Source organism: Haemaphysalis longicornis, unplaced genomic scaffold (assembly GCF_048455015.1).
Source record: "Haemaphysalis longicornis isolate Haplotype H1 unplaced genomic scaffold, Haemaphysalis longicornis Haplotype H1 scaffold_10, whole genome shotgun sequence".
Taxonomy (NCBI): Eukaryota; Metazoa; Arthropoda; class Arachnida; order Ixodida; family Ixodidae; genus Haemaphysalis; species Haemaphysalis longicornis.
The window spans coordinates 23,726,481-23,798,569 of NW_027526204.1; positions in this window are offsets into that span (position 1 = coordinate 23,726,481).

The following is a 72,089-nucleotide window of genomic DNA, read 5'->3' on the forward strand; positions in this document are numbered from 1 at the left end:
GAAATCTACCGACTCTCGCGACCGCCCGTGCCAGGTGTTTCCAAGGTGGAAGAGCGAGGCTGTTCTCGTAAGTGAACCCAACTTTACTGGGGCGAGGTCTTTACGCACGTCTCTAGACGTATCTTGACTTTGCCTTACACGCGTCAAGACGCACAATTCAATGTAACGGATCGAAGGAAATACGCCAGTAGGCATTTACATAAGACGTCTGCTTCTCTTTGGGGGGCACTTCATTTTCTCATTGCAAACTTTAGGCGAAAGGACCGCATGCAGACAACGCAATTGTGCCGTAAGTGGTAAACAAGCTTGAAAGCAGTGTAGCGAGTTCCAGCGTGTCACCGTGGGGTCACTACTATACCCATGCAATTGCACACAACTGCTCGATCAAGTGTGCGGGCAAATAATTATCACCCCTAACACCTCGTCATCACGCTTTATTAAGAACAGAAAGTGGACAAGCCTGTATTTCTGTTTGGCTTATATTAAGCATATTTGTCAAAACAACGAACGAGTCAGTACTTGTCGGGCGCCGTTTGGAGTCTGACAAAGCCAAAGTAAAGTATGTTTGAGCAGGCGTTAAGGGCTATAGATCCGCGCAGGCGTGCAGCTAAAATGCATCGGTGGACGCGCGTTTTCAGAAAAAAAAAAGAAAACTTGGAGGGTAACTAGGAAATACGTGTTGATAGCTCGAAGACGATGATTTCCTTTCAAAGCTAGAGGAGGGTTGTATAAGAACGGACAGGTTGGTAGGACAGTGACATCAAACTGACATGGCACGCATTGTGCTCGAAAATTCAATGTACCCATTCCACACATTTTTTTTTAGAATGTGGTAGCGTTCATCAAAACCTAAATAAGTGATACGTCCACCTTACTGAAGCTCTAGCTTTCAAATGTAATACGTACGAGAAAAACTAAGGCGCCTTGGAGGGGACGAAAACAAATTCGAAATGCTGGTGGAGGAAAAGAAGGAAGAATAATATAGGTGGAATACGTACAACCTATTATAGCAAAATTTAATAAACTTGAATCAACTCACCCGCTGAAAGAGGAATGATATTAACTGTAGGAACTAGTTACTGGGGTGATAGAACATATGTCAAACCGATAGGGGGGATAGCAGAACCACCACCATCTCAATCATAATCGCCATTACCACGGTCATTATGTTTGCAACAATCGTCATTATTACTCAATCACGGAAGGGCGGAATAATTGATTGGTTGACTGTGAGGTTTAACGCGCCGACGCTACCCAGGCCATGAGGCGCGCCGTAGTGGAGGGCTCCGGAATTAGTTTTGTCCACCTGGGGATCCTTAACGCACGCTGAAATCTCAAACACACGGGCGTTTTCGCTTTTCCCTTCCATCAGAAAAGCGGCCGCCGCGGGCGGGGGAGAGGTAGTATGCGGGTTTTCTTATTGACACATAAGGCTTGTAGACCGTGTTAAAAATCAATATTATTAAAGAACTCTTAGCACTACCACGTGTCCTTCTCACTTAGCTGTACAACCACCAAACTTTCTCTTTGTACTCGCAAAGTGGCTTAATAATGGCGAAAAAAATGACAAGAAAGTAAGTACAATGATCTGCGTCGGCTTTCATTATCAGATGTCTTTGCACGTCCTTAAAGTTTGCCCCGGTGCTGTGGAAACTTGAATTACCCTGTCAGGTATACGGTATAACTCATTGCGACGGCGTGGTTCTGGGTCGCACGACGGCGTAATGATCTTAAATGACGAGTTCATATGATAATGAAGGCGGTGATACGTGAACTGAAGTTCAATGTCATGCTTTAGCATAGCACGTTGACGCTGGTGGTATAAAAAAACCCTCCTGATTAATTTAGTTCCTTTCGGGCGGTATCTTTCAAGAATGCATAACAGGCTGTTTCAATCCCTGCCCATGCTGAGTAGTTTCACTTTCTTGTTCTTACGAAAACATCACCTTGATCCTGTCTCTCTTCGTTAACTTAGGAATGCATGGGTGGGAAGGAGGGGAGAGCAATACTTATTCCTCTCTTATTCAGAGACGATGAAAACTATTATTCCACGTCTCTCCTGCCTCCCAAATGACACACTAACAGCTCCCGTTCCTTGTCATCATGATATCACGTAGCGAAGGACGACTCAGGTTCCTTCAGAGAGCAAAAGTTTATTGAAGCGAACGTGTGTTCCGCTAAGACGTCGAAGAAAACACAAGCGCAGACAGAGCAGTGAACAACATGACGTGCGCAGGCGGGTGTCGGCGTATCGAATGTTGCGGCGTTTACCTTGCGGCCATTATCCTTCGGCGTTGATCCTTCCAGGACCATGGAATCAGATCTAGAACATTGGCAATCAAAGACAAACATTCACTTCTAGTAGCGACAGGTGATATACTCTTTCTATAAAATTAAATAGGCGGCGCAGGGTACAAAAGAAAGAGACGGAAACTCGCCCTTCACTTGTTAGATAAGACAGTTGGGCGCGGCCAGATGCTGGCAACAGAAGACACAAATAAAACAAACCAAAATGTATATAGTTCGCGGCCATATTCTGTGCCCTTACCTTGGAGCTCCTTCTCAGGAGAAATTAATTGGGAACTCGTCAACTGCCATTATGCCAGGGAGCTAATCTGAACCCCCATGGTGCGTTTTGCAGGGCCTTTACAACTGGGCGAAGAAGTCACTCGCTGCTCCTGCTCTTGCCTTGGTGACTGCCGCCATCTATGAGGTGGACGAGTCGCATGGGGGAAATTGCGTGACTGACAGAAACGTTGGGGAATCAGCAAAGGTAAGGGATTGGACTTTTACTCAACAGAATAGAAGAAAACACTGTTGTAATAACGTAACAAAAGGCGCCCATGGACAGTTGTTTGTTCAAACAGCTGACTATACTCCAATTCATTAGGGTATACTGCTCTGTAGAAAATAAATGGTTCCGTCATTACACAAAAGCCAATTATTTCCTGAGCAATTTTTGTTGACGTGTGTGTACAGTCGGTAAAACGCTTGTCTATAGCAGCGATTTCAACTTCAACCAGCTACATCCGAAAATTGCCGAAACATACTCGTTCCAAACATGTCGGAGGCAAAAGCGAAGGGCTAAGACTTCAGAATTCTGCAGTAGTTTTATTCAAATTCCGCTCCTGCAGGGCAGGACAGGGCTGAGAGTACGAAAGCTATGTTATAGACAAGCCTTTTACCAGCTGTACGTTGGCTGTTCTAAAGAGTATGTGTAGAAAAGTCTGCGTGGCTTGAAAGTAGAGCAAAATAAAAAAAATATGCGCCCTCCGTTAAACGGCGACGATGGTTGAAGGCGCAGCTTTGTCGTAACGGATATTTTATTTGTCGTCTAAGTTTCCCAAACCGCTTCGACCATGTCAAAATGGGGCAATCTTATAGACGCCGGCTTCATAAAGCAAAGGGCCCAGGTTTGTTTCCGGCCGCCTGAAGCGGGTTTTTTTCACTACACCCCTTTCGCGTTGCAGACGCCATCAGTGAAATCACGAAAGCTTCGCTTTAAAAATTCGCCCTAATGACAATTCTCTGGAAACTTGGTCCTCTTGTTATTGTGCTGGTTCTTGTTCTTGTAGTTGAACATGAGATTTGCGGAAATAGCAAATAGACGACGTCCGAAAAATTTGAGGCCTGTTAAGTGTTACGTTGATAGTTATATTGCTTCAAGAAGTTGAAAATTTCTTTCGTTTTGGAGGCGAAGAAAAACACAGGGTGGGAATAAATAACAGGCTAACAGACGTTCTTATTGCTACCTTGAATTTGCAGCGACTTTGTTTGAGCCAGCGAATAAGGTGGTGGTGGTACAAACTTTTATTGTGCCCGTGATGGGATCAAAAAGTAAAGGGACGAATGAGAAGGCCGTGTCTTCTACTGATCTTCATCCCCTCTTTCTCAGTGGTCAGTCAGAAGACCTTGGATTATGGCGGCGGCCTCGGCCATTCGGATGACCTGATGTTGCACTTCCAGGTCGGGGCTGAGCAAAGCGCTCTGCAATTGCTTGATGGTCGTTACAGTAAACGAGTCGCTCCTAGCATTTGCTTCACCATTTTGATTCTGTCTTGCAGGACACGACCATAAGAAGTGGTAGAAATCCGTCCGACACGCCTATAGCTTAAAATCTCCCGAGTATAATTCCGGATAGCAGCGACTGAGCGCAACCGGGTTTCGAAACGTGTTCTTCTGTAACTGCCTCCAACATACCGAGTGCCGTTTAGTGAGGCTGTGGTGCGCGGCGGGATATTTTCGTCTGGCCAATTTGTAATGATCTATGATTTCTCTGTATGACACCATGCGATCTCTTTCCGATCAGACGAGGTGGGGTTGACGTCTACCTTGTCGATTAAACATCAGCGTCGCCATGGGCCCTCTTGTTTCCTTTAAGACCCGAGTGTGCTGGTATCCACGTTATTTGAAATTTGCTTACTTCGATTTGGCCAGAATGCTCGTGGTTCGAGGCGATACCCTACCTTTTGTGAAATTTCTGACGGCTGATTTCGAATCGCTAAGAATTATTTGTGCGCAGGTGTTGGATATGGCCACCACCTCACCTTTGTTTCCCGCAAAAGCAACCTCATTCGTGCATTGAGTGTCATTTTAAAGAGCGGTTAGAAGCGGTCGCTGGAGCTACCCGCACCACATCCCGGCTGGCGCTGCCGTCATGTTGTTGTTGTAAACTTTATTAGAAAGGAAGGCCAAAGGCCAGGTGGGGGGTGGGAAGGGAAGGGAGGACGGAGCACTGTTCTTATGATGCCGGCTTCAAGGGTTCTCTTGAGAAGTCGTGCAGACCACTGCTAAATTGCCCGTACTAGGCCGCTTTTTGTGGCATAAATGGCGATTTCGAAGAGTGTGTCGTGTGAGAGGGATGTTGGGTCGATGTAGGTTGAGGTGTCGTGGTGTGGGGGAGTGCATGTACGAAATCGAGAAAACTTGGGGCAGTGCCAGATGAGGTGGTGGAGATCGGCTGCGATGGAGTAGTGGCAGCAGGGACATCGGGGGCGTGCTTGGGATAATACCATTGTCGAATGGTCTCTGGTGCCGTACAGGTGTTGGTCAGGAACTTGTTCAAGAAGATCTCTTGTGCTCGAGTCAGGGTGGGGAAGGAGGTGAGGCGGCCTGAAGGCGTGAGTGACTTCAGGCGTTGTTGTTTCAGCTGCTTGAATCTACTGAGCCTGATTGCGGAAGCGAGAGTGGGGTCATCATCAGGGCAGTTGGGCCAGGGGTGGTCCGAGAAGGGCGGCGCCGGGGGTCCATCGGAGGCTATTGTGAGAAGGGCCTCCTGTGCAGCCACGTGAGCTGCATGTTGCCACCGCCAGCCGCATTGCCGCGCCTCGCGCACCGTGTAGGTGATTCCGCGGCAGCGTGAGCAAGCGTGTGCCGTATGCGGCACGTTTTTGCTGGCAAAAAACAAAAAGAAAACAACAACAACAACAACAGAAAAACGCTCCATGCGGTTCACGCTTTAGAAACTATATAATAAATCTTGTTGACTCTGATTTTGCACCGCAGCTAAAAGGAGCGTTTGCGTGGCTATTTAAACTATCGTGTGCTTGCGTGCTTGTGTTCTCTTGTGTGCGGGTCTATGTGTTCTCCCAAACGTGTTTGTGTAAACGCCAAATTAAGTGCTTGAAAGTGGGTGTGTGTTAAGAGTGTTTTACAGCTGCTCCGGAAATCAAGAAAAACAACAGCAGTTTGTTCGCGTTTTTGGGAGGGAAATAAACGCTAAGACGATGCACGGGAGCTCGTGAAAAACATTTCGTGTTACAAAAGCTTCTTGCGTCTTCTCTTTGCAGCTTGACTGTGATGAGCGGACTGAAGAACCCGTGTTTACCACCACTGATAATAAAACCTACGCCACTGAGAGCAGACGAACGTTGGCTGAAATGGTAAACAGAGTGCGCAATAGGACCTTTATTGAGTAGAAGGGCATAAGGACCTCTTAAATTTCCCCAAATACTATTGTAGAATGCTCTAAAACTGATTGCATAACCATCGCATGAGAAGCGTGCGTTGGCGAAATACTGCGGATTTCTTGTTCCTTTTAAACATCGCTCCTTTGGTGCCGTTTTTAAATAAAAATTGCAGGTCGCACGCAGCATATAGTTGCAGAAAGCTACCCAGCAAATAATAGTGCGCCAGGAAAACACTGTTCAAGCGGAAAAGAGCTACTAGGCACATTTTAGAACAACCCTATGCTTCAGTAGAGGTGTATTAGAGATGTGTTTACGAGATTTTATGGACGTAGCGATGAATTTGAAGAGCCAGATCTCTTTAAGAGGTCATAAACTAACAGCTATTTACTTCAGAATGCTTTCGCACTGCGTGGAAAGTGTTTTCAAGAGCCAGCTCATTTCAGAGACAAGGCTGTGATCTTTGACTAAGAGTGGCGCGCCTATAACGACAAAGTTGGCTTTGACAAGGCCTTGTTCGAGAGATGCAGGTCTCACTCTACTTCAGCTACTGTATAGAACCTTACATAATGGCTTCGAGTGAGAAATATTCAGGTGGCATAGAGAATGACAGCGTTTAGTTACAAAGGAAGGAAGAGCGCACATTTTGACGAAGGACGGACAGAAACAGACACCACAAGCGCTGACCGTCAACTGACCTCTTTATTACAAGGTGCCGAAAATAAATAGCCCATTTACAAGAAAAGATACAAGATCGTACAGAAGGGAGAGGAGAAGATTATCTAGCCTGTCAAACCATTATAACATCGCTACATTATCGCCATATCCACTTCCCCTGGCCTCCAAGAATACGATTTCATTTTGGGTGATAGCTATCGAAGGCACGTTGACACAGTTATCACCAGCTCCTTCAATTCCTGCAGCTTCAACAAGTTCCCTCGTGGTTTGGGTTCCACTTTTAAAGATTACTGTTGTTTTTCTTCAAACTCCAGAATGCGACCAGAACAGAGCAGGCAGTCACATACGTGCTGCCCCACGTAGCCTTGTGATAGCCTAGGGACGTTATAGTCATGTCATTTAACCATTGGTTTAAGCATAGGCCTACCTGGCCCATGTATTCTCTAACACAGACCATTATGATCCGGTACACAACGCGGTTTGCACATTCATTGAAGCTTTTCTGCTCCTTAGTAGTGCGCTTGGTGTTTCCTCTGCGGACAGGGTTGCTTCTTTTGCTTAGCTTGGATAATTTGTTTCGTGCCGAAATGACGACGTCTACGTCAACACGCTGACCAATCTTCTGAAGATTGTGGGAGAACCTATGGAAGTATGGGAGTACCGCTATCTTTTTCCTGGGTTTAGTTGTGCCTACTACCTCATCGTGGCGGACCGTGCTGCGATTTTTTTTAATTTTACTAATCAGGACTTCAGCCCCTGACACACGCAGCGGCCGGTGGTACCCAGCGTTGCCAAGCCGGTCAATTTGCGAATAGAAACTATCTTGGGTTATGTGTTCCCACGATTTCGTAAATGCATTTTTGAGGCATGACTGCGCTCTGCTTCTTTGTACAAGTTTTGAAGTGGTTGAAATAAATGGTAACAAAGGCTTTTTTGCACGAAGCTCATACAGCCAGCCCACGTGATCATTGTGCAAATGGATGCGCAAGTTTAAAAAAAGGAAGGCTAATATTCTCCGGTTCTTCGTGGGCTAAGATCAAGGGCTTAAAACAATCTATAGAAGTCACTAAATTAAGATCAGCATATGCATACCTTTGTACAGTACATTCAGGAATATTAAAAAAAATCATAAACAAATCTAAAAGTCTTACGACTACTTGATCCTTCTAAAAGATCTACCAGAATCTTGTCTCGAGCTCCAAGAAATAAATCGATAAGAATAGGGGCAATGCACGATCCAGTGCATACTCCTCGTTTTTGCACGTAGGTATCTGCATCGAACGTAACATACGTCGACTTAAGGTATACTTGAAGCAGTTCCAGAAGCTCTACTACGTTCATGTCAACTTCGTTTTGAAGCGCAATGACGCCGTGTCTGTCAATAGCCTCCTCAACAGCAGACAAAATCCCACTGTGTGGTAATGAATAAAAGAAGTCTTTGATGTCGACAGAGAAGGCTTTTTTAGACACGTATTCTCATGACTGAGCAAAAATTCGATTACTTCATCAGAGCTTCTGATATGAAAGGGATCATCGTTGTACAACATGATCTTTTTTTCTTGCAGGAACAATTCTAAGGACTTCTGCCAAGTACCTTTTCCAGAAACTATAACTCGAAGTGGCCGATCTAGTAGACTTTGTGGGTCTTAACCGAAAAGAGCATGTCCAGGATCAATTTCTTGTTATTTTCAAGGGACTTCACTAGGCTGGCTAGTTGTAATTCTCTGCGATGATTCCTAGCTTCAGATTTAACCTTCTGCAACGATGCATTGTCGCGGCGATCGAAGCAGGACCGAACTGGATCACAGGCTTTCTTCCTAAACACATCGTGAGGTAGCACTGCCAATCTACACTCCTTATCTGCAGGTACAACAAAAAACTTTTCTCTGCCAGAAAATTGACCACGTGCTTGAGAAGCACAACCTTCCCGGACGCTGTAAAACTCTGGAGAATGTCCACTCCCTGTGACACGCAACTCGCACTTTCATCTTCAGGGGCTAGTTTCGCCACCTTTTTAACGAGTCTCAGCAGCTCTGGCGCCTTTCTGGCTGGCTCCAGTTCGCACTTCGGCCCAAACCCGAGAACACGTTGCACGTAAACCGGAAAGGCAATACCTCCTATGGTGTGTACATGGTTGATGGCTTTCACCTGCTTGCGAGGTAGACTGGCTCGAAGGTAGGCCTGTTTTTCCATGTGCAGCGGAGTGACAGCCTGTCAACCGCTTGAAAAAAACTGACGTTAATGGTGCCAACTGCTCGACCGGATGACGGAGGGCATCTGGCAGCTGACCCTGGCCAGCATTCGAGCCAGTCTACCTCCCAGACAAACGCGGCGTCATTGCGTTTCAGAATGAAATGGGCATTAACTTAGCAACGTTTCTGGAACTGCTTCAAGTATGCCTTAAGTCGACGTATTTAACATTCGACGCAGATACTACCCGAAATGGGGGAGAGAGAGAGAAAACGTTTATTGTCAGAGAAATGTATGCAATGGTTCGTGCATCGCCGTTATTCTCAGCGCTTTAACTCCTGGAGCTTGAGGCAATTGATTCTGGCAGATCTTTCAGAAAGCTCTAGCAGAAATCTCTAGCTGTAGATTAAGATTTCTAGTTTTGTTGATAATATTTTTAATCATTTCTGAATGTACTGGACAAAGTCATGCATGCATTGAACCCATTTTAGCGACTTTTAATGTTATTTTAAGCCCTTGAACCGGATAATAATAGCATCCTTATTTGCAGACTTGCGCATCCATGTTCACAATAATCACGTGGGCTGGCTGTATGAAACTCGTGCAAAAAACAGCCTCTGTTACCGTTTAATTCAGCCCATTCAAAACTTGTAAAAAAGCATAGTGCACTCATGCCCCACAAATGCGCTTACGAAATCATGTGAACATATGACCCAGGAAAGTTTCCGTTCACAAATTGACCGGCTCATCAAAGCTGGGCACCAGCGGCCACTGCTTGTGTCAGTGGCTGAAGGCCATGATTAGTAAAATAAAAAAAACGCAGAACAAGCCGCTACGATGAGTTTGCAGTCAACACTAAACCATGGAAAAAGATAGCGGCAATAGCCCACTTCGATAAGCTCTCCAACTATCTTTCCAAGATTGGCCAGCGTGATGACGTCAGCGTCGTATCTTCGGCACCAAAAAATTATCCCAGCTAAGCAAAAGAAGCAACCCTATTCGCAGAGGATACACCAAGTGCACTACAAAGCACAAAAAAAAAACTTCGCTGAATGTGAAAACGGTGTTGTGTACCGGACCCCATGGCCTGTGGGAAGAAATATATAGGCCAGACAGTTCGATGCCTAAATGAATGGTAAAATGGCCGAGGAGGCTGCTTTTCTTATGGAGGTAAAAAGTAAAAATGCCCGTTTGTACTGGATTTCAGCGCCCGTTAAAGATTTCTAGGTGGTCAAACTTACTCCGGAGCCGTCCACTACTACGTGCCTCATCTCCCGCGTTGAGTCGGTTCGTTAAACCCTACAATCAATCAATGAACGGTTACAAGACCATGACGATAATATCCGTAGGCTATCACAAAACCCCGTGGGGCAGGACGCACGTGACTGCCTGCTGTGTGATTTTCGTATTGACGAGTTTGAGAGAACAACAGTTCTCTTCAAGAGCAGAAACTAAACCCCGAAGGAAGTTGTGGAAGCTGCAAGGATCGAAAGAGCTGGCGATAACTGTGTCAGCGTGTCTTCGATAGCTGTCAAGCCAAAGAAAATCACATTTTTGGTGTCTAGGGGAAAGGGGATATGGCGATAATTTAGTGACGTCGTAATGGCTTGGCAGGTTAGGCAATCTTTTCCTATCTCTTCTGTACAGGCTTGTGGTATCTTCCCATGTAAGTAGGCTAATTATTTTCTGCACCTTGTAATAAAGTGATCACTTGAAAGTCAGCGCTTGTGGTGTGTGTTTCAATCCGTCCTTCGTCAAAATGTGCGCTGTTCCTTCCTTTGTACCTCTCCACTAACTAGCCGCACATGGTGCCATTTGGCATCGAAAAACCTGCTGCATTAGGAATGAGTCTAGGCGCAGTTTGAAAACTGTTTAGAAGGTTCGCCAAATTGGGCTTGAATAAATGTATTCAGTCTAATGATCCTTCTGAAAAACAATGATTTACAAAGTCAAAATAAATGCCGCGTTCCCTTGACAGCCTTGCCTTGCTTCCGTTACGAATTCTTGAGAGAACCTTTGAAGCACTAAAATGAAATTCGATTTTACCAATATCTACGTTCAGGGAAGGACAGGCACTCGTAAAAATGGAAAAGTAGTACAAGTCGGAGAACTATAACAAAAACATGGAAAATGCATGCGTAGATACACACGCACACGCACAACACAGAGGTACTGAAGAGAGGTAGGTCTATGTAGGAAACGCGAATGAATTATTCCGTTCATTGTTTTTGCAGCGGAAAGCTTACCGGAAGGCTGACGTGCGGATGATTTTCATCGATCATTTGGAGCATCTCGACGTCCCAAATAAGTGCGTCAACCGGAACTTATCAGACTACAGCCCCTGAACCAACCTTCACTTCTTCGGCTTACTTTTTTACCGCTGTTTGAATTGTGAACATATCTACTGCTTTTTCTAAACAAATTTTATTTGCCTCCAATTACTTATTGTGCGTTGCCAAGCAAAGATTTGCTAGGCGGCTGAATTTTTTATAGCTTCGGTTCACCCGATGATGCGCCCGCGCAATAAAAAGAAAAATAAAGAATGGTATAAAACTTTTTTCAAATAATTCAACATTTTTTATAAGGGTTTTTTGTATCTATTGCAACACTTCGGATTTTTTCATCTTTGCACTGCCAACTCGTATACATGTATGTTAGACGAATGAACAACGCCCACACATCTTGTCCTGGGTAGTTAAAATGTATTAGATACGTGCTCTGCAAACGTCCGTGGATCGGCTTTGCCCAAAGCACCCGAATAACCAATCGCACCGTCTGCGGGAACTAAAGATATATTTGACGCAAACTTGTAATTGGCAATGTGGCATCGCGCAATGGAAATCGTCATTCTTGCACGCGTGATGTGCGTGCACGTTAACGACCGATAAACGAGTAATATTACAACGTAGGTATTATAACGGTGTTTTAATTGCTGATGGCCAGCCTGTTATATAGTCACACGTTGGATCACGAACCCTATTCTCTCATCATTCCTACAGTTACAATGCATTGACTTGCATAGAGAGTTCTCCTTCGCCAGCATGCTTGTTCGGGCATGGGGCCAGGCGAACATTTTCGGCAACTGTCCCTGCTTGGTGAGCGCGGTACACATGTGAGGGTTCATGATTCATTTCGGGCACCAGAATGCATTGCTGTCATGTCGTAATTGGAAACGACATACGGCTGGCAGTGAAAGCAAAAGAACCCCGCTTCCGTGCGCCGTCAGCAGCTTTTAGGAGCTTGAAGCCGCTCTTCACTTCGATGGCTCACTTTTCGCAGCTTTGACCATGGCCTGGAAATATTTTTCTACGATGGCATGCTAACCTAGCTTGTTAAGCACATAATAGCAGCATCAGTATTCTGCACTGTAAGAAGAGACGTGCAAGTTTCACACTCGCTATAACTAGACGAACTATGGTCCTGGGTCTCCATGAGCTTCTCTACCGTGAAACGAAGAATGAAGCAAATAGTAGCGGGAAACCCTCCACGCGACAGCCCCTGTTTTCAAGAATTTTGAAGCCAACGCAGACAACGTTCTCTGGCTCCAGATGTTCGACCTTACGAGGACGAGGGTGCGAATCCCGGCCGCGGTGGCCGCTTTTCTGATAGCGGCAAAAAGCAAAAACGCCCGTGTGTACGAGATTTCGGCACAGCGCTAAAGCGGCAACCACATAAAGTGTTTTCTCGCGTCTGGCGTCCATCGGCGTCTCCTAGCGGCGACGTGGTTGGAGCAGACCAAACTGAAAACAAAGAAAGAGCCAATATGAACAATTAGGCAGTTTTTAGCTATCAAAGCAACCTGGCAGATGTTGGTGCGGTAAATTGTGCTCTCCAACGTTTTTCGCGTCGCCGCTAGAAGCCAAACGCTCCATGTAATTGCGTTTTAAGATACCCAGTTGGAAAAAATTCATCCGGAGCCCTCCCGTACGGCGCGCCTCTTCGTCTGCGTTGCGTCGGTGCGTTATAAGCCCTACAACCCATCAAGATCTTTAACCTCGCCGATCACGACTGGCTCCTCAGTCGTAAGGCTAAAAAAAAAATTCCCCCGCATCTCCCCGAGGGGGATTGTGAGGATGCAGAAATGCATTGGGTGCACCGATGAATGTGATGCGAATAATGGCGAAGAGAGAGGCGAGAGTGTGAGCGGAATCATTTATTTTTTCTTTTCCCACACCCGTCATTTCCGCTTCGTTATAGAGAAGCGTCTTCGAGACCGCGTTGAGCGCAACCGCCAACTGCAGAGGGTCGTTCACGTCAAAGTCGTCGGGAATCGTTTCGAACTCACCGTCAGCATCATCGACGTCGTCTTCCTGCGGTTCCTCTCGTTCGCCGCCGTCATCGAAGTGATCGAGCCGACTCCAATCGACCCGAACGTTGATGGCGCGATACAGCGGGGTGTGTTCCATATGCTTGAGCCAAGCCAGGATGTTGCCGCGCTTCACCAACCCGTGCTTGTACATTGCCGGACTCATCAGCCTCCGCTTGATGTGAATGTCGAACGCAACGTCCTCGGGTACCATGCGAGGAAGGCACCGCACAACCTTCGATACGTCAATGGGCAGGTTCACCGCCTGTCCCTTGATTCCAAACTGCCCGTTGCCTCGAGTAAGCCGCCTGATGCTCATGAAGGGGAGTCGAGGCGCGATGAGCCGCTCTTCGACCGCGTTCAGATCGGGAAGATAAGCCGGTCGAGGAGGATAACGGTAGCCAAAACTCACGCAGCCCTCCTCTTCGCAGCTTTGTCTTCTTCTCCTTCTTCTTCTTCAGCGGTTCCCCTACGGGAAGATGACGATGGTGGTTGAACGCGAAGCTATCTCGTGATGGATTGTTTGGTTGGCCAATCCCTAGGGGCACCAAGCCACAATCATCATCAGATGCGCTGCGGACGCCGGCCAAGGGACGCACGACAACCCCCGACTATAATGCATTTCTGCATAAAACGAATTTTCAGGGACCATCAGCGGTTCTCCGCCCCAGACTCCCAACCTAAAGGCTTACCTTTCCTTACGTCTTGTTATTCACCTGAGTGCAGAAACAGACCAATACTTTGAATTTCCCGCCAACAAGACGGACTAAGCTCAATTTTCTTTATGCACTGACCGAACCGAACAAAAAAATGTGCATCGAAATTTGGTAAGCTGTAAACGTGGGGCAGCAAGTAAACAATTTTATTACCCACTCAACGTTGCTACTAGAAGATTGCCATAAATAGATAATATCTAGAATAGGGAAGTGTGTTCACTAAGCACTGCATGTACAAAAGTGAATCCACGTATTTCTACATTGGCTGCCGGCACTGATTGACTTGAAAGATTTGATTGATTGTGGGTGTAACGCGCCGACGCAACGCAGGCGATGAGGCGCGCCGTAGTGGAGGGCTCCGGATTAATTTTGACCACCTGGGGATCTTTAACGTGCGCCGAAATCTCGTACACACGGACGTTTTTACTTTTCGGCTCCATCAGAAAGGCGGCCGCCGCGTTCGGGAATCGAACCCGCGACCTTGTGCTCAGCAGCGCAACGCCTTAGCCACTGAGCCACCGCGGCGAAGGTACACTTAAACGATATTAGCAGTACGGCAACCCGAAGTCTCCATGGTACCGGTAGGTGTTAGGACCCAGCCGTCTCACCATAACAGAAGAGAACCCTTTGATTGCTCGAAGCAATTCTCCAAACCTTTTCCACTGGAAAGAGCGACGCAACTGTACAGCGAAAAAATCCAAGCACAGAAAAAAAAATGGGCCCATCTCGCCGCGAGGGGGACTCGAGTAAATGCGTCGCATAGGGGGTGGGTGTATTGCGTTAACGTTTAGTGTTTGGGGGGTTGGTGCTATCACGTGTACACCACGCAGCTATCACGCCGCTAGCACGCCGCTGAGTCGCCAACGCAAGCCTATGACGACGTAGTTTTTATGAGTCAAGGATATAAGGCGCGTTCGTAGCCTTTGATTCTGTGTCGGTTTTGTGGCGCAGTGGGTAGAGCACCATGTACCTTGCGTTCCGCCCGCAGGGCCGTGGGATCGAAGCCAGGCGCGGTAACTGTTATTTCTTTTTATAGTGTAGGGGGAGGCTGGCTGCTGCGGACGCCGACGCACGGGTGATATCGTGAGTTATACAAATGCTCTGCATTTAAAAAGAAACCTAGTTCCATCCAGAGTGACATCTGCTGAATTAGCGGAGCTTTAGTTCCGGTTGCGGCTGGAGCGTCAACGGGCGCTCGCCCAAGAACGGCAGCGCCGCCTCCGTGTAAATTCTACGGTTCGAGCGAAGGAATAGACCGGTAAACGTCAGCGGCGGAAGGCTCCCTCTTGTAGCGGGCGGGAAGGGAACTCGCGTCTGCGAGGCCACTGCGCCCTCTGTCGTTGGGTCAAATCGGTTTTCGCGAGGCCACAACTTTCAGCAGAGCGACGAAAAGACTCTACCCACAAAGGCCGTGTCAAGAGTGCCGTCCGACGGTGTTATAAGCACTCGACTATATCGACGTCCATTGGCGTTTTGTGGCAAATTTGCCGGGTCTGGCAGTCCATCGCTGTAGATAACGTAAAGCTAGGCAACCTAACCTCAACATAACGTAAGATAACCTAACGCACACAAAGATATCATTTAAAGGACCAAAACTAACCTAAGGCACAAAAATACACCTCAATTAAATAATGAAAAAAGAAGCAACCGAGGCAAGAGCAGGCCTCGAACCACCAAATTTGGGATCAAGAAGCTAAGACGGATCCTCTACACCACCACGACAGACTCTTCGGCTAGTGCTAGCCTAGTATTAAATATTCGAATGTCGTCGGACGGCACTCTAGCCATGCCTGCAACGATCAGCTAGAGTGCCGTCGGACGGCACTCTAGACACTGCGACCTACAAAAGCTCCGCTGTTAAGAACACGGAGATGATAGTCAAAGTTTGTAGTGAATATGACAAAAAGCTTGTGTGCGGGACGTATGCACCCAAAAAGGTACCCTAAAATCGTGCTCAGGTGACTTAAAAAGGCAACTAAGAAAATGGTAGTTAGGCAATCCATCCAGTAATACGTAACTTCCTCGGATATAAGTCAAGACAAGTCTAAGCCACGTGAAAGAAAACCGAGGCCAACATGCAGGGAGCCTCCACACGGGGTAAAGCCGATTGTTACTACTCGGTAAACGAATAGTTTGTTTTAAATACTGATATCTACTTGGAGAACAGCGGGCAGAGAAAGCGACAACGATTCTTAATTCACAGTTGGAAGGGCATCCGTTGGTGAAACTATTATGCTGACACCATCATGTGAAACTATACAGAGGACTGACATTTTTTATTTCTACGTTTCCCCAAGTGGCCGGACGATTGCCGATGCTGCAATCACTCCATGGAGTCGCTAGTGGCCGTGAGGCATCTTGCGAATGCTGCTTCAGATCGCAGCGGTCCCATGGTACCGTGCAGGTGGGCGCGTATAATATGGAACAAATCTCTCAGAATGTGCTTCATCGGGATACTGTAAGTAGCGGACTGGACAAGCAGCTGACTGTTCATCCTGAAGCAAAAGGTAATGTCGCTGCCAATGGAAACTGCTGGTGGCTTCGTCACTAGCCAATTCCCTTTATTGGATAGGTGAGAATTGTTGGCAAGTACGCGTCCCAGTCAAAGTAAAATCTGTAAATGGCGGACATCCCGTTCTCAAATAGGTGCAAACCCAGCACTTACTGTATGCACCCAAAGCTATTTACTAGTTAAGTTGGCAAACTCTTTCTCTTCTTTTTAAGAAGTGCTAAAACAACTTTGCGGTTCAGCTTCATTATCGTACAAATAGAATCGCGGTTCTTGAGCGGGAGTCCTGGGTCCGAGATGGAGCAACGGTGAATGTTTTCCCAAGACCCGTGATTTTAATTTTTCAACGCGTAGCATTCTTTGTCGAATTAGAACACAGTTACAAGTCGAACTGCAGACTTTTAACTGTGTCTAACACTGCAACACCACCCGCACCGGACGAAGGGTAACCCCATGCCTCACGAGGTGCATTAAAGTCCCCACCGACTAGCACTGGGCATCCGGGGTACCTATGGTGAAGGTGAGCAAGCCAGCCCATTCGCAGTCACGGTGCACTGCCACTATACGGACGCAGGTAGCGCGACGCCAAGATCAAGTCTGTGCGGGGTAGGGGAACCAACAGGGCAATAATTTCCTGCCACGCATGGCACCAAGACACCAACGGAACTTGCGTCTGGGGGTAACAGGTAGCTACGTACACCATCACTTTACCAGGTGGACCAGATGCATTGCTGCAACAGCTGTCCTGAATGGTAGGTGAGGAGTACGCAGCGAATCCCTTAATGCGTGGCATTGAGTTGGTCTCCTGCAAGAGCAGAGCCCACGCTTGAAGTCGGCCCATGCGGAGACGAGGCTGGCGCTCTATAACCTTGGCAGCAAGACCTCTGCAGTTCCACTGAAGCACACACTTGTGTCGTAGTGGGCTCGCACCTTGAGGGGCCACTGAAGTCATCATAGAAGTAGGTGCCCCACGAGAACCGTCGCCAGATGTTGCAGTTGTTCCGCCACCAAAAGGAGAATTTCGGCGGCCGTAAGGTAAGAAAAATCAGGATGTACTTGCCGAAGTGGCACTGAAGTGGCAGGTGGAGGAGCAGGTGCATCGTGGTGTTGTGCGCGCCGTTGCTCAAAGGTCGCGCGACGTTGCACTGATGTGGCAGGCGTTGAAATAAGTGTTTCCTGAGGCTTCACCCGTTGCGCTAAGGTTGCACGACGTTGCCGGATACGCTTGATTTGTTCTTCTAGCTCCGCCAAACCGTGGTCCAAAGCAGCCACGCTATCCGCGCGATCCGTTGTTGAAGGCAGTGGTTCCTTGTGGGTATTACCTGGCGGCAGTGGTTCCTTGTGGGTATTACCTGGCGGTTGTGGGTATTACCTGGCTTCACCACAGTAGCGGAGGTGTGATTGCCGAGTGGTTGACTCCCATCTGGCTCCGTAGATTCGTCACATTCCTGTTCTTCCGCTAACACTTCATACCTGTTCGACAGTGCTAACATAGTACCAGTGCCTGCGGTAGCTTTGTTTTGGCGCGTGTGTCAATGGTTTTCCCGCAGTTTCTCTGTAGCGCGGCACTTTGCTGGGTACTTCATAGACGTTATGTCGTGGGCGTTGCTGCAACACAATGAGCAGCGATATTCTGGTGTTGTCGGGGCTTCCATGTCTTCGTCCTTTGGAGAAGTCGGACAAGAGTCCTTCTTATGTTCAGGACGTAAACACTGGTAGCAGAATACCGCGGCCGGCCGGTACGGGCGAACCCGAAGGATGCACCCAAAGTAATAGAGGCAGGATGGTGGTTCTGACGGTCCACTTAAGGTGACCAGGCATGTACGGATGCGTCCAAGGTGTCGTGCCAACACTACCTTATGATTGGGACAGGTGAAGCCCGCACTTGGAGTCGCGTGGTCCTGCCCGACATCTACTCCACTCACTACTTACCATTTGAGGTCGGTTCCGGAGGTGAGGCAGGCTTGGACTGGGAGGGTAAATGGTTCTGTGACCGGTATCGATTGGAGAGTCTGGAGTTTGGTGGTGGCTTCCAGGGTAGGCACCCACACAGAGATCGTGTTGGTCGGACGGTGGTAAGTGTAGCCACTAAACCCTGTGGTGCCGAGACAAGCATCAAGAGTGCGTAGATTGGGCAGTTTGGGCATATCGTAGGCGCAGCGTGGCTTGATAACCACATTGTACGACCTTGCATATGTCGATGTCAGGAGACCCATTGATGGGAGAGTCGGGCACTGGCGCTTGACTCGGCAATCTTGGGAGGTCAGATCGGAAGCTGTGGTACCGACGAGCGTTGCATCGCCCTTTTTGGAGACGGCATAGTTCCAGGAAACGTTGGGGTACCTCGGAGCTGGCCGGAATTCAATGAGACACGTTCCATTGCTGTCAAGAACTCCTGGGCCAAGCCCGGCGTCGATGAGTCACGGTCGATAGGCGAACCGTGTTCCGCAGGTGGAGGAGTCAACAAACGCGCCGCAAGCCTATTCGCGCCCGCCAGCGTGCCAAAGCAGCCAGCTCGAGGAGAACTGGTAGCACGTGCAGCAGCGGCAGATATCGGCCGGCGTTCGCGGATCTTGAAGCGGCGAGTTAGGCCTAGCCGCCGAGTGACCGGAAAGGCATTCGTTGCAGAAAGCGCTGGGCGCCGGAGCGCCCTCCGAAGTACTGGTTTTGATGCCAGGAGCACTCAGAATGTTGAGTGTCCGTTATCGTACACAAGGAGTCGTATGGGCATAGGAACCTCGATGTAAACTGGAGCTGCACAGAGACACGTCCACACGATAACAGCTCCCTCGCCTACCTTCTTAATGTGATGTATTTGTCTACTGACATCTCCACAAAAGTGTGATTGGATGGTGGGTTGGAGGTAGAGTTGGAGGTAGGAGACCTTACATTCGGTGGTTTACCATGATTTCTATGCTGTTGGCTACTGTCGCACTCGGAGAAACTTAAGCAACCGTAATATTTACCGGTATGGCCAATGCCACTGGGTAGTTATGGGCCTACCTTCTTAACGATGGTATTTGTCTGCTGATATCTCCAGAAAAGTTTGCTTGGATGGTGGGTTGGAGTTAGGCTTCGTTACTTTCCGTGGTTTCCTTTGATTTCTGTGCTTTTGGGTAGTGTTGCACTCGGAGAAGCTAACGCAACAGTAATCTTTACCGGTATGGCAAGTCCATTTGGGTAGGTATGGTGCCTACCTTCTTAACGATGGTATTTGTCTTCTGACATCTCCAGAAAAATTTGCTTGGATGGTGGGTTGCAGTTAGGCGTCCTTACTTACCATGGTTTAATTTGATTTCTATGCTTTTGGGTACTGTTGCAGTTGGAGAAGCTCACTCAACCGTTATCTTTACTGGTATGGCCAGTCCCGCTGGGTAGGCATGGGCCTACCTTCCTAATATGACGTATTTGTCTGCTGACATCTCCACAAAAATTTTCTTGGACGGTGGGTTGGAGGTGGGGTTGGAGGTAAGCTTCCTTACTTACGGTTGTTTATCGCGATTTCTATGCTATTGGGTACTGTTGCACTCAAAGAAGCTAACGAAACCGTAATCTTTACCGGTATCGCCAGTCCCCCTTGGTAGGTGTGTTCCTGCCATCTTAATGAGTAATTGGTAGGATGTTACTGCCTTCCTAATGAGGATAATGATTTCTGCTGACATCGCCACGAACATTCGCATGGATGGTATAGGTATACTGCTTCGTAGTGATATAATGGACTCACTGAGCAATGCCCTGCCTTTGAGCAAAGGATTGTTGCGACTTCTGTCATGGTAACCGGCGAACCCACCGGAGTGGATGTATTGTTATTCGGTTGTTACGTACTGTCTCAGCGCGCACGAAGGAATAGGCAGCTGAGTCGAGCGATGGACCTGACAAATTTTTATCATACACAGAACCCACATACACGATCAAACTCAAAATCACACAGACATTGAAACTAATTACAAGCTAATAGCTAGTTAGAATACCCCATTACAATACCCCAACCTTAATACCTAAAGTTCAAATACATCTTAAAAAACAACACATACAAAGCCCTCACTAAACTGTTCTTAACGACTATGCATACAGACAGGGTTGTTGCTGCGGCGTTGTAAGAGTGGGACCATTCTGACGCGAGTTTAGCGTTAGGCGGGCTTGTCGGTATGCGGCATGGACGAACCATGACGTGTCTTCTTGCGGTCGGCGCTCACTGGCTACTTGCGCCGTAGCCGTCCGGTATCTGGTCCTGGTGGAGTCGACGTTGTGAGAACCTTCGTGCTGTGAGTCGCCTGTGCGCTAATGCTCCTCGCAGGCAGAAGAGCGCCGCTGCTGGGGCCACCCAGGGGACTGGAACCGTTGCGTGGTTGGTCCGTTCCCGTCCAGGATTGTGTTGAGACGTCGGTCTACTGCCAGCGCCACCCCTGGCAACGTCGTTCCGGTTGGTGGTGGTTGTGTTAGTGGCCCTCAGGCACATACCCACTCAGGATCATGGGCCAAGAAGATTTTTTTCTTCAAAAGGATTAGATAAGGCATAACAGTACAACAGAAGAAAGGATTTAGTGCCTAGATTCCAGAGAGCAAGGGAGAAAAGGAAGAGGAACGAGAAAGCAACATAAAAGTCAGCCTAATCTGGATAATCTTAGCACAGCAGACCAGCCGCCTCCGAAATGAAGGAATGGATGGCTTGACAAACATCACCAAGCGACAAAAGCACTGGCAGAGTAAATGGCAGTCCAAGACGTCGCAGGGGAGCCTCCAACAACATTCTCCGATGACTAGAGAGAGAGAGAGAGAATCAACTTTTATTGAGCCCAATGAGGTATTGGCTAGTGCACGCAGGCACCGGATGGGGTGGAACCCTCTTCTCGGGTCCCATATGCGTCTAGCAGCTCCTGGCCCCTGGCTGCCAGCGCGAGCTGGATCGTCAGGTAGGGGCTAGACAACAAGGTCTCCCATCGCTCTCGGGGGTCGGGTGTGGGAATAGGGGTGGGGGGCGGGCGGATCTTAAGAGACTCGCACTCGGCTAGGACGTGTGCCAGAGTGCCTTGTCTCTCCTTGCAGAACGGGCAAGTACTCTCGTACCTGACAGGGTACATCTTGTTTAGAAGTGTGGGATGCGCTAGCGACCCCGCCTGTATTCTTAGGATTACGGTCTGCTGTTTTCGGCTCAATTGTGGGTGAGGCCTGGAAAATCTGCACCTACGCTCTCTGTACATTTCAGTTATTTCTCTATAGCTCGTGACGGGGCGCAGCTGCGCCGGCTCGTCCTCGGCCCGGACGGATAACTCTCGGGCGTGGTGGTCGGCCAGTTCGTTTCCTTCCACCTTCGAGTGAGCCGGCACCCACACGAGCTCTAAGGCTCGCCTCGGGGGCCTTCGCTTGGACAATATCGCATGTGCCGCGGGGGACACCCTCCCTTTTCGGAAGCTGGCGTACGCCTTCTTAGAGTCCGTTACTATAGTGCCCAATTGGCGGAAAAAAGAAAGAAATGTTCATCCGATTCAAGTTCGTGGCAGAAATGGCACAAGGATGAGGTTGTCAGATCTGCCCGGCATAGGTACCGCATAACTGCGGGGACACCACAACGAAACGGAATCAGCGAAACTTCGCAGGAGCTAGTTTGGCAAACACTTCTTTACCAGCGCCACCTGAGATGTTTAAGTTCAAGAGAAGTGTGTAGCACGTGATCAGACATATCTTGGGCCAACAGGCATTGGCGAGAACGGGATAGCAAGACACAAGCGAACGGGGGAAGCACCTCTACTATCGGTTAAGCCAGTGCCATTTTTGCTAACCTAATGGCGGCTACATCAAAGGCCAAGCCACAGTGGCCAGGCGGCCAAAAAAGCCCAATTTCCACCACATGAGTGGGAATGCAGGAATAAAAAGTTTTAAGCATAGGACTGAGTTTCCCAGGAAAGGGCCATGCACACGGAAAGAGAATCTATGAGTACCATCACTGAAGATTGTGCCGAATCAAGTTTGAAAACAACAAGAAGAATAGCAAAAAATTCTGCGTAAAATATGGGGATAAAATCTGGTGAATGTAATGAAAAACCCCAATTCGATTCCGGAGAGACTATACCCACCCCAAATTTCTTATGTTTATCCGAGGCGTCGGTTGCAATAGCCACGAGCGATTGGTACTCTGACTGGTGATCGTGGAGAATATTTTTAATTAAGTTATTCGGGAGAACCTCAGCATTTTCGGGAAAATATTATCAAAAGAAATCTCTTCTACAGTGGGAACTGCAAGAGGGGAACTGAAAGGAGCGTGGAGTTTAATGGAATAAATATTAGTAGTACTATAATTGTTTATTGGCCATAAATAGTAAAGGAGAGGGGGGTGATCTCCTTCGTTGGCCTTGAGGGGATCGTCCCCTATGTTTAGCGTACCTAGTCCTGAATGCCATGGCCTGCCGCAGCACGGACAGCCCGGGTCACCCGGCCACGCTGGTTCTCCTGGACCGCGCTGGTCAGCAGCGCCTCCCACTGCTCCGGTGATGGCGTCAGGACCTCCGGAAGTTCCTTAACGCCCTTACGGCCCCACACCATGTGGTATAGGGTGTTGGGCGTTCCGCTGCCGAACTGGCATTTGAAGCTGTGTAATGTGAGGTATATCATAAGCAATTGCTTGCATGTGGAATGAATTTGTCTGAACTCTTCGTAGTTGCGCTTATTTTTCGTTTGTTAGCTTTGGAGGTGAGGTGGGTTTGTCCTTCTTGTAAGCCTGAGGTGTTCCAAGATATCTTTGCTTCGTTCGGCAATGGGATGGCTGTGTGGCATCCCGGTGAAGAGGAGTGTTCCCTACAAGGCAACTGCTCGGAGTGAGAGGTCTCGGGCTACGGCGTCAGCCATTACGTTACCGTCTGGGGATTCATGCCCCAGTGTCCCAACAATGCAGATGTCTGGTGGGTTTCGGCGGGCTGGGAATATCTTGGATAATTTTGGAAACGCCGTTTTAAAACTTCGTCCTTTTTGGTAATTCCTGCAGGCTGCTTGTGAGTCTGTGAGCACTGTCATATGCTCTTTGGTTTCCGGCGCTGTGGTGATGGCAAGCGTAACTGCTGCCTCCTCTGCCGAGTCGGTGCCTACCGTCTCGATTGTTGCCGATGATAGCTGGGAACCTTTGATAAGTCTGCAACGCTTATTTTATGAGGTTGTTGAATTATTTGTCTTGGATACACTGTCGCATCGACGTATCTTCAATTTTGATACATTTTGTAGGATCTGCTAAGTGCTTTCGCTCTGGCTTTGTGACGCTTCTTGCGGTAGATAGGGTGCATGTTTCGTGGGATGCTTGCCCCTACGATGTGTGGCCTTAAATTGAAGGCGATGGTTTGTTTCTCGATTTCAGTTTGCATTGGGCCCTGATAGTTTAGGTGGAACAAGGTAGCTCTGCCCGTTTTTGTAAGCTTGAGCCATTCCAGCGGGCTTGCCCGGTGTGCTTCTCTGAGTTCATCCCACGTGTTTTACACCCCTAGTTGCAGGAGTTTTTCGGTTGAGGTTTTCGCCGGCAATCCGAGCGCCAGCTTGTAAGTTGGTCGAATTAGAATGCTTAATTTTTCTCTTTCTGCTGTTTTCAGTGTTAGGTAAGACGTTCCGTACGTGATTCGACTTACGATTTGTGCCTGGATCATTCTGATCGTGTCTTCTTCCTTAAGGCCGTGTTTTTGGTTGGTCACTCTTTCATCAGGTGGGTTATCTGAGAGAGGATAGACTAATTTTTGGTGATTGGCTGATCCAGCGCTGTCCTTTTGGAAGACGAGTCCGAAGACTCTCAGCTTGTCCACATTTGGGATGACGACCCCGTGAAGCGCCACTTCGTTGTCAAGGGTCTCCGGCGGTGGCCGTTATCTTGTACGTTTCTTTAGTAGTAAAAGTGCTTGTTTTTCTAAAGCTAGAGAGAAGCCACAATTTCTGAGGCATTGTTCTGTGTGGTTTACTGCTTCGTGTAGTGTGTTCTGTTTTGGGGCCGGTTGACCCTGTCGTCGTCCAGAAGGCAATATCAGCCTAATAGATAGCGTGTTTTAGCCCTGGGATAGTTTCTTGTGATTCTGGTAGTTTCATCATGGTGTGGCTGAAAAATAGAGACGAAATCACTGAGCTTAGGGGGGCTCCTTGTGCTGCGCGAATTTTTCGCGGTGTAGGGTTCTGAGGCTAACTGTTGCGTCCATGAGGATAGAAAGTCATAATTATAGGCTTTCTCTACACTTTGAGTGTCCTGGAAATTTTCTAGTATGGCTGCATGTGACACATTGTCAAATGCTCCCCTGAGGTCTAGGGTAAGAATAGCTCTTTTTTGCGTGGTACTCTGATTGGAAATCACTTCATATTTAATTTGTAAAAGGATATTCGGGGCTGAAAAGGTGCGGCGAAAGCCATACGTGGTGTCCGGAAATCCTCCTATTTCTCCTGGTGGTTCTTCGATATGGCAGGTACGTCTATTGAGAACCATGTGCTCCATTACCCAACACGACATCCGTGATAATGGGTCTGAGGTTAGATATTTGGAAGGATTTGTTTGGTTTTAGAATCACTGTGACATCGGCCCGTTTCCATGTGGCCGGCAGCCTCCCTTGCTCCCATACATCGTTGATATTTTTTAGCATTTTGATCTACATATTTTATTTTGTATTGTGTAGTGGCTTGTTCGTCACTTTATCACTTCCCTGGGGGGGCGGGGGTGGTTTCTTGTGAGTTTGGCCAGAGTGGCTTCCAGGTCACACCCGGCGAATGGTATGTCTAGCTCGCAGTTGGGGGTCCCTCTGTAGTCCAGATAGCTAACAGGTGGTAGCGTGATTGTTGTGCTGTTCTTTTCAAGGAAGCTTTCTTTCGTCACTTGGAGGACATGCTTTTCTGTCCCTGGGAAATTGTGAATAAGGCGTGACACGTGCTCTCTGGTAGATGATTTGGATTCACTATTTTCAAGCGTGAGTGATCTTAGGATATTCCAAGTGCCCCTTGTACCCTGTCGCATAGCTGATTCCAGTTCTCTCGACCAATTGATGTGAGTGCTCTTCCGCTTGGTTCGTTAGATTTGGAATACGGAGTTTTAGCTTCCTATTGCACTTTTGTTTCTTTCACCTGCGGATGAAGCTGCCGCGGGCCTCGCAGATGTGCAGAAGGTGAGGGTCCACTACCGAATTATCTATTGTCAGTTGAACTTCTTTTGTGTATCTGTTGGCCCTTTCCACTGTGCTTTTGGCCCACTTTTCTAGGTCATCGAAAGGATTTTCCTCATCTTGTTATTCCTCTATAAAGGCCTTCTCGTCCGTGATTCGTGCCTTGCACACTCTGGTGAGTGTTCGGTTGTGGTGATGGTTGAGGCTCAGTAGGACGATGCGGTGGTCACTGCCCGATGTTTCCTCTAGCCTCTCCCATTGTACCTGTGGTAATCCCCTGGAGAAGGCGATGTCAGGGCTGGTGTCTTTTGACACGCTATTGCCAATACTGGTGGTGTATTGTGTGCCGTTCCACAGGGTGAGGCGATATTGTGGGCCCCTTTCTGTAGAGTTTGAGTATATACCCATACTACGTGGAGTGCATCGAAGTCCCCAACCATTATAAGTTTTTGGCATTTTGTCACTCTCAAGACAAAGCAAATTAGGTTGTTCAGGTCCCCTTGTTTGTCCAAGGGCGGACTGTATATTTTAAATATGAACAGGCTCTCCTGATTTTTCTTTGGAGGTAAAATTTCTACTACGGGGTTTTCAATACTATGTTGGACGGAATGATGCTGCGTTTTCACGTATTTCCAAGTTACGATGGGCATGCGGGTCCTGCTGTCTGCTGTGTGTGTATGGCATGGAAGCCCGGGTGGAAGCCGGCGTGGAAGTTCGGCACCTCGGTATGAAAGCCGTTGTGCCGAGGAATTCGGGTAGTGTTGTAAAGAAATCTGTCACAAAACGTACTGTCGTTTCCTCAATGTAAACCATAAAACGTAAGAGCTAATGTATAATCAAATGTTTTAATAATTAGCGTTCGTACAAGTTCATTGGAAAATTTTTCGAAATGGAAAAGGGCAAAAAGAAAAAAATAGATCGGTTCTTGGCATCGGTTCTCGCTTTACTTCGGCCATCCAGGGCTTGCCGCTGCAATCAATACACAATGTAAATTACGCTAACCTCCTGTATACCAAAACGAGGCAAAATGTTTGCGTCGTCTACAATGCCTTTATTTTGACAGCCTCCACCATTTTATTTGCAATTGTTCCTCATCTTTCTCTAGCTTCGCTCTAGTCTGAGTGGACATGCACCAGTGTTTTTGATACCTTCACCACCATCATCAATGAAAAATGCAAAGATGACAACCGCTTGGTGCGCGTGACGTCGCAGGGCGAGCAAAATCAGGCTCTAACATCTGAGACGCGGCCGCCCAGCCTCGGCGTCAACGTCGGGGCAGCTATGACCCCACGCACGGTCATGATGCTCCTCATGATGCAAGCGGTGTCGGCGAGCGCTGCCGGGACCATGAACTACCATTCAGCCAGCGGAGTGATGCACAACGACACCGCCGTTGTACGGGCCGCGCCGGAGAGCGGTAATGTCACCGTGAGGCTTGTCGGCAACGAGGGAATGACGCATCGTCGCACTGTTTATCTTGGTATCTTCCCGTTGCTCATGGTCGTCCTCGCCGTGTCACCATGTCTGTGTGCGTGCGCGTGTTGCTGCGAGCTGTTTCGATGTCTTTTACGGTGGAGGCGCCCGGTAGACTTCAGTTGGGGGGAGTACCATTACCACGTGCTGAATACCAAAGACCCTGAGAGTGGTGAAGCGGCAGCGAAGAAAACTAGGCACGTTGGGTGTGAGGTGTGGTGTACGGGCAGGGCTGCTGGTAAGAACACCATGGACCGCGAGCATTGCCGGCAATAGAGCAACAATGGGTCTGTCGCCCCAGCCACTCCTTCAGGACTGGCGAAGTCATCTACCAAGATGTAGAGCAGAAAATGTGGAAACAAAATTTCTCGCATTTAGTGAACTGCAGCGTCGTTTCTTTAGGCCGCTTTCCAAATTGCGTGATAACCTGAACTAAACACTCGTTGGACAGCGTCTTGATGGTACCTGGCCTACTGTATTTTAGAAATGCGGTGATTGTGGGCGTTGTGCCTCAATTTTGTGTTTGATCAGCGTCAAACTCAATGTATAAGCGCCATTTTCTGCTCAGCAAGTAAATGTCTTGAAAATGAGGGCGCTAAGGAATTCGGATAATAAACATGGAGAGACGAGGGAACTTTAATATCTGAATTAAAATAACTACATTGTTCTTGCAGGCGCTTTTATAAATGTTGTTTCACCTTTTAACTATATTCTGAGATAAGTCTCGTGGTGTCATTCTGGTGGCCGAATTTTCCTAAACTTCTGCAAACGAGATCAGCTTGCTATGACGCCTAAACACGATGGCGTTTAAAATTGTTGATTAGTGGACGCCGGTGCGAAATCGGTGCCACATGCGCAGCGATGTGGGGAACGTTTAATTTCTTCACGCTCAGAGGCCGGTGTTTGTGCTATGTGTGCCTAATGCCAGTGGTTTCTGTGGTGGCCCACTAATGATACCAATGTGGGTCAGAGGGCGCCCCGGGCGTCAACATTCTTGTCGCACTGCTGCCAGTCTGGACGCGTGAGCCTAGACCGGCCGAGGTCTTCACCATGCCCACGCGGGCGGGCGGCATTGCATCATACCAAAACAATGACGTGATACACATGGCGTAGCAGCGCGCGCCAACCGCAGCCAGAGCATTGGTTGCGTGACGGGAGCGACGACGTCGCCAGTTTGGGGTAAGGAGCAGGTGAGGTCATGTCGGTCCACTCTGGACTTTCTTGCGCGGGAAAACATTAAAACGGATTTAAAATATGCTATACACAGGAGTTACTGTTGAAACTTGCCCGGTGATATCAACTGTTAAAAAGGAAGCATTTTATACAGTCATCTCGGCTTTGAAATTTCGTGTCACTACTCCTTTAGGAGGGGTGGCTCCAGTCGCCCCCAAAGTTAAATTGGCCTCCACGCCACAGCTCCGCGGAAATATTTGCGAATGCACACGTTCCTCCCCACTGCCTCTGCAGCTCGCCCCATTCTCCGGGCAGCGAAAAAAGGCAGGGATCCAGGTAAAAGAATGTATCCAAATATAAGCCGCTGGAGAAAAGTAAACTGGTATGAGGACAGTTTCCGGAAATAAAATGTCCTTTTGATATTTTCTAGGAACATTAATTTACCGTGGCAATCATAAGATTGAAAGCGTTTCGCAATGTACATATGGCAGAGCGGAAGGAAGAATAAACCTGTTTAATTTGCACACCACGATGTGCTCAGCCTCATAAGTCCAGGACGCCGCGAGTCCGAGCTGCGTTCAGAGCTCGTTGTACCAAAGATTGCTGTCGCTCTGGTGCTGAGCTGGTCAGCTCGGCCTCCCACTGCTCAGGGTTGGGGAATGGGATGGGGTTAGGGTGGTGAGGACACGAGAAAACAAGGCGGTAAGTGGTGAGAGGTATGTGACAGTGCGGGCAGCTGTAGGGGAAAAGGGACGGCGAGATGGGGTGTAGGTTGGGCTGATTATAGAAAGTTTCGTTTGCATGCGGCGGTGAAGGGTGGCATGGTGTGTTGGGAAGGAGGGGTGGGGAGGGTGGTATTTTCTGCGTATGTGTCTGTAGTGGGAAGTATGGAACAGAAGGTGGAATCAAGGGGAGAGAACGTGTCTTCAGTGCCGGGTGCTACATATGGCAGAAACTCACGAGAAAAAACGCACTGACGATTACTAAAAAGCTAATGGGAAATATATGCACAGCCCAAGCTGCAGTCTTCTTTAGTCATGGCACATGAAAGTGATCGCGTGATCAGCGAACACATGGTGGCTTGCGCTACTCTGCCGTTGTCCCACGGTTGAACCTCCCACACAAATGTCACGCGGTTCGGATGGGCCCCAGAGGCGGAGAATGTCGGCGAAAATGCGAGGGGGATGCCGTAGGAGTGATGACGCCATAGCAGCACGTACGTGTCCTCCCCCACATGTCCTCCCCAAATGCTCCGACGAGCGTCTCCTGCAAGCTCAACATCAGGTCCTCCCTCCACCGTTGAGCCACACTTTCCTCCGCCGTTTCCTTTCTGCCTTCGCTCGCTCGCTTTGCTACAACGCCGTCGCCATCGCTGGCTCGAAACCCCAGTTGCGGCCGCCGGAGTGCCTGCTCATTAATAACACAAATCTTGCCCTCATTGTCATCATCATCATCATAATCATAATCATAATCATCATCATCATTATCATCATCCTATCTACGCCCACTGCCGGGCAAAGGCCTCTCCTCTGGATCTCCAATTATCCCGTTCCTGTGCTAACTGCGCCCAATGTATCTCCTCAGACTTCTTGATCTCATCTGACCATCTGCCTTCCCGCCGCCCGCTGCTACGCTTGCCTTCTCCAGGTGGCCATTCATTATCTCAGAATGCCTGCCGAATGCACTCCACCCCATTCTTGTCCTTCCAATTATCTCTGCCTCATGGTTAGGATTCGGGGTCACAAATTGGCCTAATAGGTATATTCGCTTACAACTTCCACCGCCTCGCCACCTATGTGAAACTGATGTGCTGTCCCGGGATTATTTAGCATTACTTAAGTTTTCTGCATATTAATATTCAGGCTCACGATTTTACTCTGCTTGTCCAAAGCGGTAATCATGGTTTGCAGTTCGTCCCCCGAGTTACTTAATAAGGCCACATCATCAGCAAATCTGACTTTGCTGTGGTATTCTCCATTTACTCTTATACCCAGCTGATGCCAATCCAATGTCCTTAATACCTCTTGTAAACATGCTGTGAATAATATTAGAGAGGTTGTGTCTCCTTTTTGACGCCCTTCCTTATAGGTATTTTACTGCTCTCCTTATAGAGGAGGATGGTAGCTGTAGACCCACGGTAAATAACCTCTAGTATTCTTACATAATGCTCATCTACCCCCTGGTTCCGTAATGCCTGAATGACTGCTGAGCTTTCGACCGAGTCAAATGCTTTCTCATAATCTATGAAGTCTATATATAGGGGTTGAGTATACTCCGCGAATTTTGCTGTTACCTGATTGATCGTGGGAGTACGGTCCATTTTTAATAGCCCTTATAAAACCCTGCTTGTTCATTAGGTTGACTGAAATCGAAAGTGGCATAAATTTGGTTAGCGTTTGCATTGGTGAGTACCTTGTAGACGACGGATAGTGGGCTTATCGGCTTGTAAATTTTCAAGTCTTATATTACCTTTTGTGTGAATTAGGATGATGTTAGCGTTCTTTTAAGATTCCAGTGCAGCAGCGGTCATTAGGCATTGCGTAAGGTCTGACAGTTTGCGTACGCAGGTTTGCCAGTTTTTCTAGTACAAATTTCTTGCTATCCATGAAAAGGTCGGCTGTTTTCTGATCCTCACCAGGGGCTTTGCCACCTTGAATTGCTTTCAAAGCCTTCTTTGCTACTTCTGTCGTTACGGGTGGGATGTCTATCTCATCTGAACTACTTTCTCCTATGGTATTATTCTGGATGTCGCGGCTACTGTACAGGTCTCAATAGAACTCCTCGGCTGCTATAACTATTTTATCCCTAGTTGTGATGACATTGCCTTGCTTGTCTTTATGTGCATACATCTTATTTTCTCCCACGCGTAAGCGCCACTTTACTGCTTTCAGGCTGCCTCTTATCTTTACAGCATGCTCGATCCTCTCCATACTATACATCCGTAGGTCAGCTGTTTTGCGCCTATTGATTAACTTTGAAAGCTCCGCTAGTATTATACTGTCAGCTGGGTTGGATATTGTCGTGATTTGCCGATTCTTAATTAAACGTTTCGTCGCCTGGAAAAGTTTGCCAGTTTTCTGTTTAGGGGTCATACCTCCTACTTCTACTGCACACTCCGTGACATTGCGTGTAAGATTGTCGCTGGCTTCCTGTGTTGTAAACTCTGCTTCCTAGGTTAGACCTGAACATTCGTTGTGCAGCGCGATCCCGAATTCTTCAACTTTCCGTCCTACTGTTAGCTCAATGGTCGACTTTTTCCGTAGTAGTTTGTTACGTTTCCTCTTTAGATCTAGCCCAATTCGAGATCTCATCATACGGCATTCACTACATCTCACCCTTCCGAGCATTTCGACAGCCGGTAAGACGCCAGGGTTATTGCATAGTATGAGGTCTATATCATTTTTATGATCCCCATTCGGAGTACTCCACGTCCACTTTCGGCTCTCCGTTTGCAAATGAAGGTATTTATGATGCGCATAGTATTCTCTCATGCGAACTCTACTAAGTCCCTTCTGTTGTTTCTACAGCCCAGACCATAATTCCCAACTACCTTGTCTCCAGCCTGCGTCTTGCCTACTTTCGCTTGAAGTCTCCGATAACTACGGTATACTGTGTTTTTGATTTAGTCGCATCCAGATCTTCCTGGAGACGTTCAACTAGCGGGTCGTCATGGCTTGATGTGGGTGCATAGCCCTGGACCACATTGAGATTGTACCTCTTATTAAGCCTGATTGGAAGACCGGCAGCCCTTTTGTTAATGCTATGGTATTCGTTTTTTTGCCACCTATGCTTTTATTGACTAGAAATCTCACTCCCAGTTGTCTTCTGTCCGCTAGACCACGGTAACATATGACGTGTCCATTTCTCAGCACTGTAAAGGCTTCACCTGTCCTCCCAACGTGGCTAAGCCCTACTACATCCCATTTAATGCCCTATAATTCCTCGAACAACACCTCTAGATTCACCTCGCTGGATAAAGTTCCCGTGTTAAACATTGCCAGTTTCAGATTCCAATGGCGGCCTCTCAGAATCCAGGGATTATTAGCACCCCCTGCTGTCTTGTAGGTTTGAACTCGGCCGTGGCCAGTTACTGCGCAGCCACCGGAGACTTAGGGACGAGGTAATTGGCGTATTCATGGGAGGTTGTGGCCATTACGACACCAGGTTGGCCAATCATGTTTTTGTGAGGGAGTGAGGTTGCGGCAATGGCCGCCGGGCTCAGGCCGCACCCCAAGCGTTATTCTGCACTGTCGTCGACATGCGGATGTTTTTTTTAATGTGGTTAGAATTGTGGGGCACCTGGATTTGAATCATGGTCCTTCTGTGCGTGATGGGGATGCTCTACCTCTACGCGACGACTGCAGCCCGTATCTTGTCATAGACCCATTATTCATACCACTCTCAGTGTAGTATGCAGGACATGCATGCCAATGAAGTATATGCCCACCAGTGAACTGTCCTTGCAAAAGGATTGGACAACCGACACGCAACCCCTCCCTTTCATACAAAATTGGTTTCGGTTACAGTTCCCCTCTAATGCGGGGAGCGTTGTGGTAAAGATTGGGTAAAAGAAGAGGGTAATAGTGGCCAGTTGTTTGAGCACCCTAAAGGTGTTTTACAGGTGCAAACAGAGGACGGTCCTTTGGGTGGTCACAGCGATGCTGCCAGCACTTCCCTTGTTTTTACAAAACGTGCGTGCCGTAAACGTTCAAACAACAGTCTTTCTAGAGAGACTGCATATTTAAAATGTCTGGTGTTTTCCGTTAGTAAGTCAGCGGTGAACTTTCACAAAGAAACGATGTTTCCAAATGAGCCCTACCCGCGCTTGTCGTCTTGACGTATGTTGTGTTTTCTGGCTTTTGTTTCTCTATCGCAGAGTTGGTGTTGCCACTCGCGCTTTGCTGTTTTTAGAAGGTGCACATGATTAGTTGATGCCCAGCCCTTGCACTGTTTATCCTTCCACTCAACAACTAAACAACGCGCACCCGCTTGGCACTAAAGTATGTAGTTTGATTTGCATTCGAATTGCTTTCGGCAGCATATAGAAAAAGGGTAATAGCAACATCTGAATAAATGTACTCGCCTACCAGCCGCATCTGCTTAAGTCTGCTTCAGCTGTACGGTTGCACTAGTGATGCTCTTGGAGCCACTGTTCAATTACTGGAAGGAAATATTCCCCTGTAATTGCCTCACATTGATTTGGCAGGGGGCTGAGGATCTAGTGGTGTGTACGGAGGTACCGGGACTCCATGGAGATCTTCGACAGCATAAGCACCTCTTAGTTTTGCTGAAAATAAAATTTTCTTTGTCGGTATGATTTGAAACTGGCGACGTGTAATCCAGTGTCGAGCAAGGGCAGCTTAGCTGGACAGTAATAGATGTGTAATAATGTCTGAGTAGGTTATAAGAGCAGGCAAGGATTTTAGGTGACTGAATAGCGGGCATATTCTGTGCAATGCAGGATATCGATTCGGGTGTGGGGCAATATTTGATTTCAGATCCACAGAAAGGTATCGGGGATTGCGAAATAATTCTATAGCAGCTGTTGCGGGAGATTGACAACAGGTTGACCATCGGTTAACCGTGTGGCTAACGAGTTAAAGATTCTGAGTAGGGCAATATGATTACCTGGAAGAAAAGATGAAATAGGAAATTTTTCCGAGAAAGGAAATTAGTTTAACCGTCTTCGTGGCTATAAGGCGTGAAGCTGCTGAGGAAAAGGGGCTCGGATTCGTTCCCTGGTATCGTGGACATTTTTCTGGTGGATGGGAAAAACAAAAACGTCAGTGTTTTGAGGGAGAGACAAAATTATAACTATTTCCCTCTGTAAAAACGAAAATGACCCGAATCAAAACGAAATCACCACACAACGTAAACTAAAAGACTTCTGACAATGATCGAAAATGATCGAAAATGAAAAGGCAATAATCGACATTAAAACGCAAAACAATTATTCAACAATAAGTGACCACTTCTTGTGTATGAGATTTACCGCAACGCATACGTTTGTTATGCGTTATTGTCAGTCGTTTTTTGCTAATATTGGGAACGTTTACGTTTTTGAATGATTGCCCGCTTTTCAGCGTAGTGAACCATGCGCTGCCTACCCGTGCCGAGCTAGAAGGCGAATGGGTCGACGAGAGCGAGTGACAGCACCTGCGGTGGGACATGATGCGAGTGACGACACTGATAGGCTCCCAGTGTGGTGTAATATAGCGCGGCACTTGATGGTTCACGCCCATTCCAACGAATACACAGTCAACACTTTTTCCCTGGCCAATCCCCAATTGGGTACGTGCTAAACACTTCAGGGGTCTCACCACCATACCACCATCAACGCCATCATCATCGCCATCATCATCGCCAACAGAGCACGTGGATAACGTTGGCTTTGCGGAAAGGCGTTTCCGTGCACGCCACCCCCGACGGCAGAAGTCAGCCAGTACCAGCTTCGCTTGAAGAAATATGTTTCTTGTGGAAATCAGTCGCGAGGAGTCATTACTCTGAGACACCTGGAGCTCCACCAGCTTCAACAGCCCTCACCTAGCAAAATGGCTGAGTGGTTGTGCTGCTGAGCTCTAGAACAGGGAGGGGTTCGATCCAGCCCTCGGTGACTTTTCTGGTAGAGGTGGGTGTGGGGCAGGGAGTCGCTGCCTGTTGTGGCTGTACCATCTCAGGATGTCTCCGTACGTCTCCAGTGGTGCTGGTTCGCTCTCTTCGGCTCGCAGTTGGCTGTTCCGATTGAGGTCCGAGTGTTGGCTGGTGTGCGTCGCCCGGTAAGTAAGTCCTCGCGCTGCGCGATCAGCCTCCGCGTTCCGGTTACGGATCCGCCCCTCCGGGTCGAGCGGTCCCACGTGTGCAGGATACCAACTGATAAAGATCGGGTGTTGGCGAGTATGGCCCGTCCTGAAGAGGAAGCGGGCCGTACTGGTGCTTGTTGTGTGGTTCGCAAAGCGGAGGATCGCTGTTCTTGAGTCGCTGAGTATCGTTCTACATCGAGGGTCGGTCGCGGCGAGGGCGATCGCGAGCTCTTCTGCGTGATGCGAGTCCATGGCCTTGAAGCTGCCGGCCGTGAGGATTGTCCCATCGGATGCCGCGGTTGCGACTGCCGTGTAGTAGTTGGGCCGCGCGCGGTCTTCCGCTGCGTCGACGTAGTATGCGGTGTTATACGTGGCGTACGTGGAGGCTAGCGATCTGGCTCTAGCCAGCCGGCGTTCTGGATGGTGTTCCGGGTTCGTATTGGGAAGTGGACGGACGCGGGGGAGTCTGAGCAGGGGTTCGGATAGGGTGGTCGTGCCCTCGGCGGTCTGGTTGCGGGGCCTGATATTCACTTTTTGCAGGATGTGTCGTCCAGAGCACATTGTCGACAGCCGGGCTATCTGGGATGTGTTTTGGGCTTCTGCTATTTCTGCCAGAGTGTTGTGGACGCCGAGGTCGAGGAGCCGGTCTGTGCGTAAGTGCTGGTAGAGGTCAATCGCTGTTCGGTAGGCTTTGCGTATTGTTGCGTCAATTTTCTCACGCTCGGCCTTGCTCCAGTTGTGGTACGGGGCTATGTAGGCGACGTGGCTAAAAGCGAAAGACTGCAGGAGTCTCAGTACATGTACTTCTTTCATGCCGGCGTGTCTCGATGAGACCTGGCGAATCAGCTGCGTGGCCGCGGTGATCTTGGTGAGGAGCTTGTTGACTTGTTGACTGTGAATCCGTTGCGTCAGTGCACTTTGATGGGCATGCCGAGGACGCGGATTTGGGGGACTTGGGGTATGCTTCCGCCGTCGCGTGTATGTAGTGCTATGTTGGCTGCGGCGTTGCTATCTTTTTGGTTTGGTCCTGGTGGTAGGATAAGCAGCTCAGACTTCGCAGGAGAGCAGCTGAGTCCTGGGGCCTCGAGGCTGAACTCGACCGCCTCTATTGCTTGCTGAAGTGCATTTTCGATCTGACCGTCGCTGCCGCCTCTTGTCCAAATGGTGATGTCATCGGCATATATGGTGTGCCGGATGTCGGGAACAGTATGCAGGGCCGTGGCTACCCGTATCATGACCAAGTTGAACAAGAGTGGTGAGGTGACCGAGCCTTGGGGAGTGCCTTCAGAGCCGAGGGTCTTGGGGGCGAGCTCGATGTCGCCGGCGTGGATGGTAACGATGTGTTCTGTTAGGAAGTCCTTGATGAAGGCGAATGCTCGCGCTCCCATGTGGAGTGCCGATACTTGCTCCAGGATGGCCTTGGGGTGTATCTTGTCGAATGCGCTTCGGAGATCCAGGCCAAGCACAGCGCAGGTGTCGCGGCACCCCGGCGGGCGATCCCAAATGTCTCCCTTCAGGAGGAGCACGCCGTCTTGTGTACTCAGCTTTTCCCGGAATCCGATCATGGTTTGGGGGTAGAGCTCGTTGTCCTCGAGGTATCTCTTCCATCAGTTCATCAGCACGTGCTCGAGTACTTTGCCGACGCATGACGTGAGCGAGATGGGTCGGAGGTTGTCGGTGTGTGGGGGCTTGCCGGGCTTGGGTATGAGGACTGTTTTTGCTGTCTTCCAGGCCTTAGGTAAGGTGCCTGCGCGCCAGCAGGCATTGTAGTGCTTGGCAAGGGATGCGATTGTCGTGTCCGGCAGGTTGCGAAGTTCCTGGTTGGTGACGCGGTCTGGGCCGGCTGCAGAGCTGCAGTTGAGCATTTGTAATACGGATCTGATTTCCAATTCCTCGATGTCGGCGTAGAGTTGGGGGTTGTCCGCACCTGCGTAGTCAGCGAGTGGGGTCCGTGGCGTGGACGGCAGGTATCTGGCGTCAAGGCTTTTGCGCAACTCGGCCTCACCCTGATCTTTGATTACTTTGTGCAGTGTTCTGTGGAGCGAGTGTCGCTGCGTCCCCTTGCTCTTGGACACGTCTAGTAGGTGGCGTAAGAGGTTCGAGGCGCGGCCTTTGTGTAGCTCTCGTCCGCATGTTGGCACACTGCATTCCACTGCTGGCCTGAGAAAGCGGCGCTGTGCAGGTCCATGGCGATGTTGAGTAGGGCGATGCCTTTGCGTAGCTTACGGTTGTGCTTCTGGGCCCTTCATCGCTGTTGCAGGGACTGCTTTGCCTCGAGCATGTGTGCGAGGTAACTGTCGACTTGGGGGAGGTGTTCATCGGTTTCGATCGAGGTGGTAGCGCCCTTCTTCGCTTCGATGATTCTCTGGGTCCACGTTTCGATGTCGTTCTCTGCCGTGTCTTCGCCGTATTCTTCGAGCTTGGCTCTGAACTCGCTCCATTGCGTGACGGCGTGTGTGTTCTGAGGAGCGTAGGAGCAGGGCCCCCGTAGCGGAGCGGCACCAGAATTTCGAGGATGCAGTGGTGGCTGCCCAGTGTTTCCTCAGTGTTGCGCCATTGTGCGGGTGGGAGGTTGGGCGTCGGCTTATGGAAGGTGAGGTCTGGGTTGGTGTCCCTCTGCGCCGACGTTCCAATTCGTGTGTACGCCGTGGGGTCATTGAGCAGGTAGAAGCCAGCGTGTGTTGCCTCGTCGAGGAGCTGCCGGCCTTTAGCGGTTGTCTTGGGGTATCCCCAGTTCTGATGCTGGGCGTTGAAGTCTCCGCATAGGAGCGCCGCGTCAGTTTGGTCTAGCTGGCTGGTTTTGTGGATGAGTGTTCGGTATTTCTGCTGGTAGTGTTTGGGGTTGCTGTATACGTTGACCAGGTAGACGCTCTCCTTGTTCTTTCCGATGATCACCTCCACGACGCAGTGTTCGATGGCGCAGTTGGGAAGGGCGGCGTGGTCAATGTATGTGAGGCCTTTCCACACGAGGGTGCACACTCCTTGCGCCGAACCTTTTCCGGCGGCCCTGGCGCTTGGTGGGCTGGCGTGCGTTCTGTAGCCCAGTAGAGGGAGGTAGGTCTCGCTGTGTGTTTATTAAATGAGTAGGACATCGGGGCTTCTGTGAGATGCTTGTTGTATGTAACGTTGTAGCGTGGCCTTCTTGTGTTGGATACCAGTGGCGTTCCATTGCCACACCGTGAGGTGTCACAGTGGGCAACTAACGCGGCGTGAACGCGGGCTATACCGCCAGCTACAGACGGACTCGATCCTGACACCCGTTCTCGCCAGATACATATTCCCAACGCTATACAACACCGACCGTTGCATCATCTGCAAGACTGCCCCCGCTACGACAGCGCACATCCTCAACGATTGCACTCACCTACAAACACACTCTGAAGCACATGCATTGCCACCAAAAGTACGAGAAGCCATCACCTCCTCAGACTACAACACACAACTCCAGGCCGTCCGGCACGTGGAGGAAGCCCTGACCCGACAGCGGGAAGGACCTGCGTTGGCGTAAGCCATTACGGGCTCGACCCGCGCGGGATTGGGGCCGATCCCCACGGCCTAATTCACTCTGCCGGACACGCACTAAAGTTTTTTTTCTCTCTCTCTCTGATAGAGGAGAAAAGCAAAAACGCCCGTGTGACCCGGGAGATCTTCGCCCATCTGCTCCATTACCTTGAAAAGACCGGCTTAACGCACCGGCTGTTGGCCGGAGTGCAGTGACTGACTGATGTGCCCGGACTGAGAGCTTTCTAGGACTGACAGCTCTCTTCATACCTTTCTCTCTCTCTGTCTCTCTCCACTTTATCCTGTCACTCCCCTACTACTTCGTTTCCCCTGCACTGGGTTTTGTGCAGGTGAGCTCCTTGCCGAGCTCAAAATATCCCCATTGCATTTCCTTTCTTCTTCCTCTCCTGCAAACCACAACCACCACCACTACCCTGTTTCAGCGCACGTTAAAGATTCCCAGGAGGTCAAAATAAATCCGGAGTGGCGCGCCTCAGAGTCCATGCGTAGCTTCAGGGCATTAAACCTCACAATCAATCAATCAATCAATCAATCAATCAATTCAACTGCCCTCAACACCATCAATAGCGTATCATGGAGATCGGGGCTAGTTTTAGCTCTCTCCGAAAGCTAGTAGGATGAATAGCGGGTTCGATTCCCGGCCGCGGCGGCCGCTTTTCTGATGGAGGCGAAAAGCAAAAACGCCCGTGTGTACGAGATTTCGGCGCACGTAAAAGATCCCTAGGTGGTCAAAATTAATCCGGAGCCCTCCACTACGGCGCGCCTCATCGCCTGCGTTGCGTCGGTGCGTTACACCCCACAATCAATCAATTAGTAGGATGAATAGAGATTGTGCGAATGTAGTGGGGCGTTGTGCTAGCCGCCTACCTTATAAAAGAGCATCCCGAGAGTTTTGTAGAAGCCCCATAGTGGGGAATTGGGGGCAATGTATTGCTATGAGTGGAAAGGGGGATGGTATTTCTGTTGAGGGCAGGGAACTGGCGTTCCGCTTTTTTGAAATAGGGTTAATGTTCCTTTATCGCCGTGCGGCGCATGGCCCAAGTGTAGCTTCTATGCATAAAAGCCACCAAATAAAAAAATGAATTCGGACGATGCCGGATATCCACAGATACCATCAACAAAAACCACTAAGTCTGAAGGCTCGCATACCCACAGGCTACTTCGTCTTCTTAGCTATGTTAAGCAGACCCCAAGGAATCGTTTAGTACAAATTATCCACCAACCGCTGTACTGCGTCAGAGACGATGAACAAATGGCCGCCACAGAACGCACTCTAATGTCCCTCGTGTCACCACTCCGTCACAGCTCATTGGAAAACATTACCTTGCACTGCCTCACATTTTCTGTTTGGCACATTCACGTCTGCTTACAGCGACACCACCACTTACATTGACTGTCTTACGACACCGCCTGCGACTTCATCATTTATGCCGCGAAGTGTCCCAGTACAGGCAAGTTCGCCGTGGTATAGATGGTTTATGAGTGATTCCTCTCCAAGACGACCTTGAAATGGGTTGAACCATTCTCACACTGTTTCCAGGCCTTCATTTCAAATAATTCTCGCAATAACACACGCCGGATATGTACCCGACGAAAATAAAGGTACGAATAATGTTAGAGGAAACACTTAGGCACAAGAAACAAGCTTCCCCGATCAATAAACAAATTCGAGTAGATGATATCATTGTTCAAGCAAAGAAAAGAAAATGAACTTTGTCTGATTAGTTAGTGAGACGAGCCGACAAACGTTCGACAATTAGGGTAGCACAGTGGACCCCACAATCTGGGTCCTGAAGATGGGGAAGGCCAATAGCACGATGGAGGGAGGAAATATAGAAGTTCGGTGGCCAACAGTGGACTCGAGCGGGGAGGACAAGAGTGGTTGGAGGTCGATGGTAAAAGCCTTCGTTGTGAAGTGGACCTGAGTAGGCCGTTGATGATGATGATGGCGACTGATTTTTGAAATAAACAGATCGCCTTGAAAAATTACGGTTTATACCCAAAGGGTACTAAAATGAATAATGGCTTGCGGCATTACAAGAGGCCGAACAGCAATAAAATGGTCCAGTAGGCGGCGGGTGAGCAGTAAAACGCGGAAGAATGACTTGACTTGAGCAAACCTTCACTGTGTGTGTCTTGGGAGAAGTGAGACGGAGGGAGACGAGCGTGAGAGACAAGCGGGCAGAGAAGAGAAGGCGGGGGGGGGTGCAGAAGGCGGAAATGTCGCCATTGCACGACATTGAACGGCCAACCGCGTGAGAAAGGCATAGTGCAACGCACCGTTAAGCTGCACATGCATGTGAGCCGTTTGCTGCTCGGTTTCAAGTTAGGTTTTTTTTCACCACAGCAATGTCAAGGCTGTTTTCTTTAAGAAGGCGTTTGATTTGATGGCGCCGCCTCTTCGCTGAAAATCCCCGCACGTTGAACGGGCCGGTGCGATGGTGAGCCCATACCTAAATCGTCATTGTCGGTCTCAATGGTTGATAAGCTCGTTAGTTCTTCTAAACTAATTGTCGCCCACATTCGGCCTTATTGACCCGAAGTGTGTTGTAAAACCGCCTTCAGGGTCTCACCTCTGCCCTACCGATCCGCGATAGTGCTCTACGAATCCTTGACAGACCGTATCGCTGCATTGAGTGACTTGGCCGTAGTAGCAGGTACCAGCAAAATGTATGCCCCATAGCGACCTACTAGTTTAATTTCAAAGGCAATGCAAGCCCTGACGCTTAGGAAGAGCACAGTCTCTATTTGGGATACCATATTAGGTATCCCAAACAGAATTTCTGCAATCTTAGATTTCAGTCAACCTAAAGAACAAGCAGGGTTCCATAAAGGTTATTCAGCAATGGACCATATTCGCACCACCAATGAGGTGATAGAGAAGTGTGCTGAGTATACTGAACCCCTTTACATAGCCTTCATAGATTATGAGAAAGCATTCGACTCGGTAGAAACCCTAGCAGTCATTCTGGCATTACGGCACCAGGGGGTAGATAAGCATTATGTAAGAATACTAGATGATATCTACAATGGGTCCACAGCTACCATCATCCTCCATAAGGAGAGTAGTAAAATACCTGTAAGGAAGGGCGTCAGACAAGGAGACAATCTCTCCAATGTTATTCACAGCATGTTTACAGGAAGTATTCAGGACGTTGGATTGGGAACACGTGGGAGTAAGGGTTAAGGGAGAATACCTCAGTAACCTCATATTTGCCGACGACGTTGCCTTGCTAAGTAACTCGGGGGACGAATTGCAAAGCATGCTTTCCACACTGGACGAACAGAGTAGAACCGTGGCACTGAAAATTGATATGCCGAAAGCAAAGCAATGATCAGTAACCTCGGGACGGCACAGCAGTTTGGGATAGGGGTGAGGTAGTGGAAGTGGTAAGCGAATATATTGAGGGAGACGTCAAAGGCAGCCGTCACCCAGAAGAGACGTCGCAGAGTCAGTCGGGACGGCGCGTTTATTCCGAGAGGCAACCGAGAATACCAGCCCGAGGAATGATGATGTGGATGGGTATGAGAAACAGATGAGGTGCGGCATGGTGATGATAATGGTGTTGAGAAGCAGACGGAGTGCAAGGTGGATTGGACACGAAAGTAGCAGACACCTTCCATGTGTCCTTGAAGCGAGCACTATCGTAGCTTACACACAAATGCTCACACTTTCCCCCCTCTCCGTGGAAGCGACCACATGGGAGCAGTCTTTCACGAAGTGCGAGGCGTGAACGGTTTCAGTCTGGATACGTGAACGATCTCCGTGCCCCTGTAGCGGCGGTCCGTAGGGGGAGTACAAGGCGCGAAGCGATAATTAACCGGGGAGGTTTCCTCCAGGATGGTGTAAGGGCCAAGAAATCGATTTAGGAATTTTTCAGAGTCCGGGCTTGCGAATGGGCGTCCGAAGGAGGACCTTATCGCCAGGGTGGAACTGTACGGCACGATGCGTGGCGTCATAGCGAAGTTTGCGGTCGTGCTGGCAGGCTTCCGTGTTCAAGCGAGCAAGGCGACGGCAGTGATCGAGACGAGAGATAAACTGCTCGGATAACGGACTTGACGTAGGTACGGGAGCAGAAAAGAAGGTGGTGTCGAGAAGAAAAGATGGTTGGCGGCCAAAAACGAGGAAAAATGGCGAATAACCAGTGGTCTTCTGAACAGCGCTGTTGTAAGCGAATGTAACAAACGGAAGAATTGCGTCCCAGTTTGTGTGATCGGGCCGGATATTAATGGAAATCATATCGGATAGAGTACGGTGGAAGCGTTCGGTTAGTCTATTTGTTTGCGGATGGTAGGCTGACGTGGTTTTGTGCACTGTGTTGGAGGAACGAAGAACTTCTTTAACAATGTTAGACAGGAAAGTCCGGCCGCGATCACCCAAGAGGACTCTGGGGGCACCATGGCGCAAGATAATTGCGCGCAAGAAGAAGTCGGCTACCTCAGCCGCACAACCGGAACGAAGGGGAGCTGTCTCCGCGTACCTTGTGAGGTGGTCAACGGCCGCCACCACCCAGCGATATCCGGCAGCCGTGGTAGGTAAAGGGCCGTAAAGGTCGATTCCCACAGTTTCGAACGGTGCCGACGGGCAAGGCAGTGGCTGTAGGAGTCCGGCAGGAGCGGACGTCGGGCACTTGCGCTGCTGGCACGAGACGCGCGACGCAATGTAGCGGGCGACACAAGTGGCAAGACCAGCCCAAAAAAACCGGCTACGAACACGATCGTATGTCTTATGGAAACCTAAATGGCCAGCTGTTGCATCATCGTGCAAGGCTTGAAGTATCTTTGGGCGGAGAGAGCGCGGCGCAACAGGAACCCACCGGTACCCTGAGGGGTGGTGAATGGAACGGTGAAGCACTCCACCGAAAAGCCGAAATTGTTGAAGTTGACGGCGATAGCGGCTGTTCACGATTGTTTTGGAGCCGATGAGCTGCTCTATAATTCCACGGCAGTAACAATCTGATTGTTGAAGGGTTGCCAAATTTGAGATATCGTCAGTTGGGATGTCGACGACAGGAGCGATGGTACGTAGTGCGCTACGTGAGGTAGTCGAAGGGGGAACGTCAGGAGGATCTAGCGGACATAGGGAAAGGGCATCTGCATCAAGGTGCTTCTTGGCGGATTTGTAAATTACGGTAAAGTCGTATTCTTGTAGTCGAATTATCCAGTGGCCGAGGCGGCCGGTCAGATTTTTCTGTGACTGCAACCAGCAGAGAGCATGATGGTCTGTTACCACTGTGAAGTGACGGCCGTAGAGGTATGGGCGGAATTTCTGAACCGCCCAAAGAACATCGAGACACTCCTGCTCGGTAATCGGGTAATTTTTCTCGGCGTGACTGAGAAAGCGGCTGGCGTAGGAAACAACCCTTTCTCTGTGTTGGTCATCCGTCTGCAAGAGAACAGCACCTAAGCCATGTCCACTGGCGGCCGTATGGAGAAGGACCGGTCGGGACTCGTCAAAGTGGCAGAGTACTGGACCGGAAGTAAGGGCTTTTTTCAACGCTTGAAAGGCGTCTTCACATTCTTCAGACCCCACAAAGGGTGTTCCTGAGTGCATGAGCTTGTTGAGGGGGGAAGCCAGGGTAGCGAAATTTCGGACAAAGCGACGGAAGTACGAAGCCAGACCCAAGAAGCTACGCAGATTCTTTTGATGCAATGGCTGTGGAAAGTTGACGACAGCGGCAATCTTCTCAGGGTCTGGGCGAATTCCGTCCTTGCTCACGACGTGTCCCAAAACTTTAATGCTTCGACTAGCAAACCGGCACTTCTTAGTATTAAGTTGCAGGCCCGCATTCGCAAGGCAGGTGAGGACTTCGTCCAGTCGCTTCAGGTGCTCACGCAAACTCGAAGAAAAGACAACGATATCGTCGAGATAACAAAAGCACGATTTCCATTTGAGACCGCGAAGAACTGTATCGATCATCCGCTCGAATGTTGCAGGGGCGTTGCAAAGCCCGAATGGCAAAACATTAAACTCATACAGCCCGTCGGGGGTGGCGAACGCGGTCTTCTCTCTATCAGCCTCGTGCATGGGGATCTGCCAATACCCCGAGCGCAGATCAAGACTTGAAAAATATTCCGCTCCTGGTAAACAATCTAGGGCGTCATCAATTCGTGGCATCGGGTAGACATCTTTTCGTATAATCTTGTTCAGTGCGCGATAATCAACGCAAAATCACACTGATCCGTCCTTTTTCTGCACGAGAACAACCGGAGATGACCACGGACTGGTTGACGGCCGAATGATGTTCCGCTGAAGCATATCGGTGACGTTGTCGCTAATAATTTTCCTTTCTGAGGAGGACACACGGTAAGGACGGCGGTGAATAATGCGAGACCCATCGGTTTCGATGCGATGCGTTGCCACCGACGTCTGACCGAGTTTGGTGCAGTTAGCGTCAAATAAACATTTGTGTTTGGTCAGAAGCGCCATAACGCTTCGGTCTCAGCCGGGGAGAGGTCAGAACCCATCGTTGCGGTTAGATCACGTGTTCGATACGCTGTTCGATACGTGTTCGATACGCCGATAGCCGTAGGGAAAGCGGGAATAGTCACGTTCGAACGGGGCGTAGCCTCTTCGCTCGTCTTGCTGACGTCGACGACAGAAACGAGAAATATGGCCCCTGATTCCACAATAGTAGCACACTGGGCCATCTCCAGGAAACCGTTGACGGCCCGGTCGCATGGAGGTGTAATAATGCGGAGAAGCAGGTGCTGCGGCAATCGCTGTCACATGGGCCTGCGGCGACGGTGGCCAGGGGAGGACTCGTGGGCGAGTAGGACTGCGTGCAGACGGTGGCAAGAGGAGGACGTGCGGGTGTATATCCGGTAATGGATGTTAGCGCCTCTCTGACAATATCTCGGAGCTCAGGCGCATTGGTGTGACAATGGTCACGCAACGAGCAAGGCGAGTCGTGGTGCTGCAGTTCTTCGCGAATGATCGCGCGAATGAGACTGCGCAGGTTCGAGTCCCCATATTGATGAGAGGCCCAAGCCTCCTGGCGAAGGCGAATAGACTGTAGTTGGTCCAGCCGTTGACAAGTCTTTCGGACATCGCTAACGCTTGCAGGATTTTCCACAGCCAGAGCGTTAAAGGCAAACGGAGCGATACCTTTCAATATATGACGCACCTGGTCAGCCTCTGGCATGGTTTTATCCACTTGGCGACAAAGAGCGACGACGTCCTCAATCTATGAGGCGAATGTCTCATCAGGGCATTGAATGCGTGAGGCAAGCTTTTGTCTGGCTACTTCTGCGCGAATGGACGGCGTGCCGAAAATTTTTCGTAGCTCCTGAGTAAAGCCGGTCCAGTCTGTGATAGTGTGTTCGTTGTTACGGAACCACGTCTTGGCCGCCTCGTGCAGGGAGAAGGAGACGATTCGGAGTTTGAATGCGTCATCCCACCGATTAAAGCTGCTGACCCGATTATAGCTATCCAGCCAGTCGTCGACATCCTCACCTCGACGGCCATAAAAACCTGGCGGATCGCGTTGGTGGCTGGTGATGGTAAACGCAGCAGGCACGGCAGCTGACGCTCCGGGGGTGGGGGCTGTTCCCGCTCTCGTGCTGCATCCTCAGAAGCAAGCGCCTACTGGAACGGAGCTCCAGGTGTGCGACTGGGAAAGACCGAGGACAGGACCGAGGTGCACCTCCACCACTTGAGGGAGACGTCAAAGGCAGCCGTCACGCAGAAGAGACGTCGCAGAGTCAGTCGGGACGGCGCGTTTATTCTGAGAGGCAACCGAGAATACCAGCCCGAGGAATGATGATGAGGATGGGTATGAGAAACAGATGAGGTGCGTGTGGTGTAGTGGCGTATTTCGCAGAGTGTGCGAACTTCTTTTGCAAGGGAAGATGATGTGGTGTAGTGGCGCCCTCTAGTGGAGCGCCCGCTCACTGTGTGCGCTTGGTTGTATTAATTGTAACTAGATGTCGTTGCTGTGGACGCACGTGACGGGTCACGTGCGTATGCGTCTCGGTGTCGTCTTGTTGAACAATGAACGTTCTCTTTTGGTTCTGGTCTTGGTACGAGCAGGCCGCACTCTTTCTTCTTGGGCTTGTGCGTGGCTCGGCGGCCGGCCCTCGCTCCCGTCGCCGCCGAGGCCGCTCGCCGTCGCCCACGACACAACACCTTTTTGGCGACGAGGATGGGATTCTTTTCTTCTGCTGCGACGACATCGTCGACGGGTCTGGCAGAATGAAAACGTGAGTGCGTTTGACCTCGCTCGAGTGTGACTGTCCGGCGCGTCTGGCGTCGCGAGGGCTAGCGTTCTTTGTGCTGACGCTTGTCGAACCATCGTTTAGGCCTCGCCCTACTTAGTTGTTCTGCTTCTGCTCCTGCATCTCTCTCCTTCCTGCTTGGCAGCATGGGCCTCTTCGATAACCTGCCCGTTTTCCTCGAATTGCCGGGGCCGCCTCTGATTCCGTGGCATAACTGGAAAAAATTGTTTCAGGCCCATCTCGAGGCGGCTGGCGGCAGCGACTGGAATGACGGACGACGCGCGTCGGCGCTCGTCAGTGTTTTGGGTAGGGAGGGGCAACGAAGGTATTTTGCTGAGGCGGAGCAGGACGAAGCAAGGAGGGACGCCGCCAGTAACGTGATCGACGCTCATGTAACCAGCCCTATCGTGACCGACTCCGCGACCGACTGTAGTGTGACCGCATCCTCGGCTCCGGCCATTTCGAAATTCGACCAACTTTTGGAGCAGCTGGACCGGCTCTTCGCTGCGTCCACAAATACGCTTGTTGAACGACATGAGTTCACAAGCCGTCGTCAATTTCGGGGGGAAAGTTTTTTAGAATACGTGACCGCTCTAAAGGAGAAAGCCGTACGTTGCAAGTTCGGGCTGACGTACGCGGAGCGCGTCCGAGATCAAATCATACATGGAACGTCTAACCCCCAGGTTAGAGAAAAGCTGCTCGCACATGGCGAAAGGTTGTCTTTGGAGAAAGCTGAAGAGATTGGTCGGAGTTTTGAATCTTTGTCGTTGGCGAACCAAGCCTTCGGTTCGTATCAAGTACAAGCAGTAGGTCGACGAGGAGAAAGTGGCGTCGCAGAAGATGACAGTCGGGGAAGCCGCCGCGCTCAAGATGGCGGCGTGGAGAATCAAGATGGCATGGGCCGCCGGGGAGGCCGGCGCGCTCAAGATGGCGGCACAGGAATTCAAGATGGCCTGGCCAGCCGGGGAGGCCGTGACGTCATTCCACCGGGTTCGGGAAGGCAAGATGGTGGCCTCCAAGATGGACGTTTCCATCCGCAGTCAGCTGTAGAGTTCCGCGGTACAGTTCAGCAGAAGTAGTTTGCAGGCAAGCTTCAGTTGTGCGAACGATGCGGAAATAAATGGCATAATTCAGCATTTCAAAATTGTCCAGCCCGAAATCGGCGCTGCAACTCTTGTATTAAGTGGGGACATTTCGCATCGACGTGCCGTAAGCCGGCACCAGTGCATCGAGTTTCTTCGAAGGAAGCTACGGGATCCGCTTCGACACCGGAACCTGTAGAGCATCCAGCATCCACGGAGATCAACGCACCCGCAAGATCTTCCGTCTTAACAGTCAGCACTTCTTCTAGAAAGGACGTAGTCGTCCAAGCGGAAGTCAGCGTCAACAATCCTCCAAGAAAGGACTTAGTCGTTCAAGCCGAAGTCAGCGGAGTGACCATGCAACTCTTAGTCGATACCGGAGCATCCGTGTCGTTGATGACTGTCGAAGATTTCAAGCGTCACTTCAGTAAACAGCATGCGCTGTCCATGGCTTCCGTCAACTTGTGGAATTTTTCCAAACAACGTATCGGCATCCGCGGCTCATTCCAAGCTCCTGTTCAAGTCTTGCAACGGTTTTGCTCCGTCACATTCTACGTCACAGACAAAGGGACATCGCTTTTGGGACTCGACGCCATCCAGCAATTGGGTATTCAGATCGACGGTGCGTCTCTTACGTGTCGACTAGCATCGGTGTGTGTAGTGCAGTGTCCCGTGAACGTGCCCTCGGGTTTCGAACATCTCTTCAACGGCGAGTTGGGTCTTGTCAAAGACGTCTCGCATAAGATCCAACGGCGGCCAGGTGTGACTCCAGTTGCATCTAAGCTACGAAGATTGCCTCTTGCTCTCCGTGATCCAGTGTCCGGCGAGCTGCGACGCCTCGAGGACAATGATGTCATTGAGCATGTCGACGCCTCGGAGTGGGTTTCGCCACTCGTCGTCGTCCGGAAAAAGAACGGGGACATTCGGCTGTGTGTGGACCTCCGGGAACCGAATAAGGCAATTATCATTGATGGGTATCCTTTACCGCATGTTGAAGGGCTGTGGCAGATGTTTCATGGTGCTGTTTGTTTTTCTAAGCTTGACTTGGCGTCGGCTTATCATCAGTTGTTGCTGGAAGAGGGCAGTAGGGACTTAACTACCTTTGTGACGCATGAAGGCTTATTCAGGTTTAAGAGGGTGTGTTTTGGTCTCGTCGGCGCCTGCGGTTTTTCAAAAAATGATGTCTCAGATCTTAAAAAATTGCAAAAATGTTGTTTGCTATCTTGATGATATTCTTGTGTGGGGAAAGACTCAAGCTGAGCATGACGCGAGCCTGGTTGAAGTCTTAACATGTATAGCAAACAGTGGCATGAAGTTGAACGACAAATGTCTGTTTTCGGTCAAAGAACTTGATTTTTTGGGTCACAAGATTTCGGCTGAGGGCATCTCACCTTTGGAAAGCAAAGTAAAAGCTATAGTACATGCTCCGGCTCCTACGGACATAAAGTCACTACAATCATTTTTAGGTCTTGCAGGATACTATGCCAAGTTCCTAAAGAACTATGCAGAGATAGTTGAACCACTGCGCCTCATGCTCAGGAAGGGTCAGACGTTTTGTTGGTCTGATGATGCTCAGCGCAGTTTTGATCAGTTGAAAGCATACCTCACTTGTTCTCCTGTTGTGAAGGTCTTTAATCCTGACTTGCCTGTAGTAGTTACTACCGACGCATCTGATGTGGGAATTGGCGCGGTACTACAGCAGCGGTATGGTTGTAGGCTTGAAACCATAGCCTTTGCATCTAGAACTTTGTCGGAGACTGAGAGAAAATACTCTGTGGGAGAGCGCGAAGCGCTGGCTTGTTTGTTCGCGTGCGAAAAGTGGCACATTTTTCTTTGGGGCAGACGGTTCACACTTAGAACTGACCATCAGGCTGTAGTTGCTTTGCTAGCCGCAGGAGACTCAGGTCGGAGACCTTTAAGGGTTTCACGGTGGTCAGCTCGTCTGCTGTACTACAATTTTGACATCGAGTATTGCAAAGGGTCAGAAAATCTGGTGGCTGACGCTCTATCGAGATTACCCATTCAGACCTGTCAAGAACTTGTTAAGGGTGAAGAGATAGTGTCACTAGTAACATCAGTAGTCGATAAAGAAACCGTGCAGCTGGCAACGAAGGCCGATGTGACGTTGCAGAAGGTAGCAGAGTATGTGTCCAAGGGTCGGCCCGATAAGAAAAAGGTACACAGTGACTTAACAGCTTACTTTCATGTAAGGGATGAACTTTCTGTTGTGGACGGATTATTCATGCGTGATGACCGTGTAGTCATTCCTTGTGTACTGGTACCTACGTTTCTCGAGTTAGCACATGAAAACCATCAAGGAATAGTACGAACGAAGCAACTTCTCCAGGAACGTTACTGGTGGCCTCAAATGGATCGCGATGTTGAAGAACATGTAAAGCATTGTCACGTTTGTCAGCTGGCAGACAAGTCTGCTAAGCCTCATGTAGCTCCGTTGCAGCCAGTGGAATGGCCTGAAGGGCCTTGGCAAAAGTTGGGAATGGACATCGTCGGTCCGTTAGATGTGTCGTACCCCCGATTTCTTGTTACACTAGTAGATTACTACTCTAAGTGGCCTGAGGTTCTGGGCACAAATTCCATTTCAACTAAGGATGTCATTAAGTTGTTGGACTGGTCTTTCAGTCGGGAAGGGCTCCCTGAGGTTTTAGTGACGGATAATGGACCCCAGTTTGTCTCCAAACAAATGCAAGAGTATCTAAAGGAAAAAGGTATCCGCCACGTGTTCTCGTCGAATTATTACCCTCAGGCTAACGGCCAGATTGAACGGTTTAACAGAGTTCTCAAAGAACATTTACAGGTAGCCAGACTTGAAGGCAAGGATGCTTCGAAAAGCATTACACAATTTCTTGGGTCGTATAGGGTCACACCACATTCAGTGACAGGTCTTTCTCCAGCTTTTTTGCTGCATGGACGTCAGCCTCGTTCCAAAGTGGATATTAGCAACTTCAGGATACGTAAAAGGGCAGCAGAATCGGACAATTTCCTGCCTCATGTTCGGAATCAGGTCTTCACGAAGCAGCATAAAGCTAAACAGTACTTTGACAGAAGGAAAGGTGCGCAGCAGACCCGCATAAAGGTGAGAGATGTCGTGAAGGTAAAATTCCGTAAGCAAGGATTTCTGAAGTATAGTAAGCCGTTGACAGTGCAAGCTCAGGTTGCACCTTTCACCTTTAAGCTCAGTGATGGAAAGATCTGGAACGCTTCAAAACTCACAGTCGTTCCGAAGGGAATCGAGGTTGGCTCAGCACCGTATTCCTTTGACAATGTTGAACTCTCGTCGAGGCATAAAGAGGTTTTGTACTCTTTGTCTAACTTGGACATTTGTGACAGTCAGTCCCCTAGTCTACAGTTGTCAGAAGGGACAAGCCCCAGTGTTCAGACAGACCCTGATCTGTCGGAGGTTTCTACCAGAGCAAGGTCTGAATCCATTGTACCTCGGGAACCATTAGAATGTCAGGAAGAAAATAGTGAACAAACAGATCCAAATAGCCATGTAGACAACACAAGGGAAAATGAGGGGGCTTCTGGATCGTCAAATAATGCAAGTTCAACGTCTACGCGTCCGCGCCGTAAGACTAAGCAGCCTCAGTGGCTTCGCGAATATGTGCAGTAAGGGGTATACGTACGGTTCATGCTTTGCGTCATGTTGAACGTGTCATGTCTGTTTTGAATCGTATATCATCATTGAAAGTATTTTGGACGGGTTTTTTTTGGGACTCATAGAACTGTCGTGAGCGACTGATAGCCTTTTGTGTGAGTCAAGTGAAAGGAAGATACAGACATTCTTCAAAGCACGGGAGAATGATGTGGAGTGTGCGAACTTCTTTTGCACGGGAAGATGATGTGGTGTAGTGGCGTATTTCGCAGAGTGTGCGAACTTCTTTTGCACGGGAAGATGATGTGGTGTAGTGGCGCCCTCTAGTGGAGCGCCCGCTCACTGTGTGCGCTTGGTTGTATTAATTGTAACTAGATGTCGTTGCTGTGGACGCACGTGACGGGTCACGTGCGTATGCGTCTCGGTGTCGTCTTGTTGAACAATAAACGTTCTCTTTGGGTTCTGGTCTTGGTACGAGCAGGCCGCACTCTTTCTTCTTGGGCTTGTGCGTGGGCCCGGCGGCCGGCCCTCGCTCCCGTCGCCGCCGAGGCCGCTCGCCGTCGCCCACGACACAACAGTGCGACATGGTGATGATAATGGTCTTGAGAAGCAGACGGAGTGCAAGGTGGATTGGACCCGAAAGTAGCAGGCACCTTCCATGTGTCCTTGAAGCGAGCACTATCGTAGCTTACACACAAATGCTCACAATATCTACTTAGGCCAAGTTGTGACCCCAGATCCCAAACATGAGGCAGAGATAATTAGAATGATCAGAATGGGGTGCACTGCATATGGCAGACATTCTCAGATAATGAATAGCAGCCTTCCATTGTCCCTGAAGAAGAAAGTGTATGACAGCTGCATCTTACCTTTACTCACCTACGGGACAGAAACTTGGAGGCTCACTAAGCGGGTTTAACCTAAATTGAGGACGACTCAGCGGGCAATGGAGCGGAAAATGATAGGTGTAACATCAAGGGACAAGAAGAGAACGGAGTGGGTCAGGGAACAAACGCGTGTGAGGGACATATTAGTAGAAATTAAGAAGGAATGGACGTAGGCAGGGCATGTAATGCGAAGGCAACATAACCGTTGGTAATTAAGGGTAACAGGGTGGATCCCTATATAGAGAAGGCAAGCGTTGCAGGGGGCGGAGGAAAGTTAGATGGGCAGACGAGATCAAGAAATTTGCGGGGATAAATTGGTCGCAGTCAGCACACAGGACCAGGGTAGTTGGAGAATAATTGGAGAGGCCTTTGATCTGCACTAGGCGTAGATAGGCTGATGATGATGATGATGATGATGATGATGATGATTAGAGAGCAATGGATGTGTTCGAAGTTCCAAGGCTTATTCATACCTATCGCACCATTCAGCGAATTTTTTCTTTTGTACTAGCACAGCGACCGTGTGTTTCCGCTCCTAGTTACGTATACTAACCTTGTTTCGTGCCATGCCTTTCTGGTTGTTTTCATGCTGGTGGCTGACCCAATGGCTTACCGTCAGCGCTCTGGTCATTCTCCGCGTAAAGTCAGCAGTGGCGTACGCAGGGTCTAATTTCGCACAGGGGCAGACCCACAGGAAAAAAGTGGGGCGGACTGGCAGAACACGGTGTGATGTGCGTAGGCGGTTGGTGATGTACTCAAGGCCGAAGGTGAATCTTCTAGGCACTATATGCTGCATCTTCACATGCGTTCCACGAATACGCCGGTGCCGATGGAGTCTTCTCATGACCCGCGGCGGTGCTCGGTCTACCTCGCCGTAGTGGGCGATTCTTTTGCTTGTCGACGAGGAAGAATCAAACGCAGCATAAGCCAGCCCAGTGGCGTCCAAGAGAATGAAAAAAAACGAGCTGACCGTCGTTCTTTGCATGCTATTCGTCGGATATGAGCGCTTTGTGTATCTGCCGCCAGAGTTTTTTCCTTTTTACCGCGAAGTTGTCTTTGGCGTTGATCAAGCAGATCGTCTCCGGCGTCAGACCGAGCTCAATTTTCTACGTGTAGGAATAATACCTAAAAAATTAAAACTTGTATTACGGCCTCAGTGCTTTGATACAGGACGGTTATATTTCGGGATGGGCATCGGTTAAAAATTTTAACCCGATTATTCTGGAGGATTTAATCGGTTGTTTAATCGATTATTCGGTCGCTTTGGTTTGGAAAGAAATATATAAAAATAATACTTCGACGATAATTCTAGAAACAAAACATTATAATGTAACATCAATTGCTCCCGTACCTGGTCATATACATTCCAAATCAGGTAAGCAGATAATCCTCTCTGCTATATACCCCTCTACCCTCCTCAAGATACCCCTCTACCATAGCGGCCTCTCCTTCCTCCCTCACATTGCGCAATGCCGCGTTCTCTTGGCGGCCATATGCCCGGTGCACTACAGGCGTTATTGACTCCACTCACGAAGTTTCCGCGTCCCTATACTGTGACGTAGAAATCGCTCCACTGTCCTCATATTTTTAAGTAGCACATCCCTGTTTTCTTCGCGTAATTGCGCGCATGTAGTTTTAAGTGTGAATGCACTTTATAAGCGACCCTGAATTCCGTTGACCGCCGTCCGTCGACATAGCAACAGCTGCGGGTGCGCGCGCTCCTCGTCTTCCTTGGCAACGGGGTGAGATGGCACATACCCACGTGGGAGATTGGCCAGGAATCTGCTCGTCTTCCTTGGCAACGGGGGGAGATGGGCGCGCGCTGCCTGGCCGCTGACATGGCCCATACCCACGTGGGGGATTGGCCAGGAATCGGGCGTGAAAAGGGCTAATGCACCCGCTTAAAGGAGTACTGACACGGCATTTCAAAGCTGAGATCCGCTCTAGCAATCAAGTACAACGACAACACAAATAGGTGTCTGAATAAATGCATCTTTCTTTCTTTGTAGTTGTGTGTGTGTGTGTGATCTCTTTTTCGCGAACATTACCGAACCACGCAAATTCAACTCGTGCATTCGCACTTTCACATTCTTCCCCTCGGGGAAATGCGGGGAAATCTTTTAGCCCAGTCCACACATGGTATTGGATTAAGTGTACCCTTACGGGAAGAGCATTTGTACCGTACTGTCAGTGAAAACATTATCGCAAGCGATGGCTTATTCTTTGGTCGCAACGCCAGGGGATTTCTTTTAATCGGTTTCCATGTTTTCAGAAGTCCTCAGGCCATTGCTGAAGAATGCATCTCGAATTTACCTACGGTTCTGATGGCACACATTGGCAGGTGTGAGTTTTATTACGAAACTTTGGCAGTGGTTTCGCTTGCCCCTGCAAGCATTCAAGTGAAGGAATCGCAGCCGTTTAACACGTCCGCGTCTATAGTGTTTCCTTTGCGGAGAAAAAAAACCTTGGGTGTCTGAATCGAGAGACCTACAGACAGAGAGTTCGACCGGCATATTTAGTTTTTTGCGTTCAAGCAGCCAAAGAAAGACTACCGTTCGTAACTTAAAATATATGGCGGAGCTGTTGTTTACACCCTATCGTGCAGGGGCTCCCACGTTGGGAAAATGGACAGGAATGTTTTAAAAGGACAATAGTAAGTTTCTGCTTCAACTGAAAGGTCACTCAAATCTGCCTCTATCGGCTTCAGTTCAAAACGAAACAGTGCTTTGTTTGCGCATAAATGAATAAAAAATGTTGGCCTTGCTTCCTTCGCAGTTTCCCTCCCATTTCTTCGTGGCGTTCAAGGGGCCGTCAGGAGGTGCCCAGAGACAACCGAGGCCCCATTCCTGACTTTACTCGACCGCCGTCATTTTCTTGAAAGACTGTTCTGATAGGATTTTACTTTCATCTTGGAGTTTATGTCGGCGTGGCTGGTATTTGTCGGCCAGAAGAACACCAGCGACGATAATTTCGTTGGTGTCCCTTATTAGCGAAGCATAGTTGAAAGGGCGCAGTTGAGTGGTGGTGCCCGTAAGGGAATTTCATACTGTACAGACCTTTTTATTTTCTTCGTCCTGGGAGCTTCCATTTTATCAGTGGGCTGTGCTAGCGGCGCTACAATTGGCGCAGTCGACAGTAAGATGCAACTGCGCATGCGCAAAACAGCCCAGAACAAATTTTGATCTTATTAGAGATTGACGGGAAATATTCCCCTGCAAACGCCGTCATAGCAACAACAATCACCATCATGGGCACCGTCACAGCCGCAACAAACCATCCTCTCATATTGGGGTTGGTCAACCACATAAATTATTTTCGCTTCTAAAGCCAAAATCAACAAACAGGGTAATGTTTTTTGTTTGCCTTGCATGAAACATTTCTATGCCGGTGTAGTGACGCGAGACGGTACTATAAACTTTCCATTATATCGACATCCACCGACGTTTTTTGCAAAAAACTTCCCGCCTATAGAACTACACCGCTCAACATAACGTAAATCCCGGCAACCTAACCTAGACAAACCTAACATGACCTAATGAACACACAGCAAACATTTAAAACACCAAAAACTAAACTGAGACAGGAAAAAGATGTTTAAATTTCAAGATGAAAAAAAATACCGAGGCAAGAGGCTCCCATGAACTATGTCCTTGGTATCAATAAGCTAAGATGGATCCTCTAGACTACAATAATAGACGCGTTGGGCGGCCCTGCCCCAGTCTTAGGCATTCGAATGTGGCCGGGCGGCACTCTAGCTATGTCTGCAGCAAGGAGCTAAAGTGCCATCGGACGGCACTTTAGACAGTGCGTACTATATACTAGTGGGAAATATACCCCTGCAATCGCCGTCATAGCAACCGCAATCACCGCAATGGGCACCGTCGTAGCAGCTAGCAACGATCCTCTCCAGTTTCGCTTGGTTAGCCCCATAGATCATTTTCACTTTTGAAACCAAAGTCAACAAAAAACGTAACGTTTTTCGTTGGCCTTCCATGAAACATTTCAATAATTCCTGAGAACTTGCAGCTAAACTATTCAGCTGATAAAACAACTTTGCATAATCTTTAGCAAACATATTGTGCTTTTTTGCAGCCCCAGGCAACCTTTGAGCTAGTAATGAACCATGCCACGGACGTGTGGACCGTTTCTACGTGGCTCGTGCCGGTAACTGACGGCACGTTTGCTGAAGCACGGCTAGCCTAGACGCTAGCGCCGGACTTCCCTGTAGCGCACATTAGTATATGCATACTAATGTACGCTCTGTCCCTTTCCTGCCTAACAAAAAGATTTTAGAAAAATGGCCACAAGTAATTAAATTTTGTGTATTTACCCCTTCTTAATGATTCTTCGACAAGTGAAAATAGAAAGGTCAGAGTATTTCACACAGAAAACCAACCCACAAACATGTGTGGGCTGGGTTTCTATTGGTACGATCTGCAGGGAGCAAGAATACCTTAAAAACGGCATCAGGCACAGAACTGCATTTTTACGTATTATTTATAAGTTGTGTATTGTTTCAGGAGTACTTATACTAAAAATAGATTTTGTGAAAATAAACTATAATGAAGTTGTAATTAACTAAAAATTAAATATAAAATTAATGTAATTATCTCGAGTAATTACGGAACTAGTTCAAGGTTAAGGTGCAAGACAATACTACTAACAAGCTAGCACAAAACTGCGAATAAATGAGACATCAAGAGAGCAAGAAAAAATTATTTATCGCCAGCGCTGCAGTGCACGAGCCCGCACCCTGTACCGCCCAGCAGAATTTTCGTGACGACAAAAGCCCAGGCCACACATATGTGTGAGTGCATATTTCAAGCGTGATGACGGAACGCACACGAAGGGAACGGGTGTATTTCTTAGCCGATCGTGTTTTCCCAAGTACTGCAAGTGGTTTATTACGCATGTTATTCAGAAAATACGAGAATAGCAAGAAGAAATATCAGTTTTCATCTTGAAGGCGGCTAGCATGATCGCGCAAGCTGGGGCGGCGTTTATAATATGCGATTTCTTGCCCCCTGGTGGCGAAAGTAGTGAACTACCGAAACCAATTAAGTCTCGCAAGCGTTCGCAGCGACTACCGAGGGTACAGTGTACTAGAAGGGGCAGTGTAGCGGGCGGAGGCGGCGGCGCATACGTACGCCGGCACCGCTGGTGGTGAACGGAGCGGCGGCGCTGCAGTCGTCCAATCTTCTGTTCGCCCAATCTTCCGAACCGGCGTTTCGCAGCCTTGCTTGTGAATGTGAGCTACTACGGCTCACACATTGCGCAGAAGCAACGCCTGAATCAGTGCTTCGCACCTAGATGCAACACAGGGTACTCCCGAATCAAGCAAGCGCAGAAATTGTCGTTTAAAGTTTTTAAAGCGCCCGCTGACTCGGGGAGAAGAAGCGTATGGGAACGCAACCTGCGCAGAAGCGACAGGAGGCTCACGCCCGGATTGTGCTATTTGTGAGTTACACTTTGAGAAGGAGTATGTTCATTGCCAAGGACTATTGTATGTTCATTGTCAAGGACTATGTTCATCATATTAACGGCACAGAGGCGCGCATTGCGCGCGGGAGCCCGACCCTTGCACCGGGCGCTGTTCAACGATTCTACCGAACGTTGCTCCATGTTTAAGTAAACGCTTGCCTTCACAAAGAAACGACAAAAAGAGGAAACCCGAAGAGGATGTCCTGCCGTGAAAAAAAGGCACTACTGAGTTCTGCAGACGAGCATATGTTGACAAGCCGGCGATAAGTGACGGAGCCGCTCTGACAGGTGCGTCATTGAGAGGAGCGGCATTGCCCAACCAGTACGGGACTTTTCATGAGATGCAAAGCGCCTAGGGAGCGTGTTTTACGTCTTGCTCTCACTGGACGCCGGCACAGGGGATGTGACTGTAGAAGAGGCAGTATTTCTTACTGTAAACAGAAACGGTGTTTCCAACTCCAGAACGTTTGTACTACGGAAACTTGCAGCAGAAGCGGCAGTGGTTATGATGCGGGATGTAGAAGCTGTAAATCAAGCGGACGCACTGCACTTGTGTACAGGTGCAGCTACTGAAGCTTTAAACTGTTAACTAATGGAAGTGAACATGTTTCGTATCTATTTTCTGTAATTGTAATATGTATGTGAACATTTTTTTACTATGCATTGTTGTTAACATATCAGTACTATACACAACTTTCGTGATTATTGTGGTGTAAAATTGCGAACATCCTGTCTAAAACATGATTTTTGAATGGAGTAGTCACTTTGCTATTTGTTTCATTTTGCCTAGCATATTTTCTGCATCGGTGTTTGTGTTGATCGCATTTTTCTGCCAAGCTCTTGAGAATAAAATGATTTTGTGGATTCATGCAAGACTAACTTCCTTATTCCGTGAATACATGCACCACGCCCTCATGTGCATAATTGACGATTTCCTGCAGGTCTTACCACTAATTCTTCTGTGCTTTTATTCACGCAATGTTTGGATTCTCCAGGCTGGCCTTAAAAATATGCAACAAACTGTGGGTAGCTTGCGTTGTAAGTGTTTCATTTGATGAAAGAATTAGAATGAATTGCGGGGCTATTATTTGCTTCCAATTTTACTTCGTTTATTATGGCGGGTGCAGCTTGGCGCGCTCGGCGCAGTGCATGTTTCAGCGAGTGCTGTGGCTCTCCGGTAGAGGTATATAATTTTTTCGTCGTTGTAACCAGAGAATATAAATAAAACTGTTGAAAACGGTAATTTTGGAGCGCGCGAAAGACATCGCACTGGCGCGCTCCGCCGTGCACCGCGAACGCTTCGCCTGCCCGCTAGGAAGATCGGTTGACCGCAGCGCCGCCGCTACTGGCGACGTTGCGGGAGTCACGCGGGGAGCGGCGGCCGCTGCACTGCCCCTTCTAGTACACTGTACCGAGGGCTGTGAAACCGAAACCGACACAGGTGCCACTTAGTCAACGAATTTGTTGACACACACATTTGTGTGGGCTGGGCCGTAAAGAGCTATAGTGTCCGGACACTTCCAACGAGGACCCATATTAGGTGCCCTTTAGAAGGCCCGGTTGTAGAGGAATCGGTGCAACATTGTACAGAAATCGGCTAGAAAACTTACTGGCATTTCATCAAAGTAAAGCATAAAGCCTAAAAGCCAACATATGATTGAAAAAATTAAATATTCGCGTACATACCGCTTCCTGGAAGGTTTTTGCGAATGGGAAAGTGCAAAGAAAAAAATTGGGCCCATCTCCCCGCGAGAGGGACTCGAGTAAATGCGTTGCATAGGGGGTGGGTGTATTGCGTTAACGTTTAGTGTTTGGGGAGTTGGTGGTAGTGAATGCGTTGTATCAGCAGCTTCCTGACGTAGTTTGAATGAGTCATGGATATAAGGCGCGTTCGTAGCCTCTGATTCTGTGTCGGCTTTGTGGCGCAGTGGGAAGAGCACCATGTACCTTGCGTTACGCCCGCAGGGTCGTGGGATCGAAACCAGGCGCCGGTAACTATTACTTTTTTTATAGTGTAGGTGCTCGCTGTTGCGGACGGACAGCGGACGCTACATGTGAGTTAAAGAAATGCTCTGCATTTAATACATGGATTCTTTGTATCAGCCCTCTACTTCCGCTGTCCACTGCTTAATGCCGCAAGTAATGTGCAAAATTTAAATTACGTTGGGAACCTGTATTCAAAAACGAGCGAAGATTCGGCGTCACCAATAATGCCTTTGTTTTGACAGCCTCCCCTATTTTATTTCTAGTCGTGCCTCATCTTTCTCTAGCTCCGCGCTAGCCTCAGTGGACATGAACCACTCGTCTTCCATGCCTTTGCCACATTCATCAATGAAAAATGCAAAGACGACAACGGCTTGATGCGCGTGACCTCGCAGGGCGAGGAATATACGGCTCGATCAGCTCTGACGCGGCAGCCCAGCCTCGGTGTCGGCGTTGGGGGCAGCCATGACCCCACGCGTGGTCATCATGCTCCTCCTGCTGAACGCGCTGTCAGCGAGTGCAGCCGTGACCAAGAACTACCGTTCAGCCAGCGGAGTGATGCACAACGACACCGCCGTTGTACAGGGCACGCCGGATGTGGTAACATCACCGGGGGGCATGTCTCAGACTACGAAAGGACCCGCCCACTTCGTTGTGGATTTCACTGTCAGTTTGCAGTTGCTCATCGGCCTCCTCGCTGTGTAGTTGCTGCTATGTGAGTGTTGTCACCAACTGTGCGCGTGTTTTCGCCGGTTGGCGGGCCGGGTACACCTCCGCGCAGAGTACAATTACCAGGTGCTGAATACCGAAGACCCTTAGAGCGGTGACACCGCCGAAAAAAGAACCCCGGGACGTGGAGTTTCGCGTGCGGCGTACGGGCACGGCAGCGAGGTAGAAATCCATGGCTCGCGATCAAACACGGGGATGGGTCTGTCTCCCCAGCCATTCCTTCCCGACTAGCGAAGTCATCTGCCAAGATGTAGACCAGCAAAAAGTAGAAATCAGGGTTTCGCGCATTTCGTGAATTGCAGCGTAATTTTAAGAGGGAGCCTTCCCAAATTGATAAGCTGGAAAAGACACTCGGTGGACAGCGTCTGTATGGTACCTGGCCTACTGTGTTTCAGAGACCCGGTGATTGTGCGCTATGTGCCTTGGGGCTGTGTTTGATCTGCATCGGAAACAATATATAAGTAGCATTCTCTGCTAGGCAAGAAAATTACACCTCGAAATTGAGGGTACTAATAAACTGAGATAACTCACATTGAAAAAAGAGGGCTGATCAATATCTCATTAAAAATAACCAGATTGCTTTTGCCTTTGTGAACGTTGTCAAGCCTCTTAACTGAATTCTCCGATAACCCTAGTTGCGGTATTTTAGTTGCCGAATTTTCTTTAACCGCTACAAATGACGTCCGCTGCAAATGACGCCTAAAGACGATGGCGCTTAAACTTGATTAGTGTACGCCAGAGCGAAATCAGGCCACACACTCAGCGACGTCGGTAAGATCACAGGTTCCACAGGCTCAGAGGCCCTTGTTTGTATTACGTATGGCTCATGCTAGCGGCTCGTCTGGTGGAACACTAATGATGCGAATGTTCGTCATCCGGGGGTCCTGGGCGGGTTAATGTTTGTGGGTTACGAGTGATGACCCAGGAGGGGGGCCCACATGAGGGGGTAGCTATTACTTTAGTGTTCACCGACGGCCATTATTCTTCAAACAATTCTTGGTAAATCAGCAACACAACAAGAAGTTGTAAAATATGTATTCCTTTGGGACGACTTTTATTGCCAGGCAGGCAGGCAGGCAGGCAGGCAGGCAGGCAGGCAGGGAGGCAGGGTGACCGCTGGCATTTACGTAGCACAATTTCTTGAGTAGGGTAGTTTTCGTGAATTCTCGTTTAAAGAGGATAAGCTGTCATGCCTTTCGGCTGTTCAAGAAATTTCTTTTTCTCTCTCTCTGTCTTCACTTGATGGTCCTTCGGCACAATACTAGTGGTTTCTTTATGACGTCACCTTGCTTCTGTGACAGAAGGCAATGCTTCTGTCCTGACGCCACCGAATCTAACCAGCCTTTAAATTGCTACTATGTTCGACAATCCTCCCGGCTTTGTTGTTCGAAGAAGCGGGGTTTTAAGAGGGTTGGCTCCAGTGGCCACCAAGGTTAGATCGGTCTCCGCCACAGCGTTGTTGAAATACCGGCGAATGCGTACAATCGCCGGAATAACATAAATCTCGTGATATACCAATTGTAATTATACCACAGTCAGTGAAGGGAGGAGGATATGCACGCCCATCAAATATGTGCCCTCCTGTGCACTGTCCACGCAAGAGCAAGGGAATAACTATACGCACCGCCCTTCGTCTCACAGAAATAGGTTTGTGTTACACTGTCCCCTGCCGCGCTAGGAATGCTGCTTGACAGATTGGGGAAAACAAGAGGGGGGAATAGTGACTATATGTTTGAGCCCCCCAAACGAGTTTCACAGGTGCAAGCAGCGGACGGATCCTTTGGTGGTCGCCGTGATACGGCCAGAACGTCCCTCGTTATAGCAAAACGGGCGGGCCGCAAGCGTTCGCAAAAAAGACTTTTTCGGGAGATTGCGTATTTATAATATTTGGGGCCTTGCGTTATTAAGTTAGCCATGAACTTTACCAGAAAAGGATGTTTCTTGTCATAATGAAGTATGTTGTAATTTGTAACTTTTGTTTCCCTATCGCCGTGTTGGTGGTGCACTCGTGTTGTGCTGTTTGGAATAATTTTTAGTTGATGCCCAGCCCTTGCACCGTTTACCCGTCCACACGATCGCTAAAAATTGCGGCTTCGGATGATATGGAAGTATGTACTTGGATTTGCATTAGTATTGCTTTTGTCAGCCAGTAGAAAAGGGGTCATAGGAACGTCCAACAAATGTACCCGCACAACAGTGGCAACTGTTTGCTTCACCTTGAGCAATACGGGCCCCACGGTGAAGCGCTTGGAGTTTTGAACCGCTGTTCAATTATTACGAGAAAATTTGTACCTGTAGTTGCTTCACTCAGATTTGGCGAAGTATAGGTAAGTGCGTACGTGCATTTTTCAGTCTGACCTCCAAACAAAGACAATTTTATCAGCGTACGAAAGGCTGCCAGCCCACAGTCACATGATAAAGCCCCCATCCCTAACTGCACGATGTGGAAAACTCCGAGGAATTCAATAAGATTTTAGGTAATTGCAAAAATTTTACCACATACCGATACAAGGCATGTAACGTTTGAAATAAGTTTAAGTAATAAAATAAAATCCGAGTGATTTCGGAATTTTCACACCATTGCAAGTAATCTGTCACTAATGTCAAACAAGCTACGGTTATTACAGGTAGAAATATAACCCGTTGTGGCACATTAGGAGAAGGCACCATCTAAAACAAAGAAGGTCGACAGCACAGCTGCAGGTTTCCAGTGGTGGTGGGTGTGGCAGAAAACAACATCCCGAATACCAGTGAGGCCTAACTATAGTTAAGTGCAATCGCGTGTTCTAGGAGGGCTGAGTAGACCAGCTTTCGCTCACCGGAACAGGATGGGGCCACCATGCAGGTGTAAGGTTCCACCGTGGCCTTCCTCCGTAGAGATAGACGACTTGACTGACGGCTCTCCGTTTCTGGGCACACCGTGTAAACCACCTCTGTTAAGCAGAACTGGGGAAGAGACTGGGAATCTGCTGGTGTGTACGAAGGCACCGCGACTCCATGAAGCTCTGCGACAGCCTATCCCCTCTTAGTTTTTCAGAAAATAAAATTGTCTTTCTCTCTTGGTTGGAATTCCTGGCAATGTTTAATGCACTGTCGAGCTAGGGCAGCTAAGCTGTGCTTTTATAGGAGCTCTTGGTAATTAAAGGAGGGGATATTTGGTTCGGCTATAGGTTTAAGAGCGGACTAGCCTTAAGCTGCTGAGAGCAAGGGCTCGCATTCGATCCCTGTCATGGTGGCCATTTTTGTGATAGATCCGAGAAAAAAACGTCATTGGTTTCAGAGAGAGAAAGGAGAATTATAACCAATTCCCTCCGGAAAGTGGTGCACACGATGCTTAACGTCACTGATAAAGAACCCCACCAAAATCTGCAACCAAACCCCACACAACCTAAACGAAAAGACTTCTGCCAAAATCAAAAGGGAATGATCGAAATAGAAACGCGAAACCATCGATCAAGAACAACGCATTATTCCATTTTTATGAGATTTACTCCAAAGCAAACGTTCGGTATACGTAATTGTAGATTGTTCTTCTGCGATTGTTGATAAGGTTTACGTTCTTTGAGGGTCTCTTGTACGGAGAGGACCACACTTGGCCTACGCTAGAAAGTTTACTTCCTCACGAGAGCGAGAGACCGCAGTCGCGCTGGGGTGGAACCAGCGATGGCACTGATTGGCCGAAGTGTGGCGTAATATAGCACGACACATGATGGTTCGTGCCCATTCCAACAAGCACACGTCAACAGTTTATCCCTGGCGAACCTCCCAAACACGTCAAAGGCATCATCTGTCGTCATAGTCCACATAGCATGTCGACGAAGTTGGCTTTTCCGTAGAGCATTTCGGCGTGCGCCACCGCCGACGGCACAAGTAAGCCAATACAAGCTTGGCTTGAATAAATATTTCTATTACGAAAAGCAATCGGGAGGAGTCATCAACAGTCCGAGGCACCTTGAACTCTATCAGCTTCAACAGCCCTCACACACCGAGGTAGCTCAGTGGTTGTGCTGCTGAACCGCAGAAGGTGGGTTTGATGCCGGCTGCGCGGCTGCTAATCTGATAGAGGTGAAAAGAAAAAAAAAGCCCGTGTGACCCTGTTTGAGCGCACGTTGAAGATCCGCAGGCGGTCAAAATAAATCCTGCGTGGCGTGGCCCATAGCCTTATCAATCAGGTAAACAGCCCTGAACAGCAGCATCAGCTGATCATGGAGGTCGGAGCTGGTTGGACATCTTTCGAACAGCTAGTCGGATGTATACGAGATATAGCGCGAATGTGGTGGGGCGTGGTACTAGCCGCCTAACACGTGAAAGAGCATCCAGGGGACTTCGTAGAAGGAGCATTGCGGGTAACTGGGAGATATATATTGTATTTAGTGGGATGGAGGAAGGTATTCCTGTGGAGAGCATCGAGGTGCCGTTACTTTTTCTTTCTTAAGTATTTACTAGCCTACATTACAGTGCGCCTTATAGCCCAAGTGTAGCCTTGATGCGTAAGAGCCGTCAAATAAAAAAAAATTGATTGCGGACAACGCCGGATATCCGCACATAAAAATAAATGAAACCCCTACGCGTGAAGGCTCTCCTACCTCCAGGCCTCTTCATCGTGTTCCCCACCCTATGAGCCGGACCCAAGAAATCTTTCCAAATAAGTTATCCCCCAACAGCTGTACTGCGCTAGCGAGAATGGCATTATCAACAGAACACCCTCTAATGTCCCTTTTGTCACCCCTCCGTCACAGCCCATTGGAACCACGTCACCTGGGACTGCCCCCAATTTTATTTACTTCGCCCTTTTACTTCTGCGTACTACGACGCCACCGCATTGCATTCACGCCTCATCACTGTCACACGACACCGTCTGCGACATTTCATTTATGCCATAAAAGCGGCCTGGTACGAGTAGGTTAACCGTGACATACATTGTAAGATACACTATTAGGTGAGGACACAGATGGCAAAACAAACGTGTACTCGTCGTTTCAATAAAGTCGCCGAACTGACGTCACTGAGACCATTGACTGCAGCGCCCTCCGGCGTCAGAGAAAAAACTTTTCCCGAGAGCCGTCCACTCGGAGGTGTTGAAAAATCGTATAATGGACCCACCGGGCAACGTCATGCATTTGCGCGAAAGATTGTGGCGCAAAATATTTACTTGGGTAAGAGTAACAGGCCAATCCACCCGAGTGGGCGTATTGCCAGGCCATCATAGACATCGAGATTCGCTCTACTCTTCGCTCCTCGTATACCACCATGTCCCTGCCATCGCAACCTCAATAAATCTGGGCTGGGCAGTCTAGGCTAAGTGCAGGCGTGTATGTAGCCTTTTCGTGGGCCACTCGCAGGGAATAAAGATTGGTACTCATGCTTCGGGCTCACTTGTGGGGACGCGGCTGGGACAGGTAATGTGCGAGTGATTTGCATAGACTAATTACGGGAACTCGAGCCATCCGTCTGCTAACTGGAGCATTCAGAGTTCAGTTGAGCTTTATTTCTGCGATTCTAGTAACTGTAAGCACAAGCTTGCTGTTCATTGTTTGTAGTAAGCAAGGTTCCAGCCGCAAAGCCATTACTTTGTGTTCCTAGTTTAAACTCCGTAATGGTGTGCGGCGTCTCAGGCCTACCTTTATTGCGGTGGTAGCTAGCGCCATGCGAGATAACAGAAGACTAATTCAAAACAGGCAACACAGTGTCGGGAGATGCCGTTATTAAACGAGTGATAGAAGAAGCAGCTTTGTCAGTCCTGTATTGATTGGCCTCTCTACGTCGCCATTGGAGTAGCAGCTTCGTTATTAGAGTAGCTCATTGACAAATGCAAACCCAACTGAAGCGCTATAGGAATCACTCCAGTTTTATTATTCGTTCACACCATCACTAAGACCATATTGAACGAAGGCATGCAGGAACGTACGTGGTGGGGTTATTACGTCCTCTCGGATGGAATTCATGCACAAGTCTGGCCTGGAACGTTATTGCATAAATGATGTAACGGCGAAAATTTCTTGACCCATATAATAGACATGCCCCTTGAGAAACCCTTGCCCATCATCAGGAAAAGTTGATGTGATGTTTTCGCACCTTTTCTCTGCCACATCATACTTATGGGTCTTGATGAGCAACAATTTCCGAACGACTTTCAGGTGTGATGCTGCGTGAAGCTTTCAGGTGTACCTCAAGACCCTATGCTCGGTCCTCTTCTCTTTAACATTTTGTTAATGATATCCAGCTCGGTATTTAGCAGTCTTCACTTTGTCAGTACGCCGACGATATGAAGCTGAATCGCACGGTTTCTTCGCTGGACGATGGCGTCCTGCTGCAAAACGACATTAGAGCAATTTCCGCATGGTGCGATAGGAACCATTTGAAGCTTCATTTCTCGAGAGCCTTTGTATTATCATATACTTACAATATTTCTCCGCTCATCTTCATGGTGAACCCGTAAAAGGCGAACTGAAATGTGGCATTTAGGTATAGTGCTAGATGAAAAACTGGTTTTCAACTCGGAAGTACTTACATGAACTCTTACACCATACGCTTGGCGTAACTTCCTGGGTGACGAGTGAGTGGACATAGCGATCGTGCTTTGTCTCATTATGCCGCGCCCTAGTTTTACTAAGCTAGACTTTCCCGCAGCAAATTGGATTGTTTTAGTCCTTTCATCGTCCCTTCTACTGGAAATGATTGAGAAACGTTTTACAAGAATCTTATTTAGTCATTACTCACCACGCAGCCTTTATACACACGGCGAGCTTCTCAAGCTTCTGAACCTGGATGAACTATCTACCAGACACTTAAGGCGCGACCTAATGTTTGTTTAAAATTCATTCATTAAGGTTTTGACTGCCCTTGCCTTGTGAGCGCAGTTCTGCGAGTGCCAAGACACCACTGCGCATTCATGGCTGCTTTTCAGTAGATAGAACACTGAGCCTGGCACAAGCTAGCCGACGCTAACATGCGTTCATTCTTGCATTCTATTGACATTTTTGTGATGACTCAGTTCCATTCAAGCGCTATTCGAAAAGTATGATATCTTGATTATGCATGTCCTGCAGTGGCCGCGTCTGCAGCTTTCCCTCTGTTCTTGTGCGCCCTACAACAACAGGGCCACCCTAGCATGCTTGTTCACGTTAACTCATAAACACTCTGCGCATGGTCTGCAAGCTGTTTTTCGTAATTTTGTTTCATTCTTTGTTCACACTCTACTTTTGCACATAAGTACACATGTATATATGCCCTTTTTTAATTTGCCACCCTTCCTTTAATGTTGTCTGTATGTCTATATTACCCGTGTACACAGTGCCTCACCCGCAAAGGCCCAGTGCTCTTGGTGAGAACTCACAATAAACAAACAAACAAACATACAACAAACAAACAAACCAACAAACCAACAAATATTAATTACCAAACTCGCTTTATGAAAGAATAATTAGTATTCTAGAACCCTGCAATTTGTAAGTATTCATATACATATGCAGATAGCTGACGCGCCTCGAACTTCAGTTAAGTTCATGCTGGATCGTATAGTTCCGCTCCAGCTATCGCGGTACCTCGTCTCGAAGGCTGAAGCTCCGTGCACAGGACCCATTCGTCCACACCATAAATTGAACAATGTCCACTCTCTCAGTGATATCGTCGCTCTTAATTTGGGCAATAGCTCAAAGCCTCTTTCAGTTGCTGGGGAAATAACACTGCAGGTTCCAGAACTCTTTGAACGATTACCCTTCCGACTTCCGGAGGGCGTGCTTGGCGAGTAGCAGCTTTGGTTGGCTACACTTCCATGTTGCTGTCGGTGTAACCATTCGCAGCCGCTTCCTGCCGACCGAAGGTGACGTTGAAGGCAACGATCATGGCCAGCACTACGCAGACTGCGAAAATGATGACGGTGAGAGCGCTGTGTCGTTCGCTGCCATCGAAATAGCCCTTATGACGGGACACACAGGGATACCTGGTTCGTTCATCCCAGCCGTACCATGTCCTCAGGTAGGGGCGGCTGTCCCCATCATCACCGGTGCCAGGTAGCGTAACACGCTTGCTCCGCTCGATGGTGTATCCACTGTGATCACCGAGAAGTGGTGCCTCCACGGGACTCTCTGGTCCAGGTTCGCGCGTCTTGGTGTTAGGCGCTATCCAGAAGCCGAAGGCGTGGTCTTCGAACGTTTTCTTGGCGTCAGTCATGTTGGTGTGGGCCCCTATAAGGTCGGCTGTGCGGTAATTGGAACGATTCCAACTAATCGCGGCTAGGTTCCACCACCCTTAGTGACGATGAAGAGGAATGACACATGCCATTCAGGGGATCAGCCAATCCGCATAGTAAGCTCGATGCAGCGTACATCTTAAGGTGATGGTGGTGTCGATCCTTTTTCCACTCTAGCATCAGGCATACCACTGAGGGGCGCTCTTTACTATGCAGAGTTCGTAAAGATAAAATCTAATAAAAAATCTTTATATGTGTAAGACCCAAGACCTTGTTGGTTAGGGAAATTCAGGCAAGGAGGTTGCATGCTAGTCATTGTCCTCGCTTACGTCCATAAGGATTCTGCAGTTCTCTCTGGGCCATCCCACACCTATTAAATGCAGAGCATTTCTTTAACTCACGATGTCACCCGGTATTGGCGTGGCTCGGCGTCCGCAACAGCCGTTCCAGGTGCGCCCTCTCCCCCACTCCTCCTCCCCTGCTCTCCGCTGCTCCTCGCGTTTCGCACTTGATCTCACCCCCACTGCTCTCTGCGCATGCGCCGCGTTGCTATGGCAACGGAGGCGCGTCGCCTGTGTCGTCTGCTTCCTCTCCGCCGCGGCTGCGCTCTGCGGCGCCGAAGTCAAACGGGAGCGCGCGGCCTCCATGGCGCGCGGCGGAGAGGAAGCAGACGACGCAGGCCACGCGCCTCCATTGCCATAGCAACGCGGCGCATGCGCAGAGAGCAGTGGGGGTGACATCAAGTGCGGAAAACCGATCGGGAGCGGTTTTTAAATGCAGAGCATTTCTTTAACTCACGATGTCACCCGGCGTTGTCGGCGTTGGCGTGCTTCGGCGTCCGCAACAGCCGTTCCAGGTGCGCCCTTTCTCCCACTCCTCCTCGCCTACTCTCCGCTGCTCCTCGCGTGTTCTCTGCGTGCTCGGATCGCGTTCAGCAACAGGTGGGGCGCGCATGTGTCGTAGTTTGGCTCGGGAGCAACAACAGTTGTGGCGTGATCGTGACGTAGTCGTGACGTGGTCGTGGCGCGGTCGTGCCGTGATGGGGCGGTTCTCGGCGTTCGCTCTCGCTCAATTTCTTTAGAACCAGATAATGAATTATGTGACGTGAACACTTAATGACGACTCCTCATTATTTACAATAATAATTATAACAACAACAACAACAACAACAATAACAACCAACTGCAACAACGTTAACGTAACCCAACCTACTTAACGTCATGCGGCCCCCGAAAATGCCCTGCATTTGACCGTGCACCTCGCGAGGGGGATGGTTCATAAATTTTTTTTGGGAAAAGCGCGAGCACGGCAATTTCTGAATGCACCTATAGAGCCGTTTGCTAGTTCGCTGGGAACACTTCTACTACTCAGTTGAGCAATTGCTCAAATTAGCCCGCTATTTGGCCTCCATGGCTTAAGATAAAGGAATCTGTTCTTGCGCTAACGGAAACGATTCGAGCCATGGCATCTGCGAACATTTTTTCCAAGCCATACAAAATCTCTATTTTTAGCAGAAGTAGAGGGTGAACAAAGAATGAAAAAAAAAATTCCGAACAACAGCTTGCAGACCATGTGCAGAGTGTTTATGAGTTAACATATACAAGCATGCTAAGGTGGCCCTGTTGCTGTAAGGCGCACAAGAACAGAGGGAAAGGTGCAGACGAGCCACTACACGACATGCATAATCAAGATATCATACTTTTTGAATAGCGCTTGGATGGAACTGAGTCATCACAAAAATGTCAATAGAATGCAAGGACGGAGATTGGCTTGTAGGTGTGGGTGCAGAAAGTGACCCTTTTTAGCTAACGTTCTGCACGGCCCCAGAAGAACGGCCGTTGCCCCGGAAAAAATATCTGTGGCATTGCTGATACGTTTCTGTGTCGCACCCTTTATCAAACAATGATGACGATAATGTCACATACCTAACCATGGACTCGGATGATCACGGGAATAAATAACTGCCGATCCAGTCACACGGACTTCGCCCACCACTTTCCCCCTGCTCTCGACCCGCGCTAGTAGAAACAACTTTATCGAAACCCCTTCCTCGAGTCAACACCCGACTGCGCGAGTACTGCATTCAACAACTGCAGGCCAGTCGCCTTTACTTTGAACTGGAAATATTCACGAAAACAAGTCTAACTACCGCCACTGCCGCTTTTCCTATGACGTGTCACGAACTTCCAGCCCAGTATGGCTTCTATACCCTACGGAACGACCACCTTATACCGCTCATGAAGCCAAACTCCACGCTATGATCTCTATCCCCAACTTTTTCAGCTTTGACTACGCGACGACCTCCTGCTGACTGACATTCTGATCCTCACCAATTCAATTAGAGTTGTTAATGGACTACTGGCGCATACTTCCACGAGCCCATTAACCCAAACTCCTTCCACGTTGCCCCTGTGGTAATACCTGTGCACCTGCCGCAATCAACCATCCAACCTTGGTTTGTGCTAATTTTTCCACTTGTCTAAATTTTGGCACACCTCTTTCGACCATGTAAACCGTTCGCACACATAACAGTTCCCTTATACTCCCAAGTGGAACCGGGCACACTTGATAAAATACCCATTTATTCTCTTAAAAGCAGCTTAGATTGGCTACTGGGAACGCTGGGTCTGTATCTTTTTCTTCGTCCGAACGACCGAATCATCAGTAAAACCAAAGCATTGAAGGACTCTGGTAAAACGAGACATACTCACTCTGGCCACGGAATACTCTCACGGTAGCAGCCTATATTGTTGTGTCTGCACAAATTCCTACCACGGTTCCTAGTAACCTATTCCCTCTACTTGGGCCTGGGGTCCTTCAGGTCCATATTAAGAGCTCTTCTACTCCTCCGAGTACATGACGGAGAGGACCAAGACGACAAAAGCGATCCTGTGTTTTCTAAAAAACCACGGCACAAAAGACTAGTGCGAAAGACTACCCTCTATGAACTCGATGATGATGGTTTAAGTTTAATGGCGCAAGGCCGACATGGGCAAAGAGCGCCAAATACAAAGTTATTTGATAAGGAGGGAAATCGGATAAAGTCAGTTAAATACTATGAGCACGTCTGGTGTAAAGGGCCAGGGTGAAGAACGTGAGTGGTTAAAAGATAAATACGGTGGCTGGTGTATAGGACCAGGGGTAAAACTATGGGTGATAAGAGATGAGTTGTAAGAAATGAACTTCAGATAGGAACCTTAAGGTTCGCTGAACAGAGAACATGGCTTCATCGCCTAAGAAGTATGACGGGTGTGGTGGAATATGTCGCGTGTGTAGTTGTGGGAAGTGTTTGTGTCGTGTAATGTCGAGTGCCTTACATTGTATGAGGATGTGGATCACGGATAGGGCCTCTCCGCACCTGCTGCACAGAGGTCTTGGAGACCCCGTGAGAAGGTGCGAGTGCGTTGCATGAGTGTGCCCTATCCGTAATCTAGCCAAGGCGACTTCAGTGTATCTATTGCGTGTGTCGGTGGTGTGTGGTCCCAAGTGTGGTTTTATTACGTGTAACTTGTTGTCTGTTTGT